We start from the raw sequence: 53,839 nt of genomic DNA, 5'->3' as shown, positions 1-53,839 counted from the left end.
GGTTTAAACTTGGATTATGTATCTTAAAATATACAAGACTATTTAATTTAGCCGTGCTTTTGTTACGTAGAGAAATAGAATGACATTACAAAAGTAATCGAAGTCCGATGAGGGAGCTGAGAACGTAAACAAAACATGTAATTACGGAGGGCCGTAGGACGTAATGTGTTAGTATAAACATAAAAAGTGCTCTATCGGTCGCCGGTCGGTCCGCTCTTTGTTAAATAAATTAGTTTCGGTGTCTACCAAATTACGCCGAAAACCTATCCATATGTATAGCACACTCTGTCTTCACTTGAAAATATGCTCTACCTATTCTTATAGGTGAATAAATTAACATACGTAAAGACCTCTTTTCAAAACGCCACTTGAAACAATGGGAGAATATACATCTTAGAAAAAACCTTTTGGGAACACTAGTAGCCGAATACTAAGGTATTTGTTTTCATTGATTTATTCATGGTCAAGCTGGGTACATGGCGCCGACAAAGTCACGTCTTTTGTCACTCTAATATAGTTCTTATGACCTTTGCAAACGAGATTATTGCACTTCTCGTCTACGTACTATGTAAAATACAAGCGAAACTGTGGAATACCAAAATGAGACGTAAATGACTGAAATAAAAACATTAACATTATCTTCAATGTTTGTAAATATTATCTTTGAAAGCTTTCTTGAGACTAAGAAAATGTTGAAACCTACATTATTGTTACTAGACGAAGCGACGTATGTTTAGGTTTCTTCTAAGCATTAAAATAATGTTTATCAATATTTTCCTCTGATAAGGCGGCATGTGATAAATTGCCTGTTTCATAAGGCGTTCATTAGCGGCGTGCAGAATGCGCTCGGCCGCGCCGCGATAACTCCCAACGATAACGCTTTTATTACTCGAAATATTACCTTTTTGCATTATTTTTTAAATCTCGAACCTCATTGGTACTCAAAAAGTTATTAAGTATAAATAAAGTAGAGCAACAATCACTGTGGCGGTCAGAGGATCCGTCTTGGAATCGGAGGGCTGCACCGAACAATCTATTGCTTCGCGAAGAGGTGATGTTTAACCGACATGATCTAGTAGGAGCTGACATTAGGATTACATTAACCGAAAACTGGGATTTATGCTTGTTTTATTAGATGACTTTTATATGGTTGGAGGATCAATGGTGTACGATACACACATACTTTAAAGATTTAAGATTAAACAGATACACATTTTATACATTAATGTTCATGTATATTTTAGATATAATAATATTAGCTATCCGACACCCATATTACAGGCACTGCCTAGCTTGGGGTCGGATGGCCGTGTGTGACATACGCCCACACCACATATTATTATCATAATTCAGTGAAATTAAGCAGCATATTCCAATGCATCTCTACAAACACATAGAAAGTTCTACGAAAAACTTATTCGACCGGTCACATCAGCTCCATATAATTCCTGTGAGACGCATCTGACTTGCATTGCGGCGCTATTCAAGCCTTTAATTAAGTATCACACAGTGAGTCGATCAGCTCCCGACTACCGACCGCGGCCGCGACCCACCGGCGAGGCGATGGCGACTCACTGTCTCACGGAGTGTCACGGACTCGAATCTTTGCGGTCAAGTGACTACTCAAGAGTAAATTTAAGGTAAGTGTCCTATCGGTATCGTGCGTATCGAAACAAACGGATTTTTGAAAATGAATGAGGATATGTAGGCCGATGTAGTGGAAACACTTGTGTGAATTTCTATATACAACGAATACTGAATGCGATTCGTGCGATGCGTCCGTTGTTTACGATGCCGAAAGGTAGACGCTTACATTTATTGGCAGCTTCACACCTAACTTGAGTGTGGATTTTAGCGCTGTGATTGTCTAAATTTTTGTTGACAGTATAGGACTTCAGTTCTCAGGTAGATTTAAAATGCGTGTGTTTCTATTGACGCGAAAAAGAGGTGTGATTAGTTTGCTGACCGTAGTCTAACTGTTTGAAGCACTGTAGTTAAGTACCTAACTAATTTATATGGTGTGTAATATTCTAATCTACTTATTCTATTCTTCTTAGCCGACAGTCAAATAATATGATGGTACCTTTCTCAGTAACGAAATTGCCCAAGTCTTTTAGGACTTAATTAAATAGGTATTATTAAAGTGATCTCCATTAAAATATTCTTAGTAGTGACCTGACCCTTGTCTCTGGCTATCTTGTACATAATTAAACGGACCTTAGTACCTACATTTAAGCTCTTGCCTATAATAAATCGTTCTAATGCTTATGCCGAATTATAACTATTGCCGTACTTTGTTCCAAACTTCGTTTGTCAGTTAAGTATATTAAGAAAAATACTAAGGTATCTAGATTGATCAGTAGGGGAAGCAGTGATTGAATTATTTACCCGTAGAGTAAAATTTTCCAATGAAATATTATAATTGCTTTGTACTTTCATTAATTAAAACAGTCCTAATTAACAGGTTTACGTTTTATGTTACAGTGATGATGATAGGATCTATTAATACGTTTATTAAACGTACAATATTAATCCACAGCGACACAGAAGCTCTAATTTAATTCAACACAAATTGGTGAATAAGTTGATAAAGTTTTTCTCATTTCCCCTCACGCCTTATTGCAATGCCGACGCTACGCAATCATGTTCCGCAGTCATCCATAATAATGTACTTCGGATAATAATAAAAACCATCCATACATCAAGATGACAAATCAAAATAAACAAGATAGTGGCATTCAGAGCAGACGTCGCGTCGAGATGTGGACGCGATCCAGGGGGTCTCTCCATACTGACGGAAAACGAACTAAGGAGAGCTGTCGTGCAATCAGCACGTTTAATACAAAAATATAGAGTCGTGGCTCGTACAGCAGCGCTCCGAAACCTCGTTTTTCATCATATAGAGCAACCCCCCAGCTCTCCTAATGTATATTAAATATGTCGGGAGCCGTGCCACACGGCATTCAACTGAAAAACCTAGTGTAAAAACAAAATGGAATTGCCTTTACAGCGTTATAACTCAATCAGTCGAGTTCTGAGAGGTGCGCCGATTTGCGACAGGAATTTCACACTTTTTCTCCCATTATCTGCATTCTTTTCCACTAGAAGTATGCCGTCTTCTATTAGAAGATAAACTGAGGATGTTTGAAAAGAGAATCCAGACTTTATGATAGGAATTCCTCGCATTTTCTGATAATGCGATGTGTAGGGAGGAAATTGTTGCCGGGGAACACTTTGAGAATGTGCACCTAGGAATTTCTCTCAGGGTTTCTTGTGAGTAAGATTTTGAAGAATTTTAGGATCGCACCAAGATGAAGATTATCAGCTAAAATATGAAATTTAGAATAGCAGATGAAAATCATTTTCAAAAACCAAATGTAAACTATCACGACAAAGTCAAACCGAACCCTCGAAACCTCATCACCTTGTCGCAAAAACTCCGGTTAGGTGTGACAAGAAGCTGGTAAATGCGTGGTCGTACCAGTTCTGGAGCCGGAATCGCCAACATGTCTGCGTGTCACGAGGATCACTTTAGCTTGACACGACACGAACGATGAATGTCATGGCATCGATACGTTTGATACAACTATATAAAGTCGTGGTTAACGCAGAAAAGCTCCGAAATCAGCGACCACCGCCACCCAAAAAAAGTGAAGGTGTCACCGCCACATTAAAGAAATTTCCATTTACTGAGAGTACGTTTTTAAGTCGTGTAAGCTCAGAAAAGCTCCGAAATGTCGTATTTCATGAGATAGAGTGACCCCACACGACGTAATGAAGCGGGCAGGAATACTTTGTCAGCACCGCCCCCGAGCGGCCGACGAAGCAACTAATCACCATTTATGTTAAGTTTGAGACTTTCGTTCCTTTTGAAACATTTTCAGATGCTTGAAGGTTGTATGTGAGTGAAGTGGGTGTTACTATCCGTATAGTCTTTACCCGGGGACTCTAGTAATGAAGAATGAGAGTGTTGGAATACATTTAGTACTTAAATAAAACGTATGAGACATTATTATTAACTTTTTACCCAAGATTTTGTAATTTGTGTTGTATTGACTAAAAATGTCGACAAAGATCAAAATTTTGAAAAGATAATTTTTTACTTTATGTTTTCGCTTTAATGTTGTTATTGAAGGTAACCACTGCGGTCTCTATATACAAGTATATCTATAAACGTTAACTTGTATCTTTCAATAATTAAAAATACATAATAATAAATGCATGTCAAAACTCAAAATCATCGGCAGAATTCACTAACAAAGGAACGGAATTCGTCGATGACGATAAATTTTTACTCATAATTTTATTAGAATATCGATCTTGAACTTCAATGAATGAATGCACTGTGTGACTCTTCACTTGTCTGATGGAAATGGCCATTTTTATCCAGATAAATTCGTCTCGTATATTTTTACTGCTCAATATTGTATGTGAATCGCCCAGTCGCCTGTGGGTATTTGTTTTTATGTAATGCGTTCCATTCGATTCGCTGAACTGGCATTTGAGTGAATGCATTGCAGTGTATGAATTTTAATTGTGAACAGATTGAATCTAGTCAATGACTCGTATGGGAACTTTGTTAAATGTCGTCATTTTCAAGCCCAATATATAAAAAAAATATACCTATCCCTATTTAGAGACTTATTTTAGACTTGGCTTATGAAAGCTGAAAACGTATTCCTTTAACAAAGGTTAGCTGATTAAGTCAAGTAGTTAAAAATTCACGTAAGTAAGTAATAAATTCATGTTTTCATAAAGTTTACCTAACACTGTGAGGAAACAATGTGACCCATTAGAATGCAAACTGCAACTAATAATTAGAAACAGCCTTAGGCAATTAAGCATTATGCAAAAGTGGCACTCCCGCCGCCGCCTGCTGAGTAAAGGCCACGTCCACTCTGATAAGGGATTCACAACACAACATAATTAATCATACATCCATACATATACACTGACGTGCATTGTGTTTCTCTCAATACGCTCAGGTTGTATGCCCTGATGACTTTAGCTCCCGATTTAATTTCCTTACACTGATTGCCGGTGGCTGCTCACTTTTATTTTCTTATTACTCACTCTCATTAATGGATGTTTTTGATGAAACCGGCCATTTGTGCTTACTGAGAGCCGCTCGCGAGGTGCCACTCGAGTTACATTATTGTTGAACAATGTTCGAATTAACCCAGAGTTGGGCAGTCTAGGTGCTGAAAGATCGTGATTTCAGCTAATAATTTTATGTTCATTATTAAAAAAAAAAACATATGTGTTTGCGAGCCAGTGAGGAAACCCCTGCGAGGCAATTTTTCATTGCTCTTCGGATAGCACATCAGCGCGAAAATCAGGTGCCGAAAAAAGGCCAACGCGACAAAAAGACGAGAGCAGCAGCACGGCGAAACACTCGCCGGTGATGGATGGTCATTATGATGTCATTGACATAATTCTTATTTATCCTTCTCCTCGCCCGCTTTGAGCACAAAACCGCAGCGTAAGTAGCCTCGGCGCAAGGAATTGTTGTGGTTGGCTACCGTGCGTACTGTGTACTCACACACAATGAGCAATGATGTTTGAAATCGTGTCTCAAGTTTACACTTTTTGCTCGAGGCGTTAATCTACGATACGTTTGTACTTTTAATTTGGTTTCGTTCGAGTTTAGTTGGATCAGTGTTTCGGGTTTGCTGCATCATCGGCGGTCTAATCACGCGTCGTCGAGATTGAAACAGGCGGCCGGATCGCATCAAAGGCGGTATCACACTGTTATTTTGACTGATTGATCTCCTTCGTCAACAAAAAAGGTTGCATCGGCACCAACAGTAGCTGAGAAAAAACAAATTAGTTGGCTAAACCTTTCATGAGGTATTGTTATTTTCACCACCTCCTCGGCTGGTGATCGCCGCAAACTCGAATATCATGGTGACCGCGACCTTGTTCGGGACAAAAAACAGATTTTTTGGAGAAATGCTCGGTGTCAGGTTGAAGCGGCGCGAGCTTTGATTGTCGAGATTCTCATATTTAGTTTTAATTGGTGGCTTTATCGAGTTTACATTTTACGGTCGAGAATCGATGAGAGGTTAATAAGCGGCCCGTTTGAGACGTGTCTGGGTTTTTTGTGATTCCGTTTGATGCCTGTAATAAGGAGTATATAGAGTGTCTAGCTTTTAATTAGTGCCTATTACATAAGCAGCTATTTAGTGCTAATTAATCGATTAGTGCTTAATCGTAAACGCGCGTTGCAATTTGTATGGAGGGTTATTATATTTTTTATCGTACATAAGCGTTTACAGACAATTCTAGCTTCAATTAGAAACAAGCCGGGAATGCGAGCTAATCGTCTCCAGTATATTTTTTTGGTGAGATATGGGTCTGAATTAATTGGCGTGTATATTCGTTCCCACTAGCCGCATGTGAACATCGGTCATTATACGGAACCGAACATTCGAATGGGAATTGTGCTCAAATCTTTATTGTTCGAGCAATAGTCGATATTGATTTCGGCTTTTCGATACCGACGTTTGTCGATTATTGCTAGTTTTATTGGTACCTGGGAACATTGTAATTAAGCATATCGGCTTTTTTCTCTCATACATCCAGAACGTTTCGTGTCTATTGACTATAATATTTTTTGGGACTAACCTTGAAAGGCGTATGCACCGAAGATTGGTCTCATGTTGTTAATTGAGGAGCTTGTGCCTGTTGTGTAATCCATTTAGCCGAGAACGTTATTTAATTATTCACTACACTATATACTTTATATTCCACTGAACAAAAGTTGCTTGACGAGTCATTTAGCTTTGTAACTATGTATGATTCACTGGACGATTGAGTTATCCATTTGACACAGCGCGATGCGATCACCGGTGTTGGCGGACGCGACGCACGAACCGTTGACTAAAACCACTATTTGTAGCATAAGTGAATCAATTACTAAGTCGCTGTCGGCAGTTCTGTAATTCCCGCAATGATCCCGCTACCCTCCCGTGCAGGGCATTCGCTCCACCTCCTTCTGTCCCCTTCCACTTTTTATTTTGTCGTAATAATAGTAAATCACTCGCTCCGTGTATGTACGTCATACGGGGCCGCATTTAAAAGGGTGTAAATTTATGAAATGCATTGTTGGATTCCTATTGTGATGGAAACGTATACATTACAAATGTGTGGATATTAATACTGAAGACTGCTGAATAGTTGCGATGTGATTGCTGAATATTTCATACGAACCTACGTGCGGTTGAAATACTACTGCAAATGATACAAATATAAATCAGAAATTCCGCATGTTTATAAATTGTAAATAAAATATACCTACACGGCATCATTTCATTTCATTATACATTATTTAGTAGGTACCTTAAATATTATAATCATAACGGTGGCGCAGCAAAGTATCTATTTACTTTGACCGCTAAATTTCACGAATATTCATTAAGTAGGTATGTTACAGAATTTCAGCGTAGTTTAAACGATATTCAATCATTACAGATTTCTTGCAGACCACCTTTGGTGCACTAAAATAAAGTGAGATTGATAAGTGCAAAGTTCCCTTCTCAGCCACAGCTGCCCGCGATCTCCTATATCACAATATTCACAATGGTATCTGTAACTATCGATAAAAACTCGTCATGCAAATTATCGAGTTTTGTACCGACGTATTGTCGACGCTTCGTCTGCGCTGTCCTACGAACGCCGCGCGATTCGACGCGCATTAAATGTTTTTTTTACGTAAAATTTTGCCAAAGATTTTATAAGACACCGCCCAGGCAGCTGCTTAAAATGCCGAATGCAGTGTGCTTTCTAAACAATGGCGAAACATCTTGGGAGATATATAAATATTCAAATCTGTTCAATGACAAACGTTATGAAGTTGAAAAACTAAAATCCAATACACGCATAATTATTAAACTATATTTTGTTGTGTTTATGTGCCTGCTAAGTAGTAGTGAGGGTTATCTTAGAAATATAGGATGAAGGCTAGATCACTCGTGGTTTTCAATCAAAACTAGATTAGTCAAACGCCTCGAAAAGTGAATTAAAAGCACGATTAACATTACAAAACCTCTTAAAAAAATCATATTACAAAAATACAACTTTTTCCTGCAAAGTGTAAACCCGATAAAGTCATACCTATATGACTTTTTCAAGCCATGTTACTTCAGTGTAACAATTTATAAGCTTTTTAGGTGTAAATGTGTCTGTCCTGTTCCATAGGCATATTTACTTGCTATACTTAAAACGAACCGAATGGCGTAGTGGTTAGTGACCCTGACTACTGAGCCGAAAGTCCCGGGTTCGATTCCCGGCTGGGGCAGATATTTGTTTAAACACAGATATTTGTTCTCGGGTCTTGGATGTGCCCGTAAAATGGCAATAGGCCCGCCCCCTATTACATTGGGACTAACATAACACTGGCGAAAAGTGGGTGCAGCAATGCACTTCTGCCTACCCCGCAAGGGAGTACATTAGTACAAGGTGTGAGTGTTTGTTTTCTTTCTGTTTCTTTAAAACGAACTTGCATACATATAAAACGGCTGCTCATCTACAGTATATTACAAACTTGCTTTAAATATGTGTAAAGTTCATACTCTCACAGCTACTATATTCGGGGTTATTTAATTTCCGTGAGTGCTGCAGACTTTAAGTTTTATGTGACCCGAGCTTTTAAGCTCGGATGTTAGAGGATTGTAAAAGCTTAAAGCTTTTGCTTCGAGATTTAGCTTGGTTCGATTATTTCATTTTATTAACCTACCAGACTCATACCTCATAATTAAAAATAGTTTTGTTATACAATTTTATTATAGTTAAGTCAACTTATTTGGTCCGTGGTCATCTGATAGAAGAACATTTGAAACTAACTGAGAAAAGAAACATTCAAGAATAAGCTGAAGATTATAGTAAAATTTTACATCCGCATAATTTATAAATATTCTTGACTTTCTTTCTCCCTAAGGTAATTTAAATACACTTTTTCACGGATACTTATTCAAAATTCATTGGAAGAAATCTTGTTTAGAGTGATGATTTCAGTATTTCAGTCACCCTGTTTGGACTTGCAGTGCCATTTCTGCAACTTTCAATATGTATAAAAAATCTTCAGTGTAAGGCTCTCGTTGCTGATATTATGGCAAACTCCTCGGGGGCCCACCTTGCACGGATTAAGGCGGTTACTAGACCGGAAGCGGGAGCCTGGTTGCATGCACTGCCTTCGCCCCAGCTTGGCACATATTTGGACAACGACAGTTTACGCATTGCAGTAGCATTGCGACTTGGCTGCGACGTCTGTGTTCCACACAAGTGCATCTGCGGGGTGATGGTAGAGGCAGACGGCCACCACGCCCTCAGCTGCATGAGGTGTGCCGGGAGGTTGCCCCGTCATAGTGCCCTCAACGACATAATACGCAGAGCTTTGGTGTCAGCTAACATCCCGTGCGTCCTTGAACCTCCTGGTTTGTTTCGGACCGACGGGAAGCGCCCTGATGGCCTTACACTAATTCCTTGGAAGAGGGGCCAATGTCTGGTTTGGGACGCTACATGTGTAAGTACCTATGCCGCCGCTCATCTCGGCAACACAATTCGTGCTGGAGGAGCTGCTGCCGAGACAGCTGCAGGGGCAAAGCATTTAAAGTACTCCAATTTGAAAGCCTCTTACAGCTTTTTGCCCTTTGCTGTCGAAGCAGCAGGTTCCTGGGGAACAGAGGCGTTATGCTTCATCAGAGAGCTTGGCAAGCGCCTGAAGGAAAAAGGTCATGATGCTCGCTCTGGGTCGTTCCTGGTTCAGCGCATTTCGTTGGCGATACAGCGCGGTAATGCGGCTGGCTTGTTGGGCACTTTAGAGCCAGGAACGATACGAGGCGGCATCTTTGACTAGTTAGACTAAGCTTGAGGCGAATACTTTGAATTTTTAAAATTTTATCTTTTAGTTCAGTTTTCATAATTTTATTTACAATTAGGTTAGGCTTCATTAGTTAAATGTTAATTTATATTATAACCTTGAATAAATAAATACGGTTTTGTAAGTTAAAAAATATATAATATTCATAAAAAATAGGTAGGTACCTACTTATTTTTGATAGATCTATTTCCTCCGAGTCCCATGTTTATCATGCTCATAAAATGTAAAACGGTCCCTGTGAGATATACAAGCAGCCGATCATACATGAATAGTTAATGAAACTGTAACGTCTTCCAACTTTGAACATACTTTAAATGGTAGCTGCAGTAATATCGGAGTACAGGACGTATGGCTTATATAATTTACCTCTCTTACTTTAAGGAGATGATGATGAAGTACTTAATTGAAAATGTAAATAAATGTAGAGTTCGTTGTGAAACTAAAAAAGTATAAATATGTATACTTGAACAAGCTACCACTATCAAATACCCTATTAAAGAAACTACACCGACGTAATTCGTTAAATTCCCCAATGAGTGCTCAAGAATTCGACTGCTGACTCACGCCTCCCTATTGTTGGTTTTCATTCATATTTACTAAAAAAACAACTTGAATGAGGGTTTCGATTGCTTTTTGTTGCTGGAGGGATGCTTTGAGACATATTATTATCAGTGGCGGCGACCAGTGGCTCACTGTCAAATGAAATCGATCGTATTTTGTTTGACAACCTGACAAGTGTCAAAACAAAATCGAGTGGTGTCTTGGGATTAGCCGAGTTGATTCGAGTGGCATGCGAGAATAGCCCACAATAGGATACATTATTGTAAAGTGCTATTTTACCTTTGCAATACTTTTTCTACGCTACTTGAATTTTGTATTGTTGCAAATATAAATTTCTTATTATCATTTTGAGTGAAGTGCAGTGGACATCATGTCTATTTCTGATATGAATACATTTTTCATTATATTTATTACATGGTATTTCTAAATCAATAGTTACGATGAAGTTACAAGCGATCAAATAATCTGAGTAAACCGCTGGAGTTCAAAACAAATCTCATTGAAAACTATTGACGACCGAATGGCGTAGTGGTTAGTGACCCTGACTACTGAGCCGAAGGTCCCGGGTTAGATTCCCGGCTGGGACAGATATTTGTTTAAAGACAGATATTTGTACTCGGGTCTTGGGTGTTGATATTTATATTTAGTATCTATCTATCTATGTATTTGTGTAGATATATCAGCTGTCCGACACCCATAACACAGGTTCTGCCTAGCTTGTGGTCGGATGGCCGTGTGTGAGATGTCCCCACATATTTATTTATATTTATTTATTTATTTATTACCTAGGTATTATGAACTAACTATTGCTAAAGCTGCTTTATTGGAAATGTATTGTTTCATAAAAGAATATTTTCCAAATAATATAATATCTGGATTAAAAGCAATTATTTTAACTTTGTAACAGGTTATTCAGGACAAATTACCTACTCAGAAAAAAATAATATTATAAAATAAAAGGTAATTTATTATTGAAATACGTTTTAACAATTATTTCCTAAAATGTTCTATCTGACACGTGTAATTTGAGTTCTTACTTCATAAAGGTTTTAAAACTACAGAAAAACAAGTTCGGGACCTAGATTTAAAATCGCATAATAGGTACGGTCATGTGCAGAGAAACTTGACCCCCTCTCATAGTAACAATGCTTCTGAGAGGGGTCAGATTTCTCTGCCTTATACCTATTTGGACCTACATTTAAAACTGTAAGTATAGTAGGTGCCATAAAAGTCGTTATACATACTAAACTCCCCGTCTCCTGTGCAAACATATTTGAAAGCCAGAGTCTTATCGTAGTCATTTTCCGCCCTCATTAGTACCAAAGCTTCATCTCTACCAGGCAATCATAGACTTTACGCTTCTTGTATAAGGTCGACATTGACGGGCCAGACAATTATGTGAGTTAGTACAAACATCCGACTATTTTCTATTGTTCCAGTACTTAAGCGATTGTTCTAGAAGGCACTTTCGCCGCTTGTGTATGCAAATCAGCTTAGTATGGGCTCGTGGGCATTTGCTGGCATACTTTGCTCCCTGTTTCAGGCCCTCTTATGAGCGTGCTAGTTAGATATGGGTATGTTTGCGCTTTACCTAAGTATTATGTGCGTTAGGTCGTAAGGTTGCCGGGTTTATGTCCAATAACTTAGGTGAATTGCGGACAGGAACGTGCTTCCAGATTAATTAAAAGGTTTCATGTTAATTTTAACGGTAAATGGAATTATTATAGCACTACGAATTTTCCTCCAAGATTGTAATTTTTCAAAATTATGTCTGCTGGTTCATGATTGTCAATGTAAAATAAGTAATTTATATTTTATGTGTGTATATGTACTAACTTGAATAAAAGTTCTATTCCAATGATTTAAGTATACTGTCAGCACATGTAGGTACATCAAGTACATTAAATAAGGGTACTTCCTTTAGGTAGAGTTTGTTTGAATTTGAAATAACAAAGACGGTTTTCCTGTCTACATAATAATAATGGAATCGAAGTAACTAAACGATACATTTGGACATTAAACCCTTTAACAATTACAATTAAGAGGAACCTTTAACAATTCAACCAAATAAGTAAGCTATTAGTCGAAGTCAAAATAACGTTTAATCGTCTGCGGGTCTCCCAAAACGTTCAGCTAAACGTCAACTGTTCAGTAAATTAATAAAATATGTGAATGTTAATTAAAGTCATTAGCCGAGAGTCAAGGGAAGAACATGCCGACAAGAGGACAGAAAAAAAAGGAAAAAAAAGAGAAAAAAAAAACCGTTGTGTGATCGCGCCGCCGCCGCCGCCGCCGCCGCCGCCGCACCCACCGCCGCTGTATGAAAACAACTCAAATGTGTTAAATATGGAACGTCAGCCCATTAACTTATTCAATTCCTGAACGACGCTTTTCTTTCCTATCAGAACTATCATCCTTATCCCTTTAAACATAAGCGTCTAGCGCCACTAATGCCTCTCTCGCATGGCCACATTATAATTTCTCGTAACGGGTCATTACAATATCTCATCGTGACACAGAAAAATTTCACATGTCATTTAGACATATTTTTATGAGTGTTTGTTTTTCGTGCGTGAGGCGGGGCCTTTTCACACGCTCCGTTAAACTCGTTCATTCAACGGAATGGTTCATGAAATTTCCATTTTGATATTTCAGTTTATGAAAATGGCTGAAAACTATGCTAATTGTGTGTAGTTGCTTAAGAAACATGTTTTTAATTAGAATCTAGTTTGAAACCATCCAACTAATAAACTATTATTTATTTTCATTTATGTGTAACAAAATACTACTACGCAAAAAATACGCATAAAACTAAGTTTATCAAGATGATGCATGCATCGAACCGAATCGTTTTTTAACAGGAAATTAATGAATTTATACATACCTCTTGATTCATAGACTATTCAGTTATATGTATGAAGTATAGGTAATATAATTTATATTCCCGGAACAGGCACAGCATAGCAAATCCTTCTAATTACAGAGCCGACCTGAGTGACATGTGGCCTTTATTTAACGACTTTTGACAATTAACTTGGGTGTTTTTTTTGTCATCAAATCTGAATGTTTCTGTGTTGGTAACGGATGCGGATGTAATTTTTATGGGACTTCAAATTACTTCACATTCTATTCTATTATATGTTATTCTATGTGGAGGTGTTGGTTCATGCACCTGGCTCTCTTCAATGAAAATTTACTTCGAAATTAAGGAAATAAGGACTGACGTTAGAGAGGGCGTAAGTTCAATACTTTCTGACGAATCAACTGTACCTTAGTGACGAGTTGAGAGATTATTTTAATAAAGTTTCATCATCATCATCATAAGCCAATAATCATCCACTGCTGGACATACATAGGCCTTTCCCAAGGAGCGCCACAACACTCGTCCTCGCCCTTCCTCATCCAACCACTACCGGTTAACCGCCTAAGGTCGTCAGTCCAGCGGGCAGGAGGGCGTCCTACGCTGCGTTTGCCTGTTCGTGGTCTTCACTTATAAAGTTTTCCTATTATTAATTAGCGGATATAGTTAGAACTAGCTACGTGTCATCACACTTACATTTATAATTTATAGAGTCTTGGCAAAGTGGAAGTGGCTCTGACCTCATTAAGGTCTACAGGATGTTGCAAAAGTATAATACTTACGTTGAGTATAACCTATTCAGTAGATTTTCATTCGGCACGGAGATCCCACTCTAGCTTCCGAAAACCAAAGTTTCAGGGCGATAACTGTATCTCGTTGCATTAATGGTGACTTGCACTCAACATTCAAATGTAATTCAATCTATTGCTGGCTTGCTTAGACACTATACTTTCAAAGCAAGCCAGCAATAGATTCAATGGGCTATGTCCGAAAAAAATCAACAGCGCTCATAATTTATCTGATGATAGAAATAACCCTCCGTATCATCCTAAAAAAACTCAGTTTTTTTTCTATGCATTAGTAATTTTATAAAAATAAAAACATTTTAAATTTCATAAAACGGGGAAATTACGGCACTTCAGGACTTTTTCCATCGTCTCTATAAGCCACCCTAAACGTACCAATAGCAAGTGCTCTCGATTGTTCGCTTTTGGCCATGCTAGAGTAACTTCCCCGTATCGTGTGTGGCCGAGATCCCAATTCAGTGAACACGATAGATGGCGGCTTGCACAGTGAACAAATATGCAATAAAACATGCTTTTAACATAAAACCAACGTGTTATTGCCAATCTATTTAGTATAACTACTAGACGAAAGACTTATATGGTTAATTTAATCGCATTTATGCTAATGCAGATTAAGTAATAATGCTATTTTGGTTAGCAATAGCATTAGCGGTGCCGTCAAAGGTTGGTGATAAACAAATACTATGGAAAATACTCAAAGCTAAAATCTTCTAATTAGAGCTATTAAACAAAATGAATCTCTATTCTTCATTTATAAATTAATATGAGAAAGTAAATAGTTATGCAAACACCACCTCGTAGAGTAGGTACTTAAAAGCATCAGTAATTAATTACAAATAAACATGTGTAATTGTGTTCGTTAAAATTGCGCGCACGATGCATACGCATTGAACGTCGTGTGCGGTCCTGAAGCTGTAATCGCTTCGCGTTTCAGTGATGCCTGAAGCTGATACTTCACGCCCTTTTTGTTGTTCGTGTGAGATGTTGACAGACAGACAGACACGCTCGTGGCTCGTCAGATGTGCGGCTAATTGGCGGCGGCTCGATAGATCTTGTAAGACCCCGGAGTTCTCGTCAAGGGGTATTAGTTGAAGTGATTTAGATGGTAAGGTTATATAGTTTAGGGGTGTTCGGGGACTGAAAGAGGAATGAAAGTGTGTTTAGACACATTTGTAATGAAAAGCACAGTTTTTACCTCGAATTAACCCCTTATTTAGTCCCTCGGCCCATTAGCGCCCTCGCTACGCTCAGGTGTCAAACTCTGCCTAGGGCACTAAATAAGCGGCTTTAACCCCTTGGGTATGTTCTGTTGAAGAGACCATTGAAGTTCAGTCTGAATGGTTCGTCACTTGGTTCACTTGGGCCTTGTTCACAAACCCACTCTCTCAAAGAGTTGTGCACGGGACATTGTTTTTAAATTGGGTATGCGTACATTTCAACGGTAAAAACCTAAGTACGATTATCGGATTCTCCAGTCCAAGTTACTCTTAGGTTATTCGCCCAATCAAAAGTTTAACTTCAGCACACTCTGTTCGTAATTAATTAATCGTGGATCCATAATTTATCAGTTTTACAATTAATCGGAACAGGCCCACGAATCTCGTTTCTAAACTGTAATAAGTACAACGATCAAATTTCACAATCGTTGGCCGCAAATTAAGGGTTTTGTAAACATTTAGCTTCGTCGCTTTTTAATTAAAAGGTTTCTCAGTAATCTCAAGGTTCTGTTAATGAGGTTTCAGCTTTGTTTCGATATCGCTTTGATTAGGCTCTTGACGAAATCACTTAGCAGTATGTACCTACTCACCTACTTTACTGTAACTGTTTAGAAATATTAGGAAACTGTAACTTCAAACATAACAAAACAATCTTGAACTCTAATTTGTGGTAGAATTCATCTATTAGGTGTAGATGAAGATGAAGTTATACAATAAAGAGCATTGTCTTTATTTGCACCAAGAACATAGCAATACAAAAAGGTATCCTTAAAATGAAAAACTGCACAAAAAGGCGGTGTTATTGCAATCTCTACCAGACAACCTTTGGATGGGAGAGAGTGTTTAAAAATAGTTAGGAGGTAGCTGTGATGCGAGCGTATCATCATCATCAGCCTGTACTCGTCCACTGCTGGAGATAGGCCTCTCACAAAGGTGGTGGTAGTGGTGGCGGACATAGGTACAGCTCGTAGTTTAGGAGTCAAGGCTCGTCACCTTACAAACCAACTTTTATCTAATAATAAAATTGAGCTCAATCATTGGAAGCTGTTTGATGCAAAAATTTAAAAAGAAGGCCATCGGTATGTAGAGTAAAAAAAACAAAGGAAAATTAATTACAGATTAGGATCTTATCAGAAGTGGTAAACGAGAAAACCACCAACCCGTAGTAGATTAGCGAGGTGAGAAATGTTCCAAGCTCAGTAAAGGAGTCTAGACTTGAAGGAATATGCACAAAGCGTGCCTCCATTCAGGTACGTTTAACAAAGAAACATCATACCTAACTATACACACAGTTCATTACGCTGTGGTTGAAAACTACTTTTATTGTAATAATATGAAACATTCAAAATAATATGAATTTTATTTGTACACAAACGCAGTCCCATTGCAATTAACACACACACTGTTGGCTGTCCCTGCGCTTGTGTGCAAGAAACTCCGCCCCAAATATTTTTCAACCAATCGCATCGCTGCGTGGGCATAGATCGTTGTGGCAACACGCCTCGTGTTTTTCGTCACGGAACAGCGACTCAGGCGCGACTCACACATTGTTAATGCAAGCGTTCGTCTTTCCGAAGATACCTGCTCTGAATCAATCGTGCTATCCCGCTCTAACTGCGGCGTTGCCTTCTAATTCTGCTCTCTTAGAATTCAGTCAAAATTTTGAAATTATACCAAACTATACGCAAATTCAGGAATAAAGAGTGCCCATTATTGGAAAGTTTTAGTTTTAAAAAGTATATTTGATACAGGAACTGAAAAGTATATTTGGAACAGTGACTCTACAGTCGTATTTGCCGATGAGAAAAGCTGGGTGCGAGAAAGAGACAAAAGCTGCGTCGAATGGGTCTCGAAGGCTGCGGAGGCGGCTTTGACCATTTTTTGTTGTACCGCTGATTGTGAAAGATTATGCTTGAGACTCAAAATACATCTTTACATCACACGTCAGTGGGCGCTGAGCTGTCTTCTAAGTAACACGGATTTGACACACGAGGGTTTCTTACGTTATCATGTCTGCGTGTATCTTGTGCTAGTGAGAGACTTGCGAGGTGATCATCGAGGACTTTTGTATGTGTTTGGACTAAATTGGTGTTTTTAGCCGTATTAATTTCATCTGCTGTCACACATTCAGAGTCAATGGCAGTTTCAACTTTGAACATGACTCCGTACTTCACAGGATATTCTTTCCAAGGTATGTTGACATCATTTACTATAAAGGGTTTCATATTAAATTCAAATAAATATATATCTTTAAGTATATTCACTCACAGAATGAAGGCTGTACCTACCAAAGATGCTCACATGAGGTTTTAGAAATATGTATTGAAATTTATGATTGGATCACTTTTGAACTGGATCTCTTTTATTGTTTCAGCATTGTTCTAATGATATAATTTTTCGGTAATTTGTGGTATTTGATAAATTAATCCTTTTATACCAATTAGGCAGAATGTTATTGATTTTGAAGTTTTAATTTGTTATTTTCCTTGCAACTGGGATTAATTGGTTTCATACCGAATCCCATATTATAATTCAATAATTATACCCATCTAATTACGTGTAATCATCACTCATCAATATTTTATATGACAAAGATCCTTATTGATTAAAAGTTGAAAAGCCCGATGATGTTAAATACAAAATAGCACGAAATAACCATAAAACTATAAACTGATGTTCAAATTATATAACTAAAAGTGTGCTTTATGGCTGGCAATATAACAATATTTCATCCTCACGCGTCGGAAAGTGATACTGTTAGAAAAAGTTTCAAATAAAAAGTTTGTTTTAATAGGGGAGCCTTGTTAAACCCAATTCTGACTTGAGGGACAGGCAAAGGACCGTAAGCTATAGAAAGCGAGGCATTGTTTTATTGAATACGGAATTATTGTCGTGACTATTTATTGTCTTGCTTTTATTATTACTATTGCACCAGTGATCTTGATCTTTGTCACTTTAGGCCAATGACAAACTTTCTGTAACTTTGTATTGATTGTAATGATTTTGTGATTAAGATCAATCTATTATTACTCTGTAACATATTTTTCAATGTCCGACGGCTTCGTGATCATTTAAATTTCTACCACAATTAATAAAATACGCAGTATAACTAAATCTAGATAAAAATAGTTTCAGTGTTTAGTCACTAATGATTAGGTTAGCTGAAATTATGTTAAAAAGTATGCTTACTTGTGAGTTGAATTAATTTTTGCATTGACTTTTGCGGTATTTAAATTGTGTTACATTATATTATATGTATCGTATTGACTGGTTTTTAGCATGTTTTTATGACAACTTTACTAAACTATCTAAGTATAAAAATATAAAGTTTATGGAGAATAATCATATAACTCTAGTATAGAATACTTAGTGCTCAAACTACCATCACTAAATTACCATTACCATTCTAATAGTTTTAAAATGAGTATTATCTTATCTTTAAAGTTGATATTTTACATGATAGTTAATTTTGTACTAAACTAATATACTTATGATCACTATACATATTTAATCTTAACAATAGAAATTTATATGTTTATCAAAATATTTCTATATTGTTAACTCGTTATTATCAGGTTCTATAAAATTATTCCATTGTTTCCCATGCGGCTGAACTTCAAAGATCGTTTGAAAGGCGTCCAGTATAAATAACTTCGGTTAGCGCTCCAAAAAGCTCTCGCACTCATGCTTTTACACATAAATCATTACCATACGAAAACATTTCGACTGCATTGTTGAAAATGTCATTTAACTTATGACCTGTTGCGTCTAAGGAAGGCGAAGGAGGGAGACGCATTTCTCTGGAATGAAATCTCTTGAGAAAACGAAAGAGAAGGAAGAAAACATTAAAGAATGCCGAACGGATTTAGTCATGCTTCAGTTTAGATGTTTGTACTTGCTTGTTAGGTTGTTAAGTTCAGTTCGCACATACTCGCCTCATATTCTTTATTATGTCAGAATTTAATTGCTATCTATAAAATAACTTCACAATTAAACCAAGTTGAAGTTGTACCATCTTTTCTCTCATGGATCGGATGACGCACGTTGCTATATCTTCTGTTGTCGGCCTTTTCTTACAACTTCAAAAATGATTTAAATTCATTTTATAATTCTTCTCTAAATTATACGACCTTTTAAAGCATTTAAAAGGAGCTTAGTGTCACGGGCCGTGTTGATGCGATATGTTATATTCGAAAACATTTGCTTAATTCGCAAATGTGAAAAGAGATTATTCAAGATGTTGCCAAGATTTATCGGTTATACATACTTTGTTGACACCGAACTTGATTTGCTTATGTTATGCTATAAATTAATCCTTAAAATTTCAATGAAGTATCCTATAAAATCTCTTTAAAATTTGGCAGATATTACATAACTACTTAAGTATTTAAAAATCACACATTCCAATAAGTCTCAATAATTTGGATGCTACTTGTGCAGTTGATATATCAGAACAACTGAATGATGAAGTCGATGACTATAGCAATGGATACGATGAAGAATCAGATAGGCCCGCGGCGGCGGCGGTGCGACGAGGCGCGATACCGATCGACGCATACCACCTTGTAATTACCTCGCAACCACGCACGTGCGTTATTTTGCACAGGACCTTCCCTCAAAAGCGATATCCCGGCAAATCTGAAACTTTCTTTCGACAGCCTAAAAATTTCACCTCATACAACCTATTGGAGCAGATTAAACGATTCCAAGTGTGACCTTTTACACAGAGGTGGTACAATCAGAGTTTAGTCACATTGATATGACGGGTCGGACGGGCTGGATGCACGCACACACGGCAAGGCCGCGATGCCCGGCGCGGATCAAAGGCACCGACAACAGGCTCTTTTAGCCGCATAATATGACGCGTCCCCTCCCCGCGCCCGCGGCCGCCCCCGCCCTCGCGAGCATGCGCCTGCGCCATCCATTACTTATTATGCCGATCTATTAAAATACAAATTGATGTAACGGCTGTTCTTGGACCAGAATCGGCATGCGAAGATTCACTTAGTTTATGCCTAGTTAATTTGCTTTAAATTTTAATAGTTGCGTCTCTGAGTTAATAGAATTGATTATTCAAAGGATCTACCTATGAAGGGTGCAATTATTACAAATAAAAATAAAAGTTAGTACGACACAAAAGCTCAATTCATACCCATCGGAATTTCTAAAATCACAATAGATTGAAGTAAAGCCGACCACGTGCCCGAAGTTTCATTGGCTAAGAATCTGATAAGCATCGGCGCGGGCGCGCGTTGAAACACAAGATTTATTCATATCGGCCCGCAATAGATTCAGATCTACAGCCCGGGGCGACCGCGAGCCAGCCTTTCGCGACAGAGCCTTTCTCTCACCGGTTCATTATGCCTTTTAAACAATTTCATACCCGATCAAGAACTTTTAAATGCCACGGGAACCTTTGACAAACATACACAACATTATAGGCACATATAAAATATCTGAGTAAAGCACGAACACCTTGAATGGTTTCTCGTGGTGTAGTCATCCATCTCGACATCGCAAAATAGCTCACGTGCGCGACCAGTCATCGATAAACGTATCATTGTTCCATTAAAATTACGTAAATTCACTACAATTACCTGTGGGCTCCATGAAAACATGGCGATAAACGGTCGCCATTATTCAAGGGTTAGACGATTGCTCCGCGATCGAGGCCGGGGCAAGACCGACCACTCTCACATGGATACTGACGATATACAACCAATGACAACGAATACTGACAGTAAACTCTCTAATCACAATCACATTGTTTGTTAAAATAATTTAAAAGCCATCTATTACAGTCCTCTTATTGTTACTGCAGCATTATGTAACAACACCAAGCGGCATGGACCCTCAAAGAGTCCATTTTGTGTATGAAAATAATAGGACCCGTCAAATTAGTATACATAGCACGCTATGAATACCAAATGAGGTCAAATAGGGTATTCTCAAACATACCATTATGCTGAAAAATAAAATAGTTCCATTCATTATCTACATACATATTTTTGGAGGTGACATGCCGAAAGGCGGTCGGTTGTTCGTTTGAACAGTTGCTGTGGACTTTGATGGTAAAGCTGGTCTTGTACCTACAAAGTCTACTTGAAAATGATTAGCTTCCTGCAGGAATGAATGAATGAATGCATCCGGTATAAATTTATAAAAATAAAAATCTAAATTATAAGTGAGTATCTGATTTTTTTGCAAACCAAACATAAGGCACTGACTAGATACTGTAATTGTATAAATGAGTGAGAAGCCGGATATAATACCTCAGTTGTCGCAATGCGATGTAATCAAAATGAAATACCAACTATTTGGCGTTTCCTAGCTGACACGTTGTGGCCACGAGACCACAGGCCACACAACTCAGCTTTTTGAACGCTTGAAGAAGGCTTAATAGAATGACACCGTCTTTGTACGCGCCGCCCAATTCAAATGCCTATTCAGATGGCATTTCTTCTCTTTGTTGTCTGATTTTGGATAGTAATAGATTATTTTATTAGTGATCAAACGAAATTTGATCGCACGAAAAGAATGCAGATAAAGCTCTCGTATTAGCGACTCTTGAATGTTTAATCTTATTATATTTAATTACTTATTTTCTTTAAATGATGGCCTATTAGGGCATGCAATACCGGAACACTTTTCAATACCGGTATTGAGTTCCGGTATTACAACTCAATACCGGGATCCCGGTATTAATACCGGTATTAGAATTCCTTGTCATAAATGGCATATACTGTGTTTAAAGGTCGTATACGTCAAAATAAATCAATAAAATGCAATCATATTCTGTATTTTGTTGTAGATTTTTACGAGAATTAAGTTTTAGAGTTTAAATTTTAGAATAAATTATTTTTTTACATCCGGTGTCGGTGTACGCATGGTCATCAGTAGATTTCTAGCAGCCGAAAACTGCATTAAACGGTTGGGAACAAGTGCGCTTTCACAGTATATAGGAACACAAGGCTAACTAAATCTTAATCGCTTTATTTATAGCCTAAAAAAAGTCCGATTCCGGTATTACTTCAATACCGGTATTATCTTTCAATACCGGTATTGAAAAAAGCGGGAATTTTGTCCGGAATACCGGTATTACGGATACCGGTATTGCGGTATTGCATGCCCTATGGCCTATCAAGGGCCTTTAGACTATATTCGCCGTCGTTTACTATGTACTTCAATTTACCATACATTAAAATTTGATAACAAATAAAGTGCATGATACTAAATGATTACTACTAGACGCAATTTTTGACACCGATACTTCTAAACATTAGTTGACTTTATCTTCTGAACTTCGTCACGGGTACGGGTGTGGCAGAATAAATCATAATGTATTGATTGTAAAAGAAGGAAGTAAGAAAGAAAGTACTCATAAGTAAGTTGGATCAAGACGAATAAAATGAAACAGTTATGGGCTGTATAGTAGAGAGCGCCAGGTGACGTGTGCCGTCGTATAAATTTTACTACGTATGTGCCCACATTAATGTCGCTATGTGAAAATTGATTTGCGAGCTGAAACATAATAATATGTGATTGTGAAAATGAGGTTTACTGTTATTTACTCAGTTGACTTTTGACATGAAAGATTGCAGTAAAGACAATAAATTATACGTAGTTTTTGAATAAATTGGTAAGTATATCATACTATGTTATACTAACCAATTAATTCCCATTAGTTTCAACCAATAACAACTCTATAATAATACAATAATAATAGTGAGACTGCGGGAATTCAAGTTTTTTTTGAAAAATATCAAGTACTTAATTCCCATTTTATATCAAAGATAATTAAGGTATATCTTTACGGCCATTTCATTCGCACTTTTATTGGCCGTCGCTCCAGTCTCGCCGCGTGAATGTGCCAGTAGAAAAACAATAACCTGAGGCATTAAACGTACCCAAGACATTTCCTTGAAAAACTCATTTGTGATACTTGACTATTGAAGCAAAATGAACGAAAATTGCTTAATTATTATTGTAACAACAATTTAATAGAAACAAAGTGCTGCGAAAGTTTCCCAAAAGTGTCGAAATCGTACTCGGTCGGATTGAAAATTAAATTTCTACAGTAAATCGGAAGGTTAAAGAAATCCAATTTAGCTTGGACAATACCATGATGACTGAATGATAACTGAAAAGTACATCGAAGCTTGATGAAAATGTAAATTCTAATTATTGTTGACACAGAAATGCGAATAGTGAATTTCAAATGGTCATTTATTTGGTCACGGTTCTTGAGTGGTCGCCGAGTAGCCGGATAGCATTAAATGACTGACTCTGTTTCAATTTCACATAACATGAAAGCCGCGGTCGAACTAATCGAAACATGGTTCTGTGATTGTGATATTTTCTTATGTGAAAACACTACCCTTGGTACGATACGGTTAGTCCATAAATTAGTTTTGAAGGAACAACACTTATCGCAGCATTATGAGTAAACCGCGTAAGTTTTTTCATACTTTTTTATGATGAGGCTAACGTTTCAATAGATTGCAGTAGAGCGTGTGTGCTACCACCCCGGTGGCGGCCATTGTCGGAGTCAAGTTGTGCATGAGCCTAAAGCGCTTCCGGACGATTAGTTGCCAATGAATGTTTGAATTTGTTGTTAACTTCGCCTCCTTTTGCGTTAATATTGTTACAATGTTTGTGAATTCTATTACGCTATGTGATTTTGAGGTCTTCATTGTTCAGTTGTTGTGCTGCCTTCTACTCCAATTGTGAGTTTGACTGATCCTGTTTCTGAATGTAGACCTTTTGGTGCCGTCTACTAAATGTTGCCTATTCTACTGCCACTTCATTTTATAAATCAGTTCAATATTGTAGGATTTCCACTAATAATGTAGAGTTACTTTATAAATCTGCAATAAACGATCTAAATCACTCGCGCCTATAAATTGAATGATATAATGAAGTGATACATTATTACAAAGCCTCCCACATTTGTATGGCCAGGTTATTATGGACGCGTTATGCGTCATAAACATTTCGGTAACATAAAATTAACACTCAAAAACATGGCTTTCGAGGCACCGCAACGTCTACGGACGTCAATAAAAAAAAAGACATGGGTATCGCTTGCAGAACCTCACGTGAGTCCAGCCTCGCCACAAAAGGTCGAGTTTAACCACCGGGAATGCAAAGAAACCCCTACACCTTTCGGGATAAGGTTTAAATTTTTGAAAAACTATATAAGTCTTTCGTCTACATTTTTGTGTATCCAATGACCACAATATGTGATCGTATGTTGTTTGTGTTACGGTTTAAATTGAATTGTATGAACAACATTTGGTTCGGTTTCGCCTCTTATCAAAGGACACACTTGTTGACATGTTGTCTAATTGATTGGTGTTTCTCGGTCGGGGTCTAGGGCCCCACCCGAGGCGGTTCCTTTGGGGGATTATATGAAATTAAAACCGTAAATGCCTTCACAAGTGGAAGATGCCACTGTTATGTTTTTTTATGTTATGGGATCTGTCTGTTTAATTGTGGTGTTCTTAAACCAAATAGATTAGGTATTTCATTGTCGTAGTTTTTAATAGCATTAAAATAATAGGGTTTATAAGAATAATTCAACAAAATATAAATAATAGGAGATTTTCACTGAATCTAAGTTTTTAATCCTTTAAGTCTAAAACCTAAAATGACCGCGTCTATAAATATTTAAAGATTCAAATTCCTTGTTATAAGCGCATTTTTTCTTGCAATATCATCTCAATAGGATCCAGCGAGGCCGCACAAAAGAGCTGCAAAAATTGTGAGCGGCGGCAGCCTTTGACACCAGGTGGTCCACAAGTTGTAATGTGATTATAATAGTTTTACAATAACTCACACGCATTATAGAGATTTCAAAAAGAACCCACTGGAATGAGCTATCTGATTTAATGCAAAGAAGTATCATTTGAATTGTGCTTTAATTTAAAATTCCCATCGTCATCTTTCAGTGCAGTTTGTTATTGCTTTAGGGTTTGCTTTGCTGAAAAAATAAATGTAGGTATATATTAGCATTCTGGTATTTAGATATTGCAGTGAAAACATGTAGGTTTTATTTACAAAGCTAAGTAAACAGTAGCCGTCATAAATAACAGACCAAAACAGAGTGTTATCGTTTTCGCTCGATCGCACTCGCGTTAAAAGAAATTGGATCCCCTTTGCTTGAGATCACATCCAATGGAACGTAAAATTACGATGACCGAACTGTGTATGGAAGAATCTTATTATGCCATTGGTTCTTATAGTGATGACGTATTCAATTGATGTAAAGATGATGGAAGAATAGCGGCTACTGATGTTTATGTCTTTGTTGGCGAAGTCTTTCAACTACTTGTATACAAAGTTGTTGACGGTTCATTGAGTTTAACCATTTACGATACATTCCATTTAATATTTTCCGCAATTTGTGCTTCAGGAAGAATTCATTTTCTGGCATTTAGCCTTGCCCTAGCAACCGAAAAAGGGTCTCCTCGCAGATTGTTTCTTGGATCACGTTTCTTAATTCCCTTTTCTCTATTCATTGTTTCCATCATTTGTGGCTTTACTGATGAAGCAACTGTTTGCAGGTCAGGGTCGTATGAACCAGCTGGGTGGAGTGTTCATCAACGGGCGGCCTCTGCCGAACCACATCCGGCTGAAGATCGTGGAGATGGCGGCGGCGGGCGTGCGGCCCTGCGTCATCTCGCGCCAGCTGCGCGTCTCGCACGGCTGCGTCTCCAAGATACTCAACAGATATCAGGTGAGGATGTTACAAGTCCTCGAGTATAATATCCTCGAGTACGAGTCACCAGGAAGAATTATATTATTATGTCCAGCATGTAACGATTGTTGGATGATCATGATGATGTTTGCATCCCCACCTCATAATAGTAGTTCAGAAAAAAAAAAACTAAATAGATTTTTTGGTCCGACGGATCCCTATAATGGGAATAAGTTTGAACAGAGATGGCGGTACCTAAGGGAAGCAGATTTGAATAACTATGTTGCTGGTGATAATGAATTTAGATGAAACTGTTTACACATTTTTTACTTTATTGTTTTATATTTTCAGCATCTTATGGTATGTTTTTGTCCACAGGAGACTGGTTCAATCAGACCCGGAGTGATCGGCGGATCCAAACCGAGAGTAGCGACACCGGAAGTAGAGAACCGCATTGAAGAGATGAAGAAACAAAACCCAGGTATATTTTCCTGGGAGATTAGAGATAAACTTATAAAAGAGGGAATCTGTGATAAAAATACGGCCCCCTCAGTCAGTTCGATATCAAGACTTATAAGAGGAGGGAAAAGGGATGAGTCAGACCCTCGGAGAAATCACAGCATTGATGGTATTCTAGGTAAGTTCAACTTACCTCGGATTTTTGATTGATAATACTTTATATTGTGATGGAGCCCCAATTTAGACAAATCTTGCTTTTGCTCTGAACATCAAATAGTCGCTAAATGTCCGTATTATTGTGATTTGTCTGTGATTTGAGTTCCTGAAATATAAGTCTTGATGGAAATTGATTTGTATTTATCACCGAGCGATTGTGATCTTTAAATTTAAATGGAGTAAATCTCATATCTTCAACCAGATACAAAAGAAATGACTTCAAAAGTTTATTTCTGTATGAAACATTTAATAGCCAATTATCATAAAAACGTTAAAGATTCTCACAGAAGAATCTCGCGTTAAATCCAGCGTGTCATCGTGCTAGTTAACGCCTTAATTCAAAGCCATCATCACTTAATTTTGTTTAAAGCGAACTATTATTATAAATAAATACTTGTAATGAAACTGTTGGAACGTTGCAAAGCTCGCGAAATGGTGTATAAAGTTAATAATCCACGTAAAAGGGGTCCGAGAGCGCGCGCGCGGGCACGGCAGCGCCGCTTGTGTCGGCTTCGAAATTGTAGGTTATAAAAATGAAATTAGTATCCAAAGGTGTTATTATCCCATCGCGTTTGGCCGCGGGGCTTGCATTACGACAATCTGTCCGTACTGCACGTCTTGTGCCGTATAGCTATCCAATATAAAATGGCGCTCCTAATATCTCGGTTCGAGTGCGGTTTCGCAGAGAGATTCTGCTTCGCGATAAGATTATGCATATTAAGTTGTGCGCGGCTAAAATTATATCTACACTGGGGAAGCGGTGCCTCAGTACTTAGAGCCGTAGGTACGAGGCGTATTGAAAATTTGCGGTTCGTGCCTCGAGCCGGCCGGCAAGTAACGGGGACTCGGCGGGCAGCTTTTCGCAGAAGTATTTGCATAAGCCTGCAGCTGATTGGTCGATCCAATCCACAGTTTTCAGTTTACGTAAATACTTACAGCAAATTTTAATGTAATACATATTTTAATTATCGATACATTCATATTTATATTTTGCTCAATACGGTCAGATATTATGTCTAAGATATAAATTATGAAGACGAAACTCACTTGCGTATTTGTGGCGTTTTGTGGCGATTTCCTCGGAAGGGTTTTGTAATCAAAGTTGCGTGTGGCCCAAGTAGGAGCCCGGCGATGATCGATATACTTACTCAAATTAAACAACGTATACATGAGGCATCGATAACTATCAATCACTGATATTATTCTTACTTAACCATGAAAAAAAACATCCCAGTCGAGTAAAATTACAGCGAGCAGTTTGTTCATCTTGTTTTCCTTTGTCCAAAAGGTCCTTCTTCATGTGAAGATTCCGACACGGAGTCTGAACCAGGCATCACCCTGAAGAGGAAACAGCGGAGATCCAGGACGACCTTCTCCGGAGACCAACTGGAGGCCCTGGAGCGAGCCTTCACCAGGACCCAGTACCCCGACGTCTACACCAGGGAAGAACTCGCACAGAAGACTAAACTTACCGAAGCCAGAGTTCAGGTAAGAAAAAGTCACGATCTAATTCCAAAAGTCGTTAGAACAGCTATGGTACCGAGCGTATCATAATGATATCCTTAATAACCAAAACATCAAACATTAGACCTATAAGCCAATGATAGATGAATATAATTACACAAACTCATTGTTAGATCTAATTCATTTCCCTCCCCAGCAAAGAACGTGGTGTAAAAAATACGTAATTGCCTTCATAATTAATTATAACATGCGTTGTAATCGAAACCAGCTACCACATGGTGGCTACCAGGCTTTTACAGTTTTTGTTGAAATGGATAGCTCCATCAATGTAATTATGGTTGTTCACTGGGAAAGGGTTAAATCCTCTCTTTGCTATTTCCGTTTTCAAGTTCGAGCAATACGATAATCGGATTGAAGTGCTCTTCAAGGTGAATTTTATATGCGCCCTTGCGATTTACAGCCTTGAAATAGAAATCCTTCCACCTGGACTTAATCACGTCTCTTAAGCTGATTGAATTCGTAGGAAAAGTACTTGCCTTTGAGATTCATTTGCAATAACGGTATTGCGTCGTAAGTGTTGATGATGTATTTGCTAAATTGCGCCGTTTGTTTGTTAGGTGTGGTTCTCAAACCGAAGAGCGCGGCTCCGCAAGCACCTGAACTCGCAGCAGCTGAGCGCCTTCAACACAATGTCACTGCAGTCAGCCTTCCCCGCCGTGCACCAGCAGTACGAGCCGCCATCCAGCTTCAACGCGCAGTGCGCCTCGTGGCAGCAGTCCTACTCCTCCGCCCTCGGCTCCAACTCCGTCCTCAACTCCGCCTTGGCCCCGTCTCTCCACCAAACAGCGCTGACTCCCTCCGTCTGCCAATCAGCGCTCTCCTCCTCCCTTCACCCTCCGACCTCTTCCTCCTTCTCATCCAGCAGCCTAACCCCTCTCTCTCACTCGTCCGAGCTGCCGACGCCGCTGCAGCCGCCGACGGATAGCACCCCACCCAGCTCCAGCCCCACCGTGGCCAGCCCGTCCCACCACAGCGGCGGCATCACCTACCAGCACTCCTCCTACTCCAGCAGCGAGCCGCTGGCGCACCCCTACGCCTACGGAGACTACGCCAAGCCCGAGCACGCCATGTCCGCGCACAACCACTGGACGTCGCGCCAGCTCAGCGGACACCCGCAGAACAAACTCGCCGAAGTCAGCTCGTGGCCAGAAAACTATAGGTGAGCTTCTTATTCACTTCTTGTTATGTTATAGAACACATATTTCAGGTACTTATTGAATTAATGAATACGAAGCGACGTCTCAATAATAATCTGCCAGCGGCAGAGACACTTTATGAATTATTGATGCTCAGTCAGGCTTCTTACGTACCGAGGTTGATATTACAAATGAATATGTAATTACAATAAACCGAATGACCTTTGCTGCCGGCTATTCGAGCAACCGTCTATTAGCCTAATGGCAGGCACAATATGTTATTTGTTTAATAGCAGAGTTTAGGATTAGGGATTACGCTAAAATGACATAATCCACGTGCGTCTGAAAGCCATTTTCTGTTCTTGCAGCATGTTGGGACTACAATTTGCGACGATGTAAACGGCTACTCCGATAGCGTGCACCGTCCGGTGGCTATCGGCGTGGGTCGATTGCAAATCGGGGTGCGTTCGTTTTATTTCTTTTCACCTTCCTTTATCATTATCCGGAGCGACCGCTAATCAATTAAGAGTGTAAGAAGTCGGCCATTATCTACCGCGCGGCTGGTTATTACAGCCCGTACTTCGTAATACCCGCCCGATCCGATCGTGAATGCAATAGGGCTGCGAATTTTATAGACATTTTTGATGGATTTTTAATTAACTTTTTGTTGGAATTATTTTAAGTTCTCGTTTTGTAAACGATATCGGCTCAGAACGAGTTAACATGGAAAGATAATATGTGCGGTTCGTGACGCGAGCGTCTCTGGAATAACTACACCAGAGTGAATCTGTCGAAAGAGAATGTCACCGAGTCATTGTCGCTTTGTGCTCCATACGGCGACAACATTTATCTGTGTTATCGAGACAAAAGGAGACTATAAACCTCACATCGGACCACACACAATATCTCTCTTGCACAATGACAGAAAAACTAATAAAATATGGGTTAGCCGGCCCATATGGCGAGCTGTATTATCGAATCCTTTACTCCGGGTTTCCACGGTCTGACAGTTTTGCGCAACTTTAACTTGGGTCAATCATTTTTCATATTTCTCTACATAACTTTATCAATAATAGAAGTAATAGGAAACTAGATAACATTCTAAAGGCATCATTAGAAACGTGATTTAACATACTAACATTCTATCTAAATAAAATTAAATAAAGGTAGTAAATTATTTTCAAGACAAGTAAAAGTAGTTCCTTAATTTACTAATAATCGATAACGATCGTCCCCTAAATTTGAATATCAACAGCCAGTACAGCTGAGAACAATTCTCAATTAGTTACGCGCAAACATAATTTAATAAATCGTTTCCGTCCGTTTATTTCAAATTACGCCAACCTAAATAGCGGCAGGATCGCATGGAGCATACGCTTTCCGGAAAAGTGAGATAAATACACGTTACTTAGTATCGAGCGTGTCGGCGATTAATGAGAGGGCGAACGTGACATTAGTGCAGTGTACCCGAGCATTACGCCGGCCAGCCCCGGCATTAAAACTTATCTGCAGCTATTTGCATTTGACTTCCTAACAGACCGGCGGCCGGAATCAGGCGCTGTTGTTGCTCCGTTCAGTTCGCAACACACAACATATTTCATTTGTTTCAGACTTTCATATTCCGCGCTCCAACAGTTTGAAATTAAATGTTTGCAACCAGAGAAGTTAATGCTGTTTCGCTAGCGTAAATGCCTTGCAGTAAGTCGCAGAATGTTGGCGTTTAATGTCGGTGCGAGATTGGTTCAATCATCAATTACATTGAATAGTTAAAGCGTACGAACCGATACTCTTTAGTCACGGAGACATTTCGTGAAATGCCGTTTTCACTCACTGTATTTTGTATAAATCACATTATAATTCGTCAATAAGGCATCTTTTAATAAGTCGTCGTGTAGATTATCGAAGCGAATCGATTGCGAGCACATGATTGTTTAATTACGCCGCGGAGCGTCGCAGTAGAAATGCTGATCGCCCGTCTCTTTTGCAGATTACAATGCTAACTACCTTAATAACCCCCCGAGTAATATACAACCCACAATTTCACGTTTTCTTTATCGTGCACCTGCATTTGAAGTTTCAAAGGAATTTTACTCCACATTGAGCTAGCGAGAGAAAATATTGAAACAGGTTTCAGATGGATACATAACGCCACAAATACGACATAGGGACGCGATATGCAGATGACTGTATTTAAACGAGACATCTGTTCCAACCGTGAGCTGAATTCTGATGAGAGAATTTTCACTCCGACAAATTTTCAGTTTTATTTTATATGCACATAAATATTAAATGAATTTGAGCTATCCTTTATTCTCACACCAAAATACTTGACTGGGAATTAAACATAATTAAAATATGGACTCCTTTTTTCCTATAATAAATTGCACACTGAATAAAAATAAATTCAGCAATTTTCTCAGCTATCAGTAACGTATCAGACACATCATGATAAACCTACATTCTATCAATATGCTTCATTACTACTTTTTACTCCAAGCCTTTCTTTTCAAAAGTTCTTCGAACATTCAAATAAATTAAAGAAAGCAACTGCAGTAACTGTTCAGCTATTTACATTATACGATCACACAAGTCACGACGTTTGCTTCCAAATTATTTGGAGAATAATTTAAGTAACACCAGAAGGTCCCATCAGATGATTCTTGCATATCATTCTGGGCCCGAGATCGCTCGGTTCAGTAGTAGACCGGCGTTTATAAGTAGTAATTATACAGCGGTATTAGAGCTTCTGCTCTGTGATTACAATATTCGAGTACGATCCGTTCTCGCCCATCAAATCGATCGATGTGTCGATTATTAGTTCATTCACATACATTACTACCACTAGTGGTTAAATCATTCGATCATTTGCCCGTTTTCTCACGGTCGAATTTCAAGACGTACCTACAAGCCGTTCGTAGACCCCATTCATTTTTTTTCTCGCGAATTAGTTTCTCTGCTAACTTCTTCTCTTGTATTAACGTATGTTTTTGTTTGTTGCAGTTCGTTTTTCGGCACGAATGCGTCGCACTACGCGTCCCACGCTCACTCCCCTTCTGAAGCCAAGTCCGGGTACCCCTACATCGGACAACTGGGAGGCATGGACATGGGCAGAGTCCACTGATGATGTTCACTGACAAATAATTACTCTAAGCTTTTCACGAGTAAACATCTAAGTAAATAAAACTGTATTTGGTAAATCGTCACCCGTCCATATCACTCGAGCGATAGATCGTGGAAGTATTGAAATAATTTTGTAAAGGTATAAAAAATATTTTATGACATTTTACAGTTAGGTACGGTTACTTACGTATTTTATTTCAATAGTAAGATGTATTAATGCATATCCTAAGTGCCTATGCATACTTTACGGAAATTGCCTTGTAAATGTTTATGTAAAAATAGATTAGAAAAAAATCGTAAGACTTTGCTAGACTTATTTACTTTATACATATAAATTTTGTAAATATTTTTATGTCGCCGAAGGGCGCATTATTAATTATTAGTGTGTTTAATATAGAATGTATTTGTAATCGCTGTTCCTTGTAAAATATATAATTATATATTTTAGTAAAAAACCAGAGCACTATTTATTTTACCTAGAACCTATTTTAGGTTAAGTTGATTCATGATAAAATTTATGTTTGATATTTAAGATTTAACGTCGAATAAATACAAATAATGGTAATTGCCATGTATAATCGTGTTATTTGTATTTATTGCGACTCACCCAATCATGAGGCCTTATCTAAATGCCTTGCATACTATTGTGATTTTAACATTTAGCTGTATTTATTTACAAATACATTAAGTACCTATTGTAATAAATAATAACGTAGGATAACTTGGCACGTGCATTGTAAGTGAAATCAAAATTTACCAGAAATAAATAATTTGAAATTAAATACCTTGTTTGTGTATTTCCATACTATTTAACTACGTAACCTAATCAAAGACTTTCACTATTGGTCGAAATATGTCCACCTTATTTTGAATTTTATGCTTCTATGCATTTTTGTAGTTTACCAAAATAGACAAGAAATATTATTATGAGGAATCATTCAGTCATTATCTCAGACAACAGAATTTTGCTCTCGCCTTTCTACTTAGCATGGGCTATCATGTTGATAACAGCATGAGGGTACCAAAATCAGGGTCTGCTTGATACTAGCAGGTACTGTGAACAACCTGTGCATTCAAAACAATGCAAGTTAATTGCCTCCCGTAGCGATAGCTTTGCGATGCATAACAATTTTTCCGTGCTCTACCATAGACTATAGTCTATGGCTCTACTGATTGCATCTCTTGTTGCCGGAAAATCGTGAAAAAACTCAGTACTTAAAATAGAGTTTCTCAAACCGTAGAGTGGTATTTCAAGAGTGAGTGACTAGAAACAACGATTTTTTAAGACGAACGTGCGAATTTTAAGAAAGAATAGTACATTTTTTCTGTACTGATACATAATAATCGGTCTTAAAATTACTTTTTATTGATTTTCGGAGTCGGTTTTTTGAATTTTTTATTACCGCAGAATTGCCTTATTATAATTTAATTTCTTTCTTTGTACAGGATATTATACATATTATTATTATGTAAGTTTTTTAGAATTTAAGGTACTTAAATATTGTGAAAAATAAATAAGGTTTTTTCTCTCAAGAACTTAATAGACCGTGTATTGTAAATTTACAACAAAGTTAAAATATACACTTTGAAACGCACAAATTTCGACTCTTCCGTTAGTCAAACAGTTGGAATTCATGACGCCAAATTATAAACCTATTTTAAATGTTAATGGATTCGGGCATTTATCTGTCTATCTCAATCCCACCCTGTAAAAGAATCGTACGGTCATGTGCAGAGAAACTTGACCCCCCTCTCATAAGTAACAATGCTTCTGAGAGAGGTCAGATTTATCTGCCTTATACTGTACGTGCATTGCTTATCTACACATGTGAGTCCCACGCACTTCACTGTGAATCAGAAATCAAGGCTTTTAGATTGTGTAAAAATAGTTTTTCAGCGTAATCCTGTATCGCGGTACGGTCTCGCTTTGACATTTACCAGGTAATCCCACGTGCAGCGCTAAAATAAGGAATTAAATATTCACAGAGATCTATGAAAAAAGTGAAAACTCCATATAAAAAAGTGAAATCTGGATAAGTGGTAATCTGATAATAATTATCTGGGACTCATGCTGAGGCACCGACAGTTTAGAATTCAATAATTTCTGTTTGTGGGACAAAGATTGTTATAACTGGGATTATGTTTTTCAGCTATGGTCTATTTATGTTACAAAAAAAGTCTATTTTATGCTCTCATTTCAAATTTCCCGTTAAACATGAAATTTGGCAAGTAGTACAATAAAAAACTGCCAATTGTGGGGTAAATAACTAAAAAGTAGACATTTGTAATTAAATTTAATCATTCATCAAATTAATAGTCGTATACTTCCTGAATCTAGACTTCGATATCCCTTATTACAAGACCAGACAGTCACAGCTGTTGACTACTTCAATAAAACGCGTAAATTAGGCGGACGTGTTTGAATTATTTCATCGTTAGCGAACATGACACCTCCCGGGATGCCATCACACCTCCATCCACCAATCAGAAGCACGCAGTTGGTAAGAAAAAGTCCCGATCACAATGCATATCGTGATTCGTGCTTGCCATCGATCTATTGGCTGGTTTTTTAGAAGAAAAAATGTCGGAGCAAAAAGAAAACGGTACGGCACACGCGTGGGAAATTTTAGAGAAGAATTTTGTAATAAATTGAATAAAATGTTGAGGTTTTCTGCTGTCCCACCAATAAAAGTTAAACGCAATAATTTTATTATACTTTGCAATTTTTGGTACTGACGTGGTACGTATTATTTTTTAGGTACATGTACCTACGGCTACTACTAAAATAACATAATACTAGAGGGTAATAAAAAAGTTCCAATTACAAAAAGTTGACACCAAATTGCCGCAATTTTTTTAATCATTTATTATTAAATGAACACAGTAATTACACTTTGTTGTTTTACCCGTTGCAAAATGTTGTCGGCCTCAAAAAACAACCTGGTAACCAACCATTATTATAATATTTATAATTGTATTCAATAAAACACTAAAAACTTAACTAGGTACTGGTAATATCAGAGACACAAGTACAACTTTCAGAGCCTGAAGCTCTCCTTTGTGAGACTTCGCTGAAAGTTAGCCGACATCTAGTAAGTAGTCACTTACACTTCGCCTGTCTGTTATGTAGTACGGAACAATACAAAGTACTCACTTAGCTCCAAGTGGCTCAAGTAGCTCACATTCTTTGAAGAACACGTCTACCTTTACATAATATAATATATTAGGTAGGTATATTATTTATTTATTACCTCTACATACAGGGTAAATGTAGTAAACTAAGCCTAAAAGAGGTGACTCAGGGAGGCGGCTTAGTATACACCCTGTAGATATATTGCCACTTCTTTGTCTTACAAGTGTATAGAGATGCTGGAACAGATAAGAACTTTCATGTCAGTGATAATATTATATTCTTAGAACTCGACCGGCTAGCGTCGCGGTTAGCAACGGTTACTGTAAAGATGATGGTCGCGGGTTCGATTCCCGGGGACCTTTATTATTGCAGACCGGCTAAAAGTGGATATACAAAAATTACAATATATCAGTTTATAGGCGTATATTAGATGTGTTTACTAAGAGCTGCAGCCAGTGAAGCTACAACCAAAAATACATGTTTTGTAATGAAAAGTTAAATTCACTAGTTTGAGAGTTCACATCACAATACCGCCGCTAGTTCCCGAGAGCAATCAACGAGCGTCGATTCCGTGAGAACTACCAAAAACACAACAGCTCAAAACTTCATAATTGCTCGTAACTGTTCGACAATTAAAACTTCCAATCGACGCGACAGTTATTCGAGTGTGAATCGAAGATTCGACGTACAGGTGGATCGTGTGTCTCGGATTTCGGCTGGAGCGTTCGAAATTGGGCATAAAAATGGTATAATCGGTCGGTGACTGCGGATTTCGGGGTTTTCGAATGCCTGATCGATTTTCACAGCGCATAGTGCACGCACGTGGCCTCTACAAGGGTCACTCTATATGACGAAAAACAAAGTTTCGGAACGCTGCTGCGTGACGACTCTCTTGTTGTATTAAACGTGCCGTGCACGACAGCTTTCCTTCGTTCGTTTATCGTCAGTATAGAGTAACCCTCCAGCAGTCAGTCAGAGTCGTAGACACCTGAAACATGATTATCTTATGCATCCTTACTCCAACGTAATAAAGTAGTGGTTTGGTTGGAATCGTTCTCGACAAACCTAGCCGATAGTAGGTCTGGGGAGGCTACAGTGACAGGTGCATCTGCCATCACTATTTGTTGCTAATTGTATTACAATGGCAATTCTAGCGCTTATTAGCAATAATGTTAGCCATAATGCGACGTAATGGTTAGTTTGTAAGAGAAAATAAAAACTTGGATAAAAGTTACAATGTACTCGTAATTTTCATTTTGTACTTTGTAAGCATTTTATAATTAAGTATAGAGAGGATTTTTTTTCTCATGTGTTTTAATTCAAATATGCAGAAGTATCTTTCAAAATATCACAGGTAAGTGAGAGTTGAACAAAAGAAAAACTACTTCAATCGAAAACAGTAGTAAAGTGTAATAAAGTGTGTAGTAAAGTGCTTTTGTGTAAGGGGGTCATTGTGGCGAAAACTTACAGGCCCAGAAAATGTGGCACTTGTTGCCAGATCGGTTCCCACGAGAAACAATTTGGTGGTATTCCGATCAAAAGTCCACAGAATTCTCCACTAAAGTGATAGTCGTGCATGTCAACTGATCACCGGCGGTCAAAAAAGTTGACTCAACAATACTGAACATCGACGTCGCGCTTTTTGCTATGATTGACTCCAGACGATGTTTGAGCGCGGTGGTAGAGACAAAAAAACAAATGAAAACTGTTTTTAACTACCATGAAACCGTTCTTTCAGGCCAATTTGGGATTAAATTTACTCGGGTGTCTAGTGCGAGTTTGCGAACGAAATAATGGCGTTTTACGATTCACAGTTGCATTTTGGAGAAAACTATGTATCTCATTACCCAATTTGTATTTGTAACAACTATATTAAACTTAACAATTATAATGTAATTCTGGTTTTTTAATTTATTAATTTTAGATTAGACAACTTTGATTTCATAGTTTTGATTTATAATCTTTCAAAGAACAATTTGTCCCTTGACAGAGAGGGACAAAACAGTTCAATAGTTAAAACGTTCTATTACTTTTCTATGAATAAGGGGGTAAGAGTCAATTAACTATACTAAAACAATTAACAATATTGATTACCGAACATAAATTAAAATAACAAAAAAACTAATGGTATTATTTGAAGGTTACAGGATGATAATTTTGTATCTTCATTATTATTTGCCAAAATTTTACACTTACTGGACCTCTCCGTCACAAAACCATAACACTCAGTCCTCTGCTTTCTTTATCCAATGTTATGTACGTAAAAAAATACAGCATTGTGAAAGAAAATAAAATAATTTACAAAAACAACTATTAAACGCATAATTACGTTCGAAAAAAACTTCCAATGCAAAGAAAACTACTGATTATATTCTTGTTGCAGACAAGAAGCTAGTTTCAGAGAAGACGAACAGTAATTGCTTAAATAAAAGACATAAGGTGTCGACACCCTGTTTTGTTTAGCAATCAACAAAGCAGTACCGAGGAACGGTCCCTGCCGAGGACCTCATACTGGGAGCAGACTCCTTCCAACGAACGCTGCGTTGTTTTCAACAAATTATTAGTCTGGTTTAGCATAGAGGAGACAACAATTGCTTCTGATTTCTGTACTCGCCTTTTCTATACTAGCAACAATGACTTATTTATTATTAGATGAGTCACTGGTGCCTTGCGTCTCTCTACATTGTCTTTGGCGAGTCCAGGGGACTCTAGCACAGCTGGACAGCTTTTACTGTTTACAAACATTTTATTGAGGTGTTATGTTTAATGGCTCCTTTAGAAGGCATATTTAACTGTTTAGTTGACAATGATTGAGTATATCGGATATTGGAAGAGGAGATTGAGCGATGATTTAGCGTCGAGTTGAGTAAATGTTCGCGGTGTGTTAGACACGGGTTTTGTTGGATCGGTGAAACCTGCTGTGTTACATAAAATGTTTCCAGATCTTTTAGTTTGCACGTTAGGCATGCTAAGTGTTTGTTAGACGGCCGTTGTATGTAAAATCTCTTTTGGCCAACACAAAGAAATGGCATGTTTGTCCAAAACAGCTCTATCTCTGCCCAGTTGGGATTGTATGTAGAACCCGCAAACTTTACTTTATCACATGATTCAAAAATACAATTTATTCGTCCCATTTTCATTTCGTATGGATTTTGCTGATGTTTCTATACATAGGGCATAAACTATGTACGTTTGTTTTTGAAATAGGACACAGTTCTGATGTCTATGCATACATTTGTAGACAGTATTAATTCCTACAAAAAAAATATACTTAGGTCAATTTCATAAAAAAACTCTTATTATATTTGTAATAATAACACTAGTAAACTGATCTTTATCAAAATCATAATCATCCACTGCTGGAAATAGGCTTCTCTCAATCAGTGACTACCAAAGACACAGCAACACCAATCCTCAGCCTTCTTCGCCCCGACTCTACTAGCCACTTGTCTACAGTGCGACAAACTTATCTGTTCCGGTGACAGATAAAGTAAATTGGTCCATATCTCATTATTTAATAATAAATTATATATTGATATAGATAAGATAGGTTTATTAAAACTGCAAGGGTAAATTACCATTACGGGAAAACTTAACATCTTAAAGGATAAGGAAATATTAGATATTTACGTGAGCTCTCACCGGAACAGATAAGTTTGTGGCACTATACCTATACATAATATAAGGTGCAAAATCCAGCGGGTTTAACTGTTTAACTGCGGGTTGTCTGCACTTTAAAATTCGTTTACCCTTGATATTCTGCGCATATGATCTGCCCTCTGTCATTGCTTAGAACGTAACTTCAAAAACATACATTATGTACTTAAATACAAACACGTTTCTGCGATCCAAAAAAATCCAACATGTTATTCCCTACAAAAACAACCTTTGTCTCCTGCACAAAACGTCCATAATATTGCATAAACGGCTAATCGATATGCAGAAGCTCCACGTGCGCTAACAAGCCAGCAAACTGATCATTATTCAACATCTTCATTTGTCAACGAGAAACAATGGCGCGGCAGTTAGGACCAATGCCATCGATTGTTCGCGATCACAATGAGTGACTGGATAACTGTTAGGGTAGTTTTATTGTTTTACGACGGCCCACTGAGAAGCTACTCGCGGCCGCAGGAGGTTGCACCAATACAAAAGCCTTAAACACCACCAGTCCACTCTAAATAAATCCGTATGTCCTACGCTTTAAGAGGGAACGGTTAGGATAGGAAGTCGTTGGTAAGTTTGTACGCATTTAGCGCCCTAAAACATTGACTTACAACGTTTGTGCCGAAATGCTGGCAATTAAATAGATTTACAGCCGGAATGTTCCCGGAACGGACGGTTATAAGAGACAGTAGACCGGTATTGTGACACGTTTTTGTTTTTTTTTGTTTTATTGCCATTTGGAGTTTTGACGTCTTGATCATAATTGGTAGCAAGCGCATGTTGCAGTGGCATGAGGAAGGTTGAGGACTTGAGGACTGATGGTGTATGTCGTTGTTATATCTATACTTGTTGTGGAAATGTTTCACCAGTTTATAAAACTCATATAAATATTAAATGTGAATTTGTACAGGAATATAACTTATGTAAATTGAGTTACAGTTTTAATTAAGTACATTTATTTCCTGTGCATGCGGTATTTTTGTTTCGATCCAATTTAGCAAGCTAGCATCACAATATAATGGGGAAAATGTACCACAGAAATAAGCAAATTAATTTGTTCATTAGTAAATTTCAGTATGAAATTTACCTCTACTTAGTTTCTCATAGTTTATGTTTTCGTTTGTATGAATTTTATGTTATACTAAACAGCCTCTATTTACCTAGATATTCCTAGTTTTATAAATGACGCTTATAGAAATTAAATAGCGCTATGTAAGTATATACTCAACCATAACATAAATATAGAACAGCTGCTATTTTATTTTGCGTGATTTTGAAGCTGGTCCTGTAATTAAAGTTGTTCATTATTATGGGCATGATGGGGTGACGACTTGCAAAAGGTGGCTGGTTATGATTGGATGCGGAAAGCTAAAGATCGCATCCAGTGGCGTGCTTTGGGAGAGGCCAACGTCCAGCAAAGGACTGCTATAGGCTGATGATGAATGAATGATGCATGGGCATGATATTAACCTGCTAACAGGAATATTCCTGATAAAATTCAACCCTACTGAATTGCATTCCTAGCTGAGCTGTTTGGTGTTCGCTTCACCGGAACTATAATCTCCAGTAACTTTGATTGCTACGTCCTTGCCTTTACGGGTTCCGTAGAACACAAATTTACGAAATTCCTCAAAGTCTTGCCGTTACTTTGAGAATTATTTTACATTTAAAATGATTGAAGTCTTCAATTTCCAGTTGGTTCTTTATTTGAATATTGCTTAACAACTATTTACAACCCAGCTTGAATTACTTATAATATGTAGGCGAGTCTGAAATTCATATCTAATTATACAGAGTCATCGGTAAACTTCTATTCGGCAAATGCAAATGACCTACATAATCCCCCTTATTTTAAAATTTTGACTAAAGATAATACCTACTGGTTTAGAACCGGTTATATTCCACAGCTTTTATACAAATCAGTAGTATATAGCTAGGTTTAAAACAGAACTATCTTTAGTTTTCTTTAAAAAATAAGGGGCAATGTGACAAGCATTATCTGGCAGCTCGGTATAGTGCCCCTGAAATTCGTAAGAATTTCTCTAGCCATTAAAATTGTTGAATTTACTTAAACAAAACACTAGTATTGAATGCTAACAAGATTTCAATACAACAATGTGATTCTCGAAGCGAGCAATAGTAACATTGGCAGACCGCACAATCAGATTAAAAATCGTTACTGCAGAAGCTATAAAGTTGAGATTTAGGTCTGCTACAATGAACAACTCTTTATATTTAATCAATTAACTGTCGCGTGAGTAATCAAGTTTGCTATGTGAATATTATTAGTAACATAACATTGGCAATGACTATGATGATTTTTAGCCTTTTTTCCGTGACTGTGATGAGATGAGGACTGTAAGGAATTTGTAAACTAGGTAAGTTGTAATTTAAAGGTGCATAAAGAAAAATGATTTGGACTGACGATTTTGTTTCTATTTTATTTTAACGGAAAACAGCGTTACAAAACTTACCTAATGGACGACATGAAAAAATAGTTAATTTTTTACGTGTTTGTTTTGATAAGTTATTGTAAATAAGAAGTTATTTACCTACCCACTTTAGGCTCTAAATATACGTAGGTATACCTATCCCGATATCGTTACTCCAGACTCATATACTGTGGTAAATGACACTGCAGGTTTTTAACCAAACAGAAGATTTGTAGGGCCCATAAAACAATCATTTCAAATCAGTACCTCGTAGCAACCTCAAGCACATTTACAACCTAGTTGCAGGAACAGCAAAACAACAGAGAAATGCATAATTGTAATGCTGTCGTCCAAATTAGTTACGCGCTCAATTTCTTCACCAAAATGTATGGGTAACCACACAATTATGGACGCCACGTCGTGTTAGAACAAAAGAGTTCCACCAGTAGCCAAAAAGGCGACCCCCATGTTGAATTTAAACCACAAACAAGGCTACTGGCTTTCAAAAACATTCCTTGTAAATTTAGCGACATTGTTTCGGATTGGTGGCATGAGTGAGGCTTTATTGTGGTGAGCGCGCTATGATGCTACCGGTGGGTGGTGCGCCTTTCTTGCAGAGTCCTCGGAATAATGACTTCCTCGCGCCACAGGGATACCTGATGACAGATCTGCTGGTTATTGATTGTTTTCGCGCTTTGAATATCCATACACTGCACAGTTGGTAAATTTCCAGTTCAAAGTTACTATCTTTTCTTTTGTAATGTTTAATTGATTTGTCAAACTTATTCGCTTCACTTTTAGCTACTAAGTAGGGTAAACTACCCTATTGTTGACACCCCTCCATTTATTGACACAGCGCGGAATAATTAAAGAAAACAAGACAACGCTTCGTTCTATTTAGTTATATTTATCTTTGAATGCAGCAGTAATAGTTATTCTGCAATGGTAACACTCGGCAGTCATTTTTACAGCAATGGCTGACCAATAAAACATAGACAATTCGTGCCTCTCCGTTGCTTCTTTAAATTCCGCCATCTTGGATCGCTTTTTGCAAAGGACAGTGGCTACTTTAGGAATAAATTTGCTAGTATTTCTTAAAAAAATGGTTAAATTTGTTATTTGGACTGAAAAGGGAACAAAATTACTTTTCCATTTCTTTCCTCAAAAACCACTTATTTTCGGTTTTAACTTCGAATTTAGGTGGTGTCAATTATAGGTAGCACTTTTGGTATATTCTCCTAATATTGACATATTGGGTCAATAATTGGAAGGAATGTTTTTTGTTTTCATGCTAATATTTTAGCTTTTTCCGGTAGTATATCCTATAATGATCACGTTGACACTATTTAATCATTTATCCCACACGTATTTCCAATTCATGACACAGTGTCAATACAGTGAAATCCAATTATCGACATAGTGTCAGTAATCTATTTCCCTATTATTGACATGTCTATATATAGGCCAAGTGTCAATAATTACGCTCATAAAAGATAATTTTTTATGGGAGCTTACCATATGCTGCAACCTATATGAAGTCGTCTGACTATCAGGTGGCCTGCCAACTGCTCTACGTCCACCTGTCATCATTTTGCCTGGCCAAAAGTGTCCTGCACACTTCCCACCCAGCTGAATCCACCTCGTAATCTGTTTAAACTGGGATTCTGACCCGGCGGGTAAACAATTATCAAGATAGGTGTTAAGATTTACAAAATTTAATGATATCCAGCTGTATCGTTCGTTTCGATTGGGACACTGGACATTACCTTAGTCTTGAACATGTTTATCTACAGGCCAACCCTCAAGGATGCTACGTGTAGTTCTGCGAGCATAAACTGGAGATATCAGAGGCATATTCATGATTCTTCATCAAAATAAAGATGCGACAAAGCTACACCACACTTTTTCTTTGGCCTTTCTCTTCCAGCAAGTACTTACCAGGTCTAAGATCAGCCTCGGTCCTGATGGCCAAAAAGCATGCTATGTCACGTTTGCCTGTTCGTTACCTCCACTCGAGAAATCGATTACTCCAACTGTCTTTCTTCTTGGGTGGCTGGCCTATTGGCATCTCACATTTGATCTCTGATGGATTGATTACACCAGTTCAGTCCGCATTACGACTTTATATCGGTGGACCTGTTAGCCCAGCTGTGACCACGTTTCTGAACCATATGGCATCAGCAGCAGGACGCACTAGCTGGAACCTTTGAGAAATGCCCAGGAGATCATGAGACGAAGCAGCCTAACTCAGTGGGACTAGTCTGCTAGCATTAGCATTAAATGCAGTATATATGGTATGTCAGATAACTAGCTGATGACTTATGGTATGTGACACTTATGGTGTTTCAATATATCACCGTGATATACCAAATAGAGAACCGGACCCATGGTACTATCCCAAAGGTTTAATTCCTGTGTAAAACGGTTTTTATTACCTAATATCAAGCATGTCAATAATTGGTACAGGAGGTGTCATAAATTGGAAAACCCGTGTCAATAATTGGGAAATAGGGGTTCTTTCAAATTTATAGCTTATAATAAAAAACTTAGACTATAGGGTCATTGTTTTGTCAAAAATATTATAAATGAATATACACCTGAGACCGCTACGGAAAAAATACCACAATACTAATATTTTATGCGTATTTATGGCCAGTTTTGCAGACGACTCGTCTTAAAGTGTCAATAATTGGGTAGTTTACCCTACTAAGAGGGAGGTAGCAACAACTAAGAGAGAGGTAAGAGAGCCTTATATGAACAAATATGCAAATATATTATTATATTTAGGTACAAGGTTCTAAATCGACGAATGCCATTACCGTGGTTATTATTTATACATTTTTATAACCATGTTTTAAAATAAAATACTCCTAGTTAGACTAACTTGGCTTTATTTTTCATACACTTCTAAACATATTAAAAAAAACCTGAACAGGGAGATCCCACCACGTAGGTAGTTCATGAATCGCACAACCTCCTGCAACCACCCAAGCTCTGCCACACACAAACTATGGGCGTAACTACTTTGTCACCTCGTGAATACGGTAAAAGCTCTATGAAAGAAGGATATATTATAGAGCCGGACGCCTAATTCGTCGCTAATGCATCAAACACTGGCAGAAAAGAAAAAGAATGAAGACCGTTCGATTTTTGAAAAGGCCGATTCGTGCTTATTGACATTTATGTTGGAATCATTCTTCTGGCGTCATGTGGATGAATGGAAGCGGGTGTAAACGTAATAGGTGTGAAGTGTGCAACTATTGTTGTTCCATTTTTCGAGACATATTTTTTTCGGTGAGAACCACGGAGGTCTCCGATGTAACTTTGAGAGTTATGATGATATTGTGTGCGATTGAAGGATGTTCAAAAATGTCGGATGCTACCTGTGTTACTTTTTTCTGTGCAGTCCAAAGTTCTATGATTTTAATTAAAAACATTCTTGCCGAATGTTAAAAGGGTGCCAGAAACTCATCAGCGTAATTGGTGTTCTAAAAAAAGCTGTGTAATTCGTCTGGTGATTTCCTTAGAGTATCTAAAGAGATTGCGCAGACGGAAATATTGCCGGAACATAACTTTCCCGACACAAGTTAGAATGTTCTTAACGTAACGGACGTTAAAATTCTTTAGTGTTGTGAGTTTTCAGTCTTTGTGGTACAAAAATTGTCCTTGTTATTTTCTTTAGTCATTTAAGAAATTTAAGCTAATGGAATTTAGACATTATTGGTAAATGGTAACGACTCCACTCATTCATGTTGCTTATTACATATCTATGAATTTTGGCTTTGTATATTAGCACATTATCCGAAATTCATACAAGGTAACAACTTATTAATTTTGACAATTCGCCTTAAAATATAAACGAAAAATGCCTGATCCATCGATATGAAAAATAGCATAACAATTATTGTAGAAAATAAAAATAGAATGTTTTTTATAGTACTTTGAAATTAATTATTTTGTGTAAGTATAAAGTATAAAGGGCAACATGGACCAGTTATACCCATACGTCCCTGATACATCCCTACACGCAGCCATTCCAGAATATGAGCGCTGCAGTACGCCGGGACGCGCGGAAATTAGTTGCGGTCCAACGAGTTGTCTACACTCTACAGTTCTACACACTGAGAACAAGTGTCTAACTTAGGCGGACCCTAGACCTACTATAATATTGTGCAATATATTTATTGTGCAATATGTTTTAAATCCAAATGAAGTTTGTGCAATCTTCAATATTTAACCCTAGACGATGAATTATATTGCACAATTGTCAATATTGCGCAATATAATTGATCGTCTAATTTATTTATTTATTTATTTATTGTTTAGAAAAACCATACGCCATACGTATTAGAAGCGATTTGTGCAATGGACAACATATTTTATCCTGTGAAGGTGTTGTTTCGATCAGAAACAGCCGTTTTTAGCGTTTTTACTTTAAATTCTACAATTGGGAAGTAGGTTCTAAAAATTTGTATCAGTAAACAAGGCAGTTTTGGGCTTTCACTGAAGTTAAGATTTTTTTCCTTTGGCGGCGCATCACTGTAAGTAAAATCAGGCCCAAATTTTACTGCACATATTTGTATCGAAACATTTCGATAAAACGTCAAGCGGTCCGGCCTGCCTTAATGCAATCATCCCTTACAACGACCCCTATTCTGGTGTCCCTGTTGCTGGTAGCGCATCGATTTTCCCTACTCCGCTACCCCACATACACCCCCATCTCTGTGTTGCAATGTCAATGCCAAGGAGGGAAAACCTTTATTGAGGTAGTCGAGCGGTACCTCGTGCTCATCTTGTCTAAATAATTTAAAAGAGGTAAGATTTTTTAAATTTTAATTCAGTTAAAAATACCATACTAATACATTTATATCAGTGTTAGTATGAAGTACTATGTACAGTGGGTACCCAATACTAATGCTGGAAACTTAACAGTAAATTGATAGTAAAATTTACAACATCTATCTGTTATCAAGACGACTAGATATCTAAATGATTATCCCTAATGTAAACACAAAACAACCCTTTTATGTGTACAGAAACTTATAATACACACTTCGCTCCTTTAAACATAAACAACGGCTGCTAACATTATTATTTTTACGCTTTTCCAACTCAAATATATTCACAGGCACATCCCAAAAAAAAACGTGCAACCAAAATGGCGGCCAGAGTAAATAAGGGCAAACGTGGGGCAAATAATCAGAACAGTAATGGCCGTCTTTTATTTACTTTTCACGATTTATATTCGGAAAGAGGGTGAATTTTTGAATGTATCTGTTGGGGTTACGAACCATTTTGACATGGCTTGTTGGTAGGGGAGCCAATTTTAACAGTTTGTTCCATTTGGCTTTTGTCATGAGATGTCAAGATTTTAACAAATTATGGCCGTGTGTAAATTGCTGCTGTTTTTTAATTAATATTATTATGGATTGTAAATTTAACTGCCAATTGTTACGTTCATTGATTTATGGACTTAAGTTTGAAGTCTGTAATTCTGCATCTTATTAGTTACGTTATTTATAGCTACACCTCTTATAACTGTAACAGTTATAAATATGTGATAGATAGACATGTGTAGCCAAGAATTATATGAATAAGCGGAATTGTACGAAAATCTAAATTAAAATGTGTTTGTTCTGTTTATTCACACAACATCAGCACTGGCAGAGCTCACGCCATTATTTCGAATCAGATTCGTCTCCTTCAATTCATTGTGAACGCTCAATCCGATGTTTGGAGGGATAATTGTGTGAAATCAACATTTTCAAGCCGAATTTCCACACGAATTAACCGAAGCAATGAACTTAAGTGTGACTTACGAATTAAAACATTCGAAGCCATCTTGACGTGTGTGTCCAACTCGGGACCACATTTACTTTACGGATATTTTTTGTTCCATTGTTCCTTAATACAAGGAAATAGGGTTTGAATTGTGGTTCGCCAGACGGCACTGGTATGTTGGTTGGGTACAACACTGTTGCTAATAGCAATGTAGCGAAACCTTTCCAAATTCACCCTTGCTGATTTGGTTAGCACTCTAACCAGTATTTTGTAACCAGTAAGTGGATTGGTGGGTTAAGCAAGCAAAACAGAAAGAAAGCTAAATGTACGCATATGTCTAAGAAGTGGACTAGTTTAAAATATATATATATAATTATAGTTACATACAATTATTTCATGATCGCGTTAGATTACAAGGAGCCGACACAAAAGTTACAAAATATAATCGGAAAAGTCACACTAGCCGGCAGCGTTCAAAATCATTTGAGCACGCCTATGACACTATACGGGGCGCGTAAAATTGAATGTATAATGCCAAGATACGTGTAAAATTAAGTGTTCAAAATGAGTGTAGCAATGCTGATTAGACGCAGGTATTTAGTGGGATTGAGCCGCTGTATCTGGCAGTATGGACACGGTGCCGACGGGCCGTCATATCACGAATTCTATGCTTCGTTTGTTCCATTGTGTCTAGCGGAGAAATTCATGTCATATGCCTAATTAAGACTGCTGTTCTACTCATTCTGTGAGGTTTGGGAGTGACACTGTTGCGTAGTTTCAAAGGCCTACGGGGAACTGGAAAGGCCTTCCTTTGTTTTGTGTGAATGTGTTATTTTTGAAAGGAATGTTTGTTTTTATGAACTCTTTTTTGGGTCTTAACGACATCGACAACTTTTAAAATTATGAAACATTTAGGAAGTAATTTTTGTCAAATTCATGATTTTTTTATGTTTTTATAGTGAAAAGTATGCTAATAAATAATTGTCTTTGGACCCGAATACCTTATTACAATTACCTATTATTCACCGAAGTGATGTCTATAAAATTGTTATCAACTTATTATTCGATCATAACCAACATGAAATTTTCTTACAACATGAAACGGTAAACATTTGTTGTCCTCAATTCGTTGAAGGGTCCAAGGCTTTGTTTCGCCAGGTCAGTAGCAGGACCTTGTACTATGATGGATCGGGGAGCTATTCTGCTATTCTTATCTCTTACAAGTGTACAAATGAACGTTGTGCATTGAATGCTTTGTTCGTGTTGACTACTTGTATTACACATGGGAATCACCCATCAAAGTTTGACGTTTCTCAAATGATCACTGTAGAGGCAGTGATCAGTCTTGTCGAGCTCTCGCTGTATGTTATATATTGAGTGGTAATTCGTCAAGTTTCAACTGGATTTAAGAGTTATTTAGTGAGTTGAAATAAACGGAAGTCATATTTCGCACTGTAAATTTTTGTGTTCTTTTGAAGGTGAATAATAACGTCGGAATTATTGTTCTATTTATATAAGTATGACATACAACTAACAATTAACCATGCAATATAGCCGTGCAAATATGTGAGTAAAATTTAAACTAATATTACTTACCTCCTTACTTAATACGCAAATAAAAATTATGATTGGAAAAAATCCGACTTATCATGCTGAACGTTTTTGTAATATAAGCTGTCATAAAAAAGTTATTACCTACTCATCGTTTTCCATGATGCAAGTATCAAAGTTTTCTTTAAATTGAATAAAAGTTGACCTGTCGAAGAGGAAAATAAAGGTACGGTTCGAGACACAATTTTATGCAATCACCATAATACATGCAGGCGAATTTAACTCTTACGACAAAGAAATTAAAAACGGTACACTGCTGTGCTGTATCTAGGGAGACTCAGTGTACTTTTAGTACAGTTTACAGGAAAACCCGGCAAAATAATGAATGTTTGGAACTTTAATGGAGTTCAACGGAAAAGGAAACCGAATAAATTAAAATCTTATTTGATTTGTTTGAAGAGGTTAATAAAACTTGGCTTAGATCCCGAGTCCCGGTAAAACATTTTAAAATCCCCAGATTTGATCCCAGCCGGGGCAGATATATTATGTATATTAAGTACCTAAACACAGATTTTCCTCTCGATCTTGCATGAGCACGATATGATAGTAATAATGGCGTTGTACATTAAATAGTAACAAGGAATTTCCATAGTTATGAGTCATGTGTAGGCTGAATCTTATTAGAAAACATTACCCTCCTCCTTCGGCAGTCGGGTAAAAACATTATCCTACGGGATGTCAAATAAACACACAAATGAATATGAATGAGTATTTATATGGAAAATCTTTTTTTACTTTTCCAAACTTAATCTGACCTAGCTTTTAAATAATACGTATATCCTACTAATACAAAAAGGCAAACATTTGAGCGCAAGTCAGACCAGTTTAATTGAATATTCGAATCATCAATTTTATGGGCTAACTATGGAAGAAGTAAACGTAAAAATTAATTACCCGCCGTTGGCACGCCAGTCTTATCATCATAAATTACAGCAGCAATCGGCCACATCGGACCCACCGCGTCATCAGCGAACAATGTGCGAAACATTAAAAATATCAACAAAGGAGCTTTTGACGTTCATAGTACACGCGTTAATACCAACGAAAGATGCGGTCATAATTGGTAGTTCTCGCGCAATACTGCACCTAATGCTCGTTGGCGTACAGTTGAAGTGAAAAGGCGTTGGATGGTAAGTGTAGCCGGGTTGGTTTAGCCGGCTTGTGCCAGCTGCCGTGGCGTGGAAAATCGATTTCCACGTGGGACCGGCGGCTGTCGCATCTGTGCGTGGATGTACCGCCGTCGCCGCGATACACCGGTGTCTCTAGCTATGGTATACATGTATAGAAGTCCATAGACAACTATAGGTACACACACCGAAAAATACATCGAGTATTTAAGTTATATGGACTCTCAAAAGTCGAAAAGCAGCTGTAGGTATGTATAGGTAATGGTTTGATTATAATAAATGTTAATTGTAGGCGTCATTATTACAACCTACATGTATTTTTAATGAGAAAATATACGTAAAACATGAAATTGTATCGTACCTTCAAAACTTGTTACATTTACGATGATGAATGTGAGCCAAACTTGGGATCTCTGGGTATTTGAGCAAAGCTTTAACCGCTTCACTAATGCGTGAGTTAGTTCACTTTCGACGTCGACCGAACTACAACTGTAGTTATTATTCTGTGGTAGTGGTTACAGACCCTGCCTGCTATGCCGAAGGTCCCGGGTTCGATCCTAGGCTAAGGCAGATATTTGTTCAAAGACATATATTTGTACTCGAGTCTTGGGTTAATATGTTTATGTGTAGAGATATACGCATAAGCTGTCATATTACAGGCTCTGCCTAGGTTAGATAGAGTCTAATGGCCGTGTGTGAGATGTCCAAACATATAAATTATCATTGGATACTTGAATGTTTCATTACAACATTCCATCAAGAATAATTTCAATTTCAATCCGCGAAAATTCAGTGAAAATACCCACTGTGGTCGACGAATTACGAACTTTGAAATGTAAATTCATATCTCCAATAATATTCCTACATTGAATGCGCTGAGCTAATGAATATTTGGAATACTTATTAAATTTATTTGATGTATTGGATCTTGAATTTTCGTAATTAACTTCTGTCGCCTTATCACTTTAAAGTTACAATCAAATGGCAAGACCACACAAGGGCGGAACCGCGGGGCGAAATCCAAAAGCTATCACCGTTTCGAATCGTTTTAACGCAAACATATAATCGGTTGTGAGTATTTCTATTTGTTTTAAGTTGGCCGTAACGGGGATTTTGAATAAAAACATCAAAGGGGACTGCGTAAGAGTGAGACCGTAGAAGCAATTATGATTGGTCGCGGTTTGCCGGAAACGGCTGGTGTCGCTCCGGTCGTGTATTTTAGGACTACGCGTGTGTGGCGGCCCTATACAGCCACGCTAGACTTTCTGGAGACGACTGAGGTTATGGATGCTGATTTGATGACTTATACATTAACTATAACTAACCTCTATACCATTCAGACGACACCATGACTAGTATACATTCAACTGTAACATAAAAGGGTGTTTTAAGTTTGAAGTGTAGCTGTGTATGTGTACTTATACAAGTATGTCTGCATGTGTCACGGTTGTAGCTATCCGAATCGGATGTTGAACTGACTTGATTTAAACTACCCGTTGTATGGGCAAATTCATACAGTTATTATTGTATAATGTCCTCCTACAGGAATACTGGAATGTTTCAAGTACCTACACTCACAGGCAATAAAAACGTTCCACTTAAAAAATTCCGACACCAAACGACTCCAATAATTTCAAATATATTTATTTAATATTTTAACAAAATATCGGTTTAGTTTGGTAGTATCCTGATGCTGTGTTAAATGTACTTTAATGTGCAGAAGGCGTTATTTAGCTAGCCTTTTTCGTTTAGGTGTAATAAATGTTAAGTTAAACAGTAAATAAATTTAACTTTTTCACTGCCCGTGAGTGTAAAACTCTGCAGTCAGTATTCTAAGGAAGCTGATAGATTAGTCAGTATTCTAAGGGAGCGTTGCTACGAATTTTGAGAGTGCATTCGTAGGGGCGGCTGCACAGCGCACCCTACCGGGTGCAAGCGGCACCGTGACGCATCGCGATTTCCACGCATCTATCCCGGCGCGGACCGCTTTGTCACAAAAGGAAATTAACTAGTTATGTCCATGATATATATACGCGGTGGGCGCCCTGTGCGTGTGTGTGTTCACCGTTAGCAGAAACGTCGTTTACCTATATTTATTAATTTTTATATTTTCATGATTTTGTTTGAGTTTGACAATGGGCCGATTTTTTATCAGTAGTTAACTCAACCATTCGTTAAAAATCGCAACCATTACCTAGTTAAAAACTAACAAAATTCGTATGATAGCCATATTCATCATATAACTAACATAATTCGTATGGCTATACTTTAACTAGGGATCAAAGACTGTCCCTACGATAATATGATCCGAAATGAATATTAGGTAGAGTACAGGTATAAACCAAATTGTTACAAATATTTATAATAAATTCAATTTCCCCCTCGTTTAATTCTATGAAATCGTGATATTAAAGCACTATTTTCTTACATAATTTATTATTTAATTTATTTAGTAACTACTTCACTACTAATAGAAATACATTACGTACCTACTGTTTTTAATTTTTATCAGTATACAAAAAACTGCTTATATTTTCTAAGATTTTCTGTTATAGACTTGCTTTTTTTCTATCCGTACTTGCAGTCATCAACCGTTGGCTTGCCAATGAAGGAAGGGCCATTGTTATATTGTTGAATGAAAAGTCCTATTTAACTTAGGAAATGGGCATTTTTTGTTATTTTTAAAATTATTTTCAGCAGATGCTCCCACTTGATCGATCAGGCCTTTCATATTTTTGGGACCATGAAATTAGTTCTTACCTACACATCACACTTTGTTTCTTCGTCATGGTATTATTATCGGAATACATTTTTGATTATGATTAAAATGTTACAGGTTTTATAACAAGTAGTGATTAACCGATGGGCAGAAAGTGACGGATATATAGATAGAATATATTTCTACACCGAAAAGAATAAGTAATTAAATTAGCAAGTTATAACTTAATTAGACATTAACGAAGGGGAAATATAGTTTAATGTTCCTTCTTGCAACTCTGTGTTCTATTAGCTTCTTCATGTTTTTCAGGAAGCTTCAGCTCGGGTGGTTTATCTTAATTTTATAAATAGCAGCCGAGCTGTTGAAACTGAAACACTTTTAAATAAATTTACACACAAAATCGACATTTAATTTGTAACTATTCAGCCATTTTAAAACAATCGTGAAAAAAAAGATGAGGTAAATATTAACAACAGTCAAATTATAAATGTGGGTTCGAAATCTATAAGTGTTGGTCGAGAGTTGTAAAATGATTTTTCTATCGCTAATAAAATGATCAATAAAATATATATTTTTTGTTGTTTTATTCTCCTCAGCGTGGGAAAGGCTATGTTTACAAGTTATTTTGGTATTGGTTCTAAATACTATTGAGTTTTTACTATAAGTGATGAGTTCACACCACGCTTGGTTGGTCAATTAGTTCTGCCTTTCTTCTGGTCTTCACATTCTAGAAAACAGCATAGCAGATGTACAATACGAGTACATTATCATAAAATACATTTTGATTCTAACTGGATTACCGTCTACCTACTGTATTCAGTAAATCCGTTAAGTAGGAATAAATTAAATCCAATTTCCTGGAATTCCAACAGTAGCATAATCAAGAGAGGCG

At 37.6% G+C, this 53,839-nt stretch overlaps 1 protein-coding gene across 3 annotated transcripts; it reads left to right on the top strand.

Annotated features, from left to right (window-relative positions):
• Positions 1-17,240: 17,240 nt before the first annotated feature.
• Positions 17,241-33,260, top strand: LOC105388129 (protein gooseberry). 3 transcript variants are annotated; one of them, XR_005254576.2, is made up of 7 exons: positions 17,241-17,515; positions 25,890-26,062; positions 26,402-26,660; positions 27,987-28,186; positions 28,780-29,381; positions 29,727-29,819; positions 32,359-32,493. XR_005254576.2 is itself a non-coding variant. In XM_038117204.2 (6 exons), exons 1-6 carry the CDS (start codon positions 17,461-17,463, stop codon positions 32,477-32,479), a joined length of 1,410 nt encoding a protein of 469 aa, XP_037973132.2. In that variant the 5' UTR covers positions 17,246-17,460; the 3' UTR covers positions 32,480-33,260. The 3 variants fall into 3 exon arrangements, 2 of the variants coding, with proteins under 2 accessions (XP_037973132.2, XP_037973133.2); XM_038117204.2 differs by lacking the exon at positions 29,727-29,819 and having other exon boundaries at positions 17,246-17,515; positions 32,359-33,260; XM_038117205.2 differs by lacking the exon at positions 29,727-29,819 and having other exon boundaries at positions 17,249-17,515; positions 26,402-26,504; positions 32,359-33,260.
• The last annotated feature ends 20,579 nt before the right edge of the window (positions 33,261-53,839 follow it).

Source organism: Plutella xylostella, chromosome 3, assembly GCF_932276165.1.
Source record: "Plutella xylostella chromosome 3, ilPluXylo3.1, whole genome shotgun sequence".
Lineage (NCBI taxonomy): Eukaryota > Metazoa > Arthropoda > Insecta > Lepidoptera > Plutellidae > Plutella > Plutella xylostella.
Note: the sequence above shows the minus strand (reverse complement) of the source record. Positions and strands in the feature narration are given on the sequence as shown.

Coding starts and splice junctions, on each gene's coding strand:
- LOC105388129 (XM_038117204.2), top strand. CDS start 17,461: ATGGCAGTTTCAACTTTGAACATGACTCCGTACTTCACAGGATATTCT. Junction 26,063..26,401: donor AGATACTCAACAGATATCAG/GTGAGGATGTTA, acceptor TTTTGTCCACAG/GAGACTGGTTCAATCAGACC. Junction 29,382..32,358: donor TCGTGGCCAGAAAACTATAG/GTGAGCTTCTTA, acceptor TGTTTGTTGCAG/TTCGTTTTTCGGCACGAATG.